The following is a 55,834-nucleotide window of genomic DNA, read 5'->3' on the forward strand; positions in this document are numbered from 1 at the left end:
GTGCCTGTCTATCCTTACGTTCATCTATTCAACCAAATACCTTTCCATCTGATCTGTCATAAGGTTCTTTTTCATTCCTGTTAACGCTGAATTACCGACCATACCACTTGGTTTTGGTACTTCGATCATATTTTGGGTTAAAATCACTTAAAAACAACATATAAGCCTACGAATGAGAATTTCTTATAAGTAACCATGCTTTGTAAGGGGGGCCTCAGTTTTAGTCCTACATATATAATAAAGTCGTCATTAATTGAATTACCACGGAGTAACACACTTTCAATCTACGATGGGCAACTTCAGACAAACTTGGAAATAATTATTTGATTATTTTTAGCAAAATATTACTTACTCAAAATGTCCACAGTTTTGTAATGAAATGAAATTATTCAAAAGTTTTTAAACAACAACAATTTTTTTAACACTTTAATTCCTGTATGACCACCAGTTTTTTGTGTTTTTCTTTTCATAATGTCCTCAGTTTGGAATTCATGCTATGAATACTGATGTGTAGGGGTCTTTTCATGATGTATTGAAATAATTGCCCTTCCTGCAGAGTCCCTCCCGAAAAATACATTAAAGTGCTTCCATTGCAACACAATTGCAGAATAAATAATACGCACAGCTGCCTTGTGGAACCGAATTGTATTGGGTTTTTTGTCAGAACTTTTGATTCATTGATTGTTGTCAGGATATAAATAACCTTTTACCAACAAATACAAAAAAAGCTTAGGAAATAAGTCCATCATTTAAATATGAGTAGGCTAATGGTTGCACTGGGATTCATGGAGGCAACATTTCTAAACAAGTAGCCTGAATCACACTCTTTTTATCTTATTTTACATAATGGTTTTTATGTTTGTGTACATATTTTCATCGCACTTTGCTGTTAGATAGAATAGAATTGGAGGATGAAACCCTCTTTATTGGTCACAAATGCACACACAGCACACACAGTGACATTTGACATCTGCATTGATCCCAGTAGGAGCCTAGCACTAGTAGCAGTGGGCAGCTATTGTACAGTGCCTGGGGAGAAAAGAATGGATCATAACGATTTTATGGAGTTTCAAAATGTTACCTCAATTATTTGTATTGCTTTATTGTTTTACTATTTAAATCACATTCCTGCCTATGTATCCCTATTTTTTTTTTTATGCATCCCTCTATGCTGGATGGGAGCACTGTCCGAAGGGGGACGTCATTGTGCGTCACTGATGCGCTTCCGCTTCTTGCTGCCTGTGTCTCGCGCAGTGTGCGCACTTGAATGATAATCTAGCTCTGATTGATATCTGAGGCATGACCGAAAAGCTTTTGTTTCCTCATTGAGATTTTCTCACACGCTATGAAATGACGATGCAGCGCAGAGCGCATGCGCGATATTGGGCAGCAGGATGCACATCAGGAGGTCAGGATCAGAGATTATATAAAAGACTAGAGGTGATCCGTGTTATTCTCCGTGTTCGCTTATATGTCAGCAAGTAAACAGGAAATAACCGAAATATCTCACATTTGATCGAGTATTTTATAATAGGTTGTTGAATTAAAGTTAGAAATATAAAAGTGACATTTAGTTTGTTATCCTTCATTTTGTTGTACTTCAATTGCTGGAGGACGACAGTCCATGTATTGTGTCTGATTTTTTAAACATAAAGGCATAGGCTACCTGCAGAACATTAGCAACAACGGTAATGGCAATGAAACATGGTAACCTACAAGCTCTACATTTACTTAATTAGTGTTGCATTTTGAAATATCTCCTTCTCCACCCCATTTCAGAGGAAAATATTGTTAATGCTCTAAGTTTATTTGACTGATGCAGTAACTGTTAAATTAAAGATTTTAAATGTATGTCTGAATTGTCCAACAGTTCCAGCAAAGAGAGCCCTCTGAGAGGTATTTCCTTATTTCCTCTCACATGAACCATCTCATAACCACATCAGCCTTCTGGTCCTTTGGGGGGCTGACACATCGGTTGGAAACCACCAAACAAAGATCTCCACCAGGCAGCTACAAACATAAAATGCATCAGTGTGTAAAACCTAATACAGGTACATTATTCTGCATAACCATACAACTCTGTACTCATAGTGAAGTAACATTTTGCAGGACTTTTACTTGTTATAGAGTATACTAGATTGTTGTATTGGGTTGGCTGTCGCATTAATAAGATCTCAATCATAGTTGGCAAAAAAAAAGTAGTGTAATTTTAAGATTTGAGGTCACCCGGCCGTCACCCACATGATCCTTTTAGGAGAAGACATTTGATATTATGGTCAGAGGACATTTTTGTGTGGTTTTTTATGTCAAAATGTAAATATCCAGTACTTCTTACTTTTTATTATCCCGCATTAAAATAACAGTTGTTTTTGACACCCTTTGACAAATATACAACCAACCCTGTTTTCCCTTCTTCTACGGCACTGATGGGGCGACTCAGCAAGACATCGAAGCTTTTGATCCTCTTAGATAAGTGCTTAAATGATTGTTCCTCTAGTAGAATGATTGGATTGAATACTCCAGCCATCCCTGCTGAATGCATGGATCAGATATGGTTGTGCTGTCAACGGTCTGATCTAGGGCACACCGTTTTGCGCAAGTGTGTTTTCCCTGTTGGTGCAGGGAGTCATCTTGACGTTTAAACACTCTCTGAAGCTAAGGTCGCGAGGTAGCTCATTGGCCCAACGTCACATCGCGGTCTCCTTGTTTATAAGCTAGTTCTCCAGAAACCTGTTTAAATCGGAGCTGATATCAGTGGCAGCGGTTTGTGAGTGTCTGGGAACATGCATGTCGCGGGGAGAAGGTCGCGCGCCTCCCGTCTATCCTCCTCTCTGTTGTTTACATAGGCTGATTTCCGTTTTTTAGCATCCTCCGTCACTACCGACAAGCAGCGATGTATAAGGAGGGGGAAGAGGTACCGGACGACTGCGGCTCCCGGGAGGAGTGGACGCTGCTCTTCTGGACCTCTCTGGCCGTCATCGTGCCGGTCATCATCACGCTGTGGTGCAGCGCGCAGCGCTCCAAGCGGAAAACGCACATGAAGGATTTCTTCCGTAAGAGCAAGCACGGCTGGCACTACACAGACCTGTTCAACAAGCCCACCTACTGCTGCGTCTGCTCGCAGCACATCCTGCAGGGGGCTTTCTGCGACTGCTGCGGGGTGTGCGCCGACGAGCAGTGCCTGCGCCGGGCCGACCGCATCCTGCTGTGCAAGGAGATCATGGCCCCCTGCGGCCCGGGGGGGGGCATGGAGCATCGCTGGGTGCGCGGAAACGTCCCCCTCGCCAGCTACTGTGCAGTGTGCAGACAGCAGTGTGGCACCCAGCCGAAGCTTTGCGACTTCAGGTAGCGTGGGGGGTGCAACAGTATGAGGCCCACTGTACATCTGCAGCTGTGTGTGCATCAAATATGTGCCGATGGCTCTTTTTGCAAGGAGAAAGAGACACTGACATGCCTGTAGATTGGTATAGAAAGGCTGTCTTCCTTTCTGCCCTTCTAAGGCTGTCATACCATATGGTGATGCAACAACATTTCATTTTAATCTGTCCTTAATTTCCTCTAACGGACCTCTCTGTGGTTGCAGGGCACATCATGCTTAATCTCGTTTTGTCTGATAAATGACTCTGCTAATCCTGATGAGGTCAGGGACAGACCTGCATCTCTGCAGCTGGGAAACATTCAGGGTTCTGCTTCCTCCACAGTTCTTCTGTGTCCTTTCTTGCCTTTTCTGATGGCATTGTGTCCTCCTCCCTAGGTGTGTGTGGTGTCAGAACACGGTGCACGATGACTGCATGGACAGCCTGCCGGATGCAGACCAGTGTGAGCTGGGAGAGTTCCACAGCCTCATCATCCCTCCTCACTACCTGTACCAGGTCAACAAGCTGCGCCGCAGGCAGCCTGAGGAGTACAGCCAGGTGAGAGATACTGGGCTCAGGCTGTGGGTCAGGGTGGGGTCCTGGAGCAGTTTCAAGCAATTGTGTGTTTCTTGTGTGTTTCTGCAGCTGGCATCTTGCTGTGGCAGTGGCTGGACTCCAGTGTTGGTCTTGGCTAACACACGCAGCGGCAACAACATGGGGGAGGCTCTGCTGGGAGAATTTCGCACCGTTCTGAATCCTGTGCAGGTCAGACAATTTTATCTCAGTTAGACAAAACCATTTAAAGGGATTCTCCTGCCTGGAAATACCCATCTGTACATCAATCACACACCACTTGTTGCCATGATTTCTTTAAAAAACAACAACATAATTGTCCCTGTGTGCCTCCCTAGTTAAAAAAAGAATCCAAAAACACAAGTGGTGCATTATAGTTCAAGTCTCATTTATTATTATTGTTATTATTATTATTATTATTATTATTATTATTATAATTGTTATTATTATATACAGTATACACTTTTATACATTTCTGAATACCCAATCCGTGCAAGCCCAAAAGAAAAGTGAGATTCCAGAGAAAGAAGAGTTATTTACTTTTTTGTGTGTGTTCACCCTGGAGGCATGCAAGACAAGTTTCAAGGTAACACACAGTGATGAATGGATATACAAATGGTCATTTTGGGGTTGAAATTACTCCTTTCTCCTTTTCTATGTCATCCTTTGTTTTAAAAGCCAGGTGATGAGTCTAGATTTCTGCTCAAATCATGAATCGAACCTGTCTCCTCTCCAGGTGTTTGACCTGTCTGAGTTGACTCCCTCCAAAGCTCTGCAGCTGTGCACCCTGCTGCCCCCCGGCAGCGTCCGGGTGCTGGTGTGTGGGGGGGACGGCACGGTGGGCTGGGTGCTCGACGCCATCGATACCATGAAGCTGAAGGTGGGAGGGCTGTTTATTTATTGATGTTGTATGTGCTGCTGTGTGGCATATGTTTAATGACCTGCGTATATTGCACTATTTTTTTCTTCTCTGTTTCTTCTTGCACTATTCTATATATATATATATATATATATATATATATATATATATATAGTTTTTGTATTTGTTTTATTGTTTCAATCATGTATTAGTGTATTCCACACATGGCAATTATTATAAAGCAAAACATGTATCCTTTATGCAGTTTTTGTAGGACCATGATTTAAAGGAGCGGGGAGAAGAACATCTTATTTGACCTGCCCCTTATTCAAGAAAAATCAAATAAAAAGGCTGTTTATTATATAACTACACTGCAGCTACTGTGTCGATGACAATACAGCCTTTGAATTTGTAGCATCACTTCTCTGTGTCAGGGTCTAGACCAGTTTATGCCCCGGGTGACCATCCTTCCTCTGGGGACAGGAAATGACCTCTCCAACACTCTAGGGTGGGGTGCGGGGTATGCCGGAGAGATCCCCGTGGAACAGGTTCTCCGGAACATCCTCGATGCCGAGGTGGTCAAAATGGACAGGTGGGTCAGTCAGGTGTTTTCACTGTGATAACAATGATCAGCACACTGTTCTTTTAGAAGTACAAGAAGCTGTGTAGGGATTCTCTGCGTAAGAGGCTTGTGCGCAATGCATCCTGGTACATGTAGTCACGGCTCTGTGAGCAGGAGAACTCTACTTTCTCCGTCACTTTACCATCACTGAAGAATGTAGACTCATCAGGATCAGAACACTTTACTTATCCCTGGGGTGGGGTGTAAACATGTTTTAAAATACAGAACATTCAATGCAGTATTAGTATTTATAAACATATTTATAATGAAAACCAGTCTATCCCCTGAGATGTGCAATGTATTACATTCATTATTTTAAATTATATTGATATTGCTCACTGGAATAATTCCAGACTAGACAGCAGTATAAAGTATTGACTACATTTGTCATCAACACTGATATCCACATGAAAATGAAAAGTCAAAGACTTGACAAAATTTAATTTGGTGTTCGTCTAATCCATGTTTATTTTGGAAATTAGGTCATAATCCTTTTGATTCTTGATGTTTTTATAAATAAGGGGGAAGTTCAATAACGTTCTGTTATTTTTAGACTACCTTTTAAAGACGCCATCATTAATTAAATAAAAAGATTCAACATTTCTCCACAAAAATTGTATTCATGTCCATGTGTATTTAGGAAATCCTAGCTAATGCTCTGTCTACTCTTAGGTGGAAAGTGCAGGTGGCTTCAAAAGGCCTGTACTTTCGGAAACCAAAGGTGAGTTTGATCTGCTGTTATTAACACTTCTCCTCACTTAAACATAGTAGTGTGATTGAGGCCTCTGACACATATGAAACACACTCCTCAGGTCCTGTCCATGAACAACTACTTCTCTGTGGGGCCCGACGCTCTGATGGCGCTCAACTTTCACGCACACCGCGAGAAAACGCCCTCCTTCTTCTCCAGCCGCATTGTCAACAAGGTGAGAGTCTGAAAGGCTCTTTGCATACACAGATGCTGTGGTTTGCTGCATTTGAATCCGTATGTGGAATTGCATTGCCCTTGAATATGCTTCTGTCCCAGTCACAAAATGATCACACTAATGCCCTTATTTCTGTCTGTGTGTTTCTCCCCAGACTGTATATTTCCTGTATGGCACCAAAGATTGTTTAGTGCAGGAATGTAAGGATCTGGATAAGAGGATCGAGGTACAGTAGCTTTGTGCATGTGAAGCGTCATGTTCATGCTCTCTTCGCCTGTGCAGTTCAAAAGGAGACTCACACAGATTCAAACAATGTTTTCCTATTCCTGATGTACTGGGCTGGGGTGGGGATCACTTTAATTCTTCATCAGGAAGATATCTGCCTCTCAACAAGCAGTCATAAGAAATTATTTAACATGTCTTAAACAACCGGGGTGAAAATAGAAAGTTTCGGGCAGGCTTGCTCTCTTTTAACTTTAACAACGCGGAATGCTTTGGGAAGTGGCTCCGAATCATGTTCAATTCCAACTGTGGAACCTTTGTTTGATGTTATTCAACTCTTTATCTCACTCTCCCCAATTCAATATTACCGCTACGTTTATCTGTCTAAATAAGGCAGAATGCCAAAATAGACACTTGAATTGTTTAAAAACGCATTGACTTTGAAACGAGGGAACTGGAAGTGCCAAATGCAAACTAATTTACATCATTTAGTACATAATCCTTTAGCACTTTATTTCTACTCTCCTATTTCGCTATGCCATGAGATAAAATAAGATTTACTTTATTGATCCAAATTCGGGAATTGTTCTTCGTCACAGCAGCATATAAACAAGTCATTGCACATTATATGGAAATAAAACAAGAGAAACTATTTGAAAAATAAAACAAAAATAGAATGTAAAATGTATACGCTTTGACAGTGAAAGATATATACCTGTAGACTATCTTTGCTATGCTATGTTTTGTGTAAGCTTTGTGCCAGTGAGCATGACTGGTTTGACACTGTGGTGTGTGTGTGTGTGTGTGTGTGTGTGTGTGTGTGTGTGTGTGTGTGTGTGTGTGTGTGTGTGTGTGTGTGTGTGTGTGTGTGTGTGTGTGTGTGTGTGTGTGTGTGTGTGTGTGTGTGTGTGTGTGTGTGTGTGTGTGTGTGTGTGTGTGTGTGTGTGTGTGTGTGTGTGTGTGTGTGTGTGTGTGTGTGTGTGTGTGTATAGTTGGAGTTGGATGGGGAGAGGGTGGCGCTGCCCAGTCTGGAGGGCATCATAGTTTGTAACATTGGTTACTGGGGCGGAGGCTGCAGACTCTGGGAGGGGATGGGGGATGAACCGTGCCCCCCCACAAGGTAAGACTGGCATCATGTCAACAGCCTGTTCGGTGATATTAAACAGTTTTGCTTTGTGTGTAGATATTAATCAGATGCTTCACAATAAACCCAGTTTGAGAATATGTATGCTCAGGATTTGACCCTTAAATAATCTGGTAAATACCTTGAGACAAAGCAATACAGTTGAATCTTAACTAATGAGCTGTCCAAAAAATATTTGTAGATCTATTCAAGCATATTGTTACCTATTGTCACATTGTGAGAGGGTGCCTTATTGAAATTATAGTTTTTGATCAGTAAAATAACTGCAATGTAACTATTATTATTTTTTTATTGGCGCCCTTTGCATTCAGTATAATGTTCAATAAATAAATGTTGAAAATAAACATTTTCTTAATTCAACAAGCAATGTGTTTTATTCTAGCAGTATAGTGAAAGGATCAGAAAAACACAACTGAGTACACTTTAATATGTATATAGTAATTAATATCTTTTTAAGATCTGCCTTTTTCACATATTTTCCTCATAAGGTGGAGCCTTACTGTGAGCCAAAGTGAACGCATCAATGAAATATCAAAAGCAGGAGGAAAAAAGAGTCATTGTTGATGCACTTGTATATGAAGTGTTCATGTGTCGTCGTCCCCCCCCCCCCCCCCCCGCAGGCTGGACGATGGTCTGCTGGAGGTGGTGGGGGTGTTCGGCTCCTTCCACTGCGCTCAGATCCAGGTCAAGCTGGCCAATCCTGTACGGCTGGGACAGGCCCACACTGTCAGGGTGAGGCTGTAACACACACGCACGCACACGCACGCACGCGCACACAAGGTCCAGCAGCAGTGCTTCCTGTTTAAGTGGGTATGGAGAAACACAATAAGGGAGTCATTTGTTTTCACTTAGTTCGCCCTGGTCACAGCACATGAAATCTAATTGTGAACTAATCTGATTACGTTTCGCTTCGCGGCCCCTGCAGCTGCTCATACACCAACTTCTTCTGCTCATAGAATTGTAATCCTGAAGGATTTGTTTGGATTTTTTGGAACTGGGCTTGTATGAGGTTTAGTGGAAATCAATAATGGTTGAAGTGTGTTTGCTATATTTAGAATATTTATACATGATCTCAAACCTGAGGTGAACCTGAATTAAGTCTGTAAAACAATTAATAACACAAGCACAAAAAAACGAAGCAATCGGAGCAGCTCCTGTGTTCCATGTGTTTGTATTGATGGAGTCTGGTGGCTCTGAAGAGGTCATACAGTAGATAACGTTCCCCTTCAGAAAGTGTGTGACGTCAAGGTGAAACAGTGAAAATACTCTAAATTAAATGATTAAACGGATATTTTTTTAGGTTGGGCCTCGATTTTAGGTAGCTAAAATACGTGAAGCTTCTGTGCTAGTAGTCCTGTCTGTTTCTCCAAAGTGGGGTCATGCAGACGTCCAGCTACTGTAGGAACTACACTGAGCATGGATAAAACATCCTTTAAACCCTTCAGGAACAATGGGTCCTTTGAGGGACTGCGGATGGAAATGAGCAGCTCAAAGCTAAATCTGGCATAGTTACGCTTGACACGTTTTATTGTTTTACGTGTTCATTAATGTGCATTTTCCCTGCTAAATAACCAATTAAATTAAATTTCCACTGCAGCCTGAGTCTGACTATACCCGCCCCAGATAGCAAAACACATAAAAAGGATTTGAATATGAATGATATATTAATAATATCTCACATAGATATGTACAAGGTTACCCATAAGCATTTCTGCTAACCAACAGTGAAGAGTTGATGTCATCAGTGGGGTACACATAGTCAAGGGTAGAAAAAGTAAACACATATTGTGAATAGATGGATAGATAGGCTCTTTATTGATCCCAAATGAAATTATTTTGATACTTTTTAAATGTTTTTCATTCATATCAGATTAGCAGATGAAACGTCATAGCAGTCAAAAGATTAGAGATGCTGATGCTGTGTTACTGACAGAACTGCATCAATATATAATGTAACGATGTTCAGTATGAAGGTTTTTTTTTAGAATATGTTGACCATTTTCTTATAAAGAAATCCGGTAGTTCCTAAAAAATTGCATAAGATGCGTTTTATTGCAAAGAAGAAACTATTCTTCATCCATCTGTTGATTTCCTCTCAATAGGCCCAATTCAGTCTCTTTTCAAGTCTGGATGCTTCGGATTTAGAAATAAATATATATTTTTGATGTTTGAATCTAATTGAAAAGTATATATACAGTGGGGCAAAAAAGAATTTAGTCAGCCACCAATTGTGCAAGTTCTCCCACTTAAAAAGATGAGAGAGGCCTGTAATTTTCATCCTAGGTATACCTCAACTATGAGAGAAAAAATGAGGAAAAAATCCTGAAAATCACATTGTCTGATTTTTAATGAATTAATTGGTAAATTCCTCGGTAAAATAAGTATTTGGTAACCTACAAACAAATAAGATTTCTGGCTCTCACAGACCTGTAACTTCTTCGTTCAGAGCCTCCTCTGTCCTCCACTTGTTAACTGTATTAATGGCAACTGTTTGAACTCGTTATCAGTATAAAAGAAACCTGTCCACAACCTCAAACAGTCACACTCCAAACTCCACTATGGCCAAGACCAAAGAGCTGTCAAAGGACACCAGAAACAAAATTGTAGACCTGCACCAGGCTGGGAAGACTGAATCTGCAATAGGTAAGCAGATTGGTGTGAAGAAATCAACTGTGGGAGCAATTATTAGAAAATGGAAGACATACCAGACCACTGATAATCTCCCTCGATCTGGGGCTCCACGCAAGATCTCACCCCGTGGGGTCAAAATTATCACAAGAACGGTGAGCAAAAATCCCAGAACCACACGGGGGGACCTAGTCAATGACCTGCAAAGAGCTGGGACCAAAGTAACAAAGGCTACCATCAATAACACACTACGCCGCCAGGGACTCAAATCCTGCAGTGCCACACGTGTCACCCTGCTTAAGCCAGTACATGTCCAGGCCCGTTTGAAGTTTGCTAGAGAGCATTTAGATGATCCAGAAGAGGATTGGGAGAATGTCATATGTTCAGATGAAACCAAAATAGAACTTTTTGGTAAAAACTCAACTAGACATGTTTGGAGGAGAAAGAACACCATACCTACTGTGAAACATGGGGATGAAAACATCATGCTTTGGGGCTGTTTTTCTGCAAGGGACCAGGACGACTGATCCGTGTAAAGGAAAGAATGAATGGGGCCATGTATCGTGAGATTTTGAGTGACAACCTCCTTCCATCAGCAAGGGCATTGAAGATGAAACGTGGCTGGGTCTTTCAGCATGACAATGATCCCAAACACACCGCCCGGGCAACGAAGGAGTGGCTTTGTAAGAAGCATTTCAAGGTCCTGGAGTGGCCTAGCCAGTCTCCAGATCTCAACCCCATAGAAAATCTTTGGAGGGAGTTGAAAGTTGCCCAGCGACAGCCCCAAAACATCACTGCTCTAGAGGAGATCTGCATGGAGGAATGAGCAAAAAATACCAGCAACAGTGTGTGAAAACCTTGTGAAGAATTACAGAGAACATTTGACCTCTGTCATTGCCAACAAAGAGTATATAACAAAGTATTGAGATGAACTTTTGTTATTGACCAAATACTTTTTTTACACCATAATTTGCAAATAAATTATTTAAAAATCAGACAATGTGATTTTCTGGATTTTTTTTTTCTCATTTTGTCTCTCATAGTTTAGGTATACCTAGGATGACATTTACAGGCCTCTCATCTTTTTAAGTGGGAGAACTTACACAATTGGTGGCTGACTAAATACTTTTTTGCCCCACTGTATATATATATATATATATATATATCATTTTTTTATTTTATTAGATCATCCACTGCAGGCATACAACATGACAGGTGGCAATTGTTGAGTGATGAGGTTGAAGCCATGAGATTCCTTTTTAAATAAATCTTTTTTTTTATTGTCGCCCTTTCATTCAGTTCAATGTTCAATAAAATAATGTTGAAAATATTGTATATACCCATTTTCTTCATTCAACAATCAAGCTGTTATATTCCAGCAGTATAGTTACAGCATCAGAAAGGCAACTTTAACATGTTTATAGCAATTCATATATTTTTGCATATTTTTCTCATGAAGTGAAGCTTCACTGTTACGGCCCGTCCACACAGCGGCGTGCGTTGTCGCTTGCCGGCGGCCATGTCTGAAGCTCGAACAACAACCAATCACCTGAATCTCCCGCCCCGGACACATAAGAAGCGGTTTGATTGGCTAGAGCTTGTACTGGCATATGATTCGATTGGCTGACGCTTCCGTCGAAGCTTCAAAAGTTGAACATTGCTCAACTTTTGCAGCGAGCACCACGAGAAAAGCTACGCTTTGCTCCCACAATGCAGTTCGGTGAGGCGTGACGTCACCCCATTCAAAGTGAATGAGCAGAAGCGTTGAAGCTTCACTGTGAGCCTCAGTGAATGCATCACTGAAATATCATCAGAAAAAAAGCATAATTCATAGTCTATAGTATTTTTTTGTATGGAGTGTTTATAAACAATGTGCCCGTCTTGTCCCCCCCCCGTGTGTGTTTTTCATTAAAAATGTTTTAAAGTATTCTCAGACAATATAAAAACATTTTCCCAGCCGAGTATTGTATGCCTTTTCTTTAAAAGTCCTCTCTCCTCCTTCCCTCTCCAGCTGGTTCTGAAGAGCTCCAAGATGCCCATGCAGGTGGACGGAGAGCCGTGGGCCCAGGGTCCCTGCACCATCACCATCACCCATAAGACCCAAGCCCTCATGCTGTACCACAGCGCCGAGCAGACCGACGACGACGACGACGAATCCAGCGCCTCTGAGACGGAGAGCCCCACCCCTCACGACTCGCCCAGGCCCCCGGGGCCCGCCTCCGCTCGTGCATGACCCCGCCCAAACATAATTTATCTGAAGGTCCTCTTTCCTTAAGTTTCTTAATCCTTCACCTGCAGTGTATATTCATCTTAAATCTTTGAACACACTTTATCCTCAAACTGCTTTGATGAAAATATGTGTTTCCGTATAATAATTTCATATATTTTAAGAGTGCTCGCAGGGGTTATAAAGCTAGGTTCTAAAAAATTGCAGATTTTCTCTCTGCCTTTTATCTCCACGCTCCCCAATATTTGTAACTCGTAGATTAGCCACAGGCGGGACAGTCAGGGCGGGTGAATGTTTTAGAGAAACTCTCCTGTATTAATTATACTGTATTTACAGTTGAATGCCCAGTGTAGCTCTGAAGGTATCAGTGAGCCATCCTTAAAAAGCTGTCCAGGTTCAAACCCCCCAAAGCCATGTCTAAATCCACAGCATTATAATAGGAAAAAACAGTGTTGTCAATTATGAAGAGGAGTTTTGGCTATATCCAAAGCTTTATTTCTATATTTTTTACTCCAGAAAGAGCACACGTTTACACAGCACAGAATATCTGTTTATTTCAGGCTCACAGTTATAAGGTTCTCCTGCATTTTTCACCTGTTTCAAGGCTTTGAAATGTGTTAGCCAGAAGGTCTCTGAATCTAAATGGAGCAAGGCCTCTGGTACAACTGCAGTGTGTTGTCAATCACTGGACATTGTTGTTGTTTTGTTTACTTCATGGTGCCCTGTCTCAAGTAGCTCCCAAAACTGCTAGATTGTACTTAGATACAGGAGCTACGGGAAACAGCCAACTTTTATTTTAAAAGTACTGCCAAGTAACTTGTCAGAGGATATTTTTGTGCGTACTGGTAAAACCTTTTTGTTCTTCCTCTTCTTTACATAGTTCCTCCAGTTTACATCCGTTGTGTTGCACTGTTTTCCACTTACACTGATATATACCTTCCACTGCTTAGGATGTAGGTTATATAAAGATGCTGGCTGTTGATGTTGCTGCCAAGTGATAAGTGCTGATGAGATTAAGCTGTCCTATGTTGTTATTTACTTTATTCAAGTAGGCCTCCTGCATCATTTGTGAATTACCAATGGTCACCAGAGGGTAGCAGGCTAAAGACAGTATGTTCTGTAGAGGGGTCCAGAAGAGTTGGTCCTTTACTTAAACCTCTACAGTTTATTAGTAATACCACCGGTTACTTGCATGTACTTCTCTGTGTACTGTTCATGGCACATTGCGCTAACTGTCGAGTTTTACTAGTGGCATCTTTTGTTTTCTCTACATAATGTCTGCAAGAGGTATTTTGGGTTTCTGCCTATAGGTAGCCAACTTTTATGGAAATTAGTTAGAACTGCAACTACCAACTATTTTTATTATTGACAAATCCGCCCATTATTTAGAAAATTAACTGTTTAGTCGATAAAATGCTTGAAAACTGTTAAAAAGGTCCATTCCAGTTTCTGAATTCCAAGGTGATTTTAAATGTCAAAAACCCATAGATATGAACTTGAATAGGATATAAAACAGAGAAATTGAGTACATCTCAATCCTCAAGAGGCTGGAAACAGCATTTTTATTGAAATGTTGTTCAACAATGAATCAATTGAACAATGAATTGCTCATTAATTGTATTTCCATCAAATGTATAATAAGTTGACTTTTGCATTGAATTGATGCAGCTCTAACATTAATTTCACCCTCTGAGGTGGTCCTGTTTGGTGCAGAACAGTTGCCTGTAGCTTACAGCCACACCAGGAAAGCCTGAATGATGTTAGTTACTGCTCTCTTATTAACCTGAAGCTAACTTGCTACACATGATGCTGAACAGGGATCTGTTTTTGGCCATGTGATGCTTATGCTTTTGCAATATGCACCTCCTTGGCAGGTAACCAAGCCTCATGGTTTCATCACCCGATATTTGTTTGATGAATGTCTTATTGCTCAAGGACACCTGTATAACCTTTTACCTTATCATCCGTGTTTACCAGAGTTGTGTATGTTGTGTTGCACTGAATTAGCTTAAATGTAACTGGGGTTTATTGGCAGGTTTGCAGCCACGCTAGCAGCATAGTTCTGTTTAGAACACTCTTTAGAGTTGAATACCTCGATAATTGTTGGAAGTTGTTGGATTTGTACAGATATTGCTGGTCCTCTGAGAATGAATCCTAATGATTGTGTTGTACTCAGTATTTAGTTAAAGCCACTAATAGGTCAACAATGTGCTTTACGAAAACAGTTCTAGAGGTAATTTCTCTCATCTTAAGATGTAGTTGGAGACTAATGTTAGATAGCATGCTAACATGCTAAATATCAGTCTAATACATATTTACTGTATGTATGACAGCACATGCGGACATGCTAGCTTACCGACTTAATCAGAGGTAGACCTTAACACCAATGGTGTTACTCCCCTAAGATTAGCATCTTGCAGTTCATAGGTTTGCTTTTGGCCTCCCTGTTTTGGTTGAATCTCATCACTCTTGTTTTCAGAAGCAGCAGAAAGCTGTTTTCAGCATAAAAAGCTCTGATAACCCCCACTGTATGTTCCCTGCCCTGCTCAAATGGCACACAGACAAAGCAGCACCTAGCTAGTGTGCTAGCTTAGTGGCAAAATACCGAGACATTTTCCCGGGAGGTGCTACAGACCCAAACTGAGTTACAAAAAGAGAGAAAATTGCTGTTAGGGTTTTCTGGTTGCCAAAAACATTATTTTAATGTAATGTTGCTCAATGTCTGCTAGATGTGTAAGTAGGCTTTAGTTTGATAATTATATTTTGCACTGATACTTGATAAAGCCATAATGTGTCAAACGTCTAAGTTAATGTGCCTGGATGGGTGAAGCTTTGGTCTGATGAAAGTGGAGGGTAACCCTTTTGACTTATGTAAAGACACAGCTTTTTTGTGATACCACGATGACATTTTTGTGGAAAGGATTAACAATTGCAAGCTGTTCTTTTCATTTTCAAACCATCCAACACGTGTTTCCAGGCGTATACTGACACCTCACAAGCTTGCTGGCGTGGCTGAAGACGTTCCCTTGTTCTCTTGTTATGGGTTGATGGACATGACTGATGTTTGTATACGTTTCCAAATCAAACCTTTCAGTTAATTATTTGTTAAATCTTGGCCGATATAGCAGTATTTATATAGAGTCCATTCATCATGGAAAAATTCACTGTGTTCTGTGTTACAAATTGCTTTCGTTAATAATTAATATATATTTGAATATACTTATATTTTCTGCGGTCAAATATGTGTCAAAAAGAGAATCGTAAAGGCTGATAAGAATGTGCCATTTATTTCACTTTGACTAAGATTTATTCTTAAGAGCAAGCCTTACGTGGCCTCTGCTGAACAGGAATGAGAACACAAAGGAACTGTTTTCGGGAGAAAACAAGCTTTTATTGGTAACAATCATGTAATCATAGCTGTTTACAAAAATAGAATTTGGTGAAATGGATTTTGACTGAACTGAATGTAATGATCTTTTGAATTGAAAGACATTCCTATAAATATTTTCATATATAAGCCACATGTGTCTGTGTTTTAAGTGGATGTATTAAAGATGATTGCTGCTATGATCTCTAGTTAGATGTCCCAGCAGCCAGAAGCTCACACTAACATTGTAATAAAGGGATATCATTTACATTTGACCACAGGTTGAGTTGAATGGCTTTGAAATGTGGTGTTCATTCCAATGTAATTGCTACCATTCTCCATAATTTACACATACACATATTCTCATTTAAAAATATACGGTACCTATCTATAACGATTATTATTCCAAGTGAAAAACACAAAATGCTGGCTCTGTGTATGTGTGTGTGTATGCCATTTATTTAAGCCTTCCCTGTCATGTGAAGTGATGATCAATAATCTCCACATTAGAAGTCATTTTGATAAGGCTGTGAGTAACTTGTAGTTGATTTCTCTGATGGATTCTTTGGTTGTTGTGTTTACTGGTTTCCTTTCATATTTGGCTTATATCCTCCTGGTGCATTGTGTGGCGGCCTTCTGTCCTGTTCTATAGAAAAATACAAAAAAGGTTTCTTTATTCATTCATTTGTAGTGTGAGAGTTTTGTCAAACTGAAAATGTCTGAAATCATGCTGGAACTAAATTCTCTAAAGCTTAAGTACAACGCGTGTAGTTATTACTGAAAACTGTTTTAGTTGCTCTTAAAGCCTCAATCTTGACACACAGGCTATTCAGGTTTTGCAAATCTATGACAAGGGCTGTAAGCTAGTACGACATCTGTGACACATAATAATTACTGTAGGAGCTCCTTTCAGGTTTTATGATTAGATTTATTTTGCTTCTACTGTGACATGTCTCCATGCTTTAATGTTCAAAAGCTCTTTATTTTTCTCATACTGCCTGTTCTGCAGCACCTCTTTTCACCCTTTGTCTGAAACCAGAGCCCAGTCTGCTCTGATTGGTTAGCTGGCCGGCTCTATTGTGATTGGTCAACCGCTTATGTCCCGCTCCACATCACATAATGTTTTGGAGTGCTAGCCAATAGAAACTCATGTGTTTCTTAGTGATATCACTATGTTACAAAAGTAAACAAAGGAGTCCAATGGAAGCGTTTCAGGCGGGGTCTCCTTAACAAACTTGGTCTCCTGTGTGGGCGTGACCTTTAAACAGTCAGGATGAAATAACACATTATTTCTGTATCTACAAGTTGGAAAACATCCAAGAAAAACACACTGATCATCGTGTTCACTTTGCCACCACCTTCATGATAAATAATGTGAAAGCATGGCAAGTCAAAAATAAAAAGACTTACCACTGGCTACAGTGATAGGTATGTTGTTTAAAAACCAGATACAATAAAAGCAAATCTAGAGATAGAAAGAGTTATTATGGGGAGCAGAAAACTGTCAGAAAAAGTCCTTTACATTTTTTCTTAAAATGTACAAATGTTTCCTTAATGGGGATCATGCCCTTGGATACCCCAAGAGAGCCAGAGGTCCACTTTCCATATTTTCTCAAAATCCTGTGGGAAACGGTAAGTATGCAACATAAACTGACATTAGTGATGAGATTTTTTATAGAAAAGCGAAATATAATTACAGTGGAAATGGTATAGTCTCTGTCACTCCATAGTTTTGTTTCAGTGTCCTGGGTTTTATCAGCTACTCTCTGTTGGAGTTGATTACTGTAATCATACTGTTACCATATTGTGGGGCCCAGAGTCATATATTGCCTGGTAATGGACATGAAACTGCATTATATTGCAAAAGCACTTTGTTTTTTGTTTAAAAATGTGTAATTCTACAATATATTTCCATTTGGAATGCAAACTTTAATATTTATTAGGTGAAATTATAGTTACAAGGAGTAAAATTCACAAAGGCACAGACAGCTCAGGGGTCCCATGTAGAACGCAGAAGAGTTAAAGGTATCACCTATAAGACCGTGCCAAGAGTATGCAGCTTCATTCAGGTATGTGCTTGTGTTTTATGACCTAAGTTATGAAAATATGTGTTGAAGTACTGACACGGATGTATAATGTATGTAAACGTGCGACAAACCAGCGGTAATGCAGATTATATGTATAGTATGTATAGATTATATGTATAGTACTTTAACTTAGTTTTACCATTGACAAGTGTGTCAGGTGCGTTACCTGCTAGCTACTTATAACACGTCTATGATAGGGCCAGGTTCTCCCGCAAACAAAATCAGTTTTACAATTATATTGTTTTAAATGTTGCATTTTAATGCTACGATCTATAGCGTGTATTACTGTATAGACTTTGCGATGAGCCCACATTTAGACCAAACGCTATTCAGAACATCACGTAATGTTGTGCGTAGACGGCTCTGCTAAAGATTCTTCCCTAGTTTAGGTTTTATGTTCTGTGTTTAGATAGGTTCCTATTTTATTTTGATAGTCTTGTCTACCCTCATGTGTCTAAAGTACGTTTCCTGCCTTGTCTGTTTTCCCGCTGTTGTGATTGTGTAAATTGTCTTCACCTGGTGTTGTCTGTCTAGTATATATAGTTCTCGTCTTCCCCTGTCTCGTTGCCAGATTGTCTTGTGTGCCAAGCCTTCCATCGTAAGACCATTTTGTCATTGTCCATAGAGTTATCGTCCATAGAGTTAGATTAAGTAAGTAAGTAGTTTTTTGATAGTATAGGTTAGACAGTTTATTGAGTGTTTGTTTTGTTGCTTTATGTATTCAGTGTGTTATGACCTGTCTACATTAAAACACTTTATTTTGATACTTTGTCTCTGCATCGTGCATTTGATTCCACGCCCTTGTACAGCCTCAACACGTAAGAAAGTTTATGCGCGTTACACTCGGCCGCCTGTTCTGAGTTTGGAGCCTTCAAAAAATAAATTGACATCAGGAAACGGCTTAAAACCACTAGTTTTAACTACTTAAAACAGTTTGTTAAGGGGATTTTATACAACAGGGAACGGAGTCTCAAGCTGTATTGGCCTTGAGCGGTGAGTAGACTATTTCCATATTCATTTGATCTTCTGCTGCTTATTGCGTAATGTCGCTCTGCATGGTGTGAACTTGTTTGCTGCTGTGATCAGCGGTTAGCCAAGTGTAAGGCCCAAGCAATGCTGTTGCTCTCATGTTTTTTGGTTTTTAATGTGTGCCTTTACGTACAAGCTGCATGCATGCTGATGTTTACCTGTGTTAGTGCCGTAGTGCACTATGCACATTTGCAAAAGAGGTTTGGATGTTGCTGTTTGTTTGTGCGTATTTGTGAGCGATGTGCGTCTCTACGCAATGTTAATGTAATTTATGCGGCCTCCACATGACGGCAAAGTGAAGTAAACTGATTTTATTGATGTCAATCTTTTACGTGAAACAACATTGTATGATTTTATCTTACTCACTTGTCTGTTGTCCTGCCATGTATGGAGGATTCCAATGCCAGCCTGTGTGTGTGCCCATAAAAGAATTAATGGGCACATTAAAAGGCATGAGTAATGGCTGGATGGGTGGACGACCCACACTGTGGGACCTCGGCGCTCTTCTCTGCTTTGGAGGCTTGGTTACTTCGGAAACAGGTCAGAAGACATTTTGTGAACAAACAGTCATGGATTAAAATATTTTCCTTATTGTTTATTAACACTTCAAAGATTCAGTAAGCACAATACACACGTATTGACTAGAAGATATCCACAAATGTCTTTTTTTATGTGAATAAGAGCTAGGACGTGCACGGAAATGTGTGTGTTTATCCAACACATGACATGTTTTATCATAGGTATAATTATAGAGATGAACATACTATCCCCAGGCTGAGATCCAGTACTTTTAGTTGCAGGTCCTGAGACAGTCTCTGCTTTTTGCTCTGTGAACATTAAATGGACTGCATTAGTACATCTCTGTGGTAATGATTACACGAGGGACAGGTTTTTTGAATACTCAGAATGTCAAATTGTTCCAGAACACCAATACGATTTGCATTTGATCTCGACCAAAACTCAACAGGATTGACTTAATTATCATTTCATAATACATCACAAAACACAAAATATAAAATGTACATGTATATTCACCTGGTTTAAGTGTCAGCAGTCGGGCCTCAACAGGCTGTTTGAGGATCTCTGCCAGGTGCTGCTTCAGAGCAGCAGAGCAGGCTTGTGATGCTGTCACCTTCTTAGAGTCCAGGTTGATTTGAGGCATGTGAGGGTCAAACTTTACAGCCTTCGGTAAGTTAAATGAAGCCTGTGAGGAACAAGGGGAAAACTAGTAATGAATGGATGAGTGTTTCCCCAAGTCTTTCAAAACATGGCTTTAGGTGTAGGGTAGATCACAATGCATTGCTCTTTTTTAACAATCACGATGATGCAAGTGCGTTTTGTATTTATAAAAACTGGTACAATGCCCGTTCAAAACATGCATGATCAGAACGGGCCAATTGCATCGGCTCTAGTATTGCGCTTCCTTGGCTTTCCTTTTTTTAGCAACCTTAATAACATATAAATTAAGTGGACTATAGTGGATAACTCAATTATGTACAAGCATTAGTAAGGATCCCTTTAATACACTACACAGTGTGTACATACCGCACTAGTGTGAAGTTTATGGGATGAACCGTTATCGAGAAAAACAAAGAATAAACATGGAAACAGAGACTCCTTCCATCTTAGTTAGATGTCGTTTTTCAAGCTGAGGTATTAAAACGGCATGTTTGAAACAATCCAAAATATATTTCATTCACTATTAAATATCACAGAGAGCAAAAAAACAGAGAGCAAAAATCACAAGTGAAGATTTGATGCTTCATGGTGATTTTTGCTTAAAAAAAATACTCCTTGCCATTTTTCAAATTTGTTGCTGATTCTTTTTTCAGTACTTGTTTGTTTTCTGTCAATCCTTAAACAGGTAGATACATAACTGTACGGTGGTCCTGAAGTGCAAGACACCACAGCATTTCAGAAAACACTACAGAATTTCAGAAAAGACAACAGCATTTCAGAAAACACAACAGTATTTCAGAAAACACTACAGCATTTCAGAAAACACAACATTGGACGCAAAGGTTATTCCTTAGGGAGAACACTTCTTGTTTGTGATTGGACAGAGTCAGCCAGAGAAGCACTGCTGTGATTGGTTGTTTTTGCTGCCAGTCAAGAAATGACGCTTCGTGATTGGTCAGCACCAGACAGCGGAACATGTCCCAACACATCAGCCGTTAGCTGTTAGCACACACTCAGAGCTCACAGCTCCTCATATCTGTTCAGAAACTGGAAAAAAATAAACCTATACAAAACACAGACTGTCTATCTATGTCATGGCAAATACAGTCGCTGCTTTATTTATGTCTGTATGACGTTGTAGTGAGTGTGGACCTGTGGTGTGGACGAAGCAGCAACAGTTTAGTTTAGCCTGATCTATCCGATTCCCCCCCCCCCCGCCCCCTCTCCAGCGCGTCTTGTTTGAATGACAGGAGTAGGCCCCTACACACGGCGGCGAGCATTGTCGCTTGCCGGCGGCGGGGGGGCTGAAACTCGACCAACAACCAATCACATAAATCTCCCGCCCCAGACACACAAGCACCCGGTTTGATTGGCTAGAGCTTGTACTGGCATATGATTGATATGATGAAACACAGCTGACGGCCGCGGTGAAACTCGAGCGATTAGAGCGATGCGAATATTGGGTTGTCTACCATAGTACTTACATGGAGATAAGCCCCTTAAAAACCATGAATTAATAAAGCATTAATTCATGTTTTTTTTTGCATCGCTCGTATATTCCATCTCATTTGTTTCCCTGTGACATTGTAAATCTCACCTGTAGAAAGGCCATGGTTTGGGATTGACTCAGCAGATTGTTGATGGATGCTCTGGCTTTTGTCATCTTCTCAGTATTCACAGTCAACCTCTTCATGTGGTCCTGAAGTTTCGTCTGGCCAATCTCCAGCTCGCTGTCCACCTCATGTTGGGCGTTCTGTTCTTCTTGGACCAACATATCCCGGATCTGCTGATACACAGCTGCCAATGCTGTCTTTCTTTTTGTGGCTGCATCCTAGGCATAAATATATACAGGAACCAGTTAAAAGGCAAATTGGCATATTTCCATTTGTAAAGGAATGAATAGTTCATTTCTATTGTTTGGCAAACTTGAAAAAGTACCTTCAGCTTGCCCTGCGTGTGATTCATCTGAAACATTAAAGTCTCTGTCTTCTCAATCTTTCCATTCAGCAAATCCAATTTTTCTCTGAGTTCGGACTACAAAGACAGATGTGAAACAGCTTCAGTACACCGCTTCAAAGGAAGGCTTTTTCAGCACCAAATGTCACCTTCATTTAATCTTTTTAACTGTTTATATTTTTCTCTAATGACCAATTTCGTACATACATATATGTTTTCCCTCAAAAGAAACAAACTAATCTTTTGATATGCTTTTTTTTTTTTAAAAAGACAAAAAAAGCCATAATGCAAGTCTCATATTCTCTTATTTGTATGTGAGAAAAAGGCAACAAATCCCAGACAATGATGAAAATAATAAGAAAGTAGAAACAAATAATTTTAAAGAATTAAAGGTGCTAATCAAAATATAGGGACAAAAAGAATATAACCGAAGTACATTAAAAGGTAGAGTAAATCCGATTATAATACAGATATAAAAAAAAGGGGCAGTAGAGTATCATCCTGGCCCGTCTACACGGCGGCGTGCGTTGAAATCTTCACCATTCACTTTGAATGGGGTGATGTCACTTTTTGCCGAACTGCATTGTGGGAAGCGACGCGGAGCTTTGCTGGTGTGGCTCGCTGCAAAAATTGAGCAATGTTCAACTTTTGAAGCCTCGGCAGAAGCGTCAGCCAATCGAATCATATGCTAGTACAAGCTCTAGCCAATCAAACCACTGCTTGTGTGTCAAGGGCGGGAGATTCATGTGATTGGTTGTTGGTCAAGTTTCAGACACGTCCGCCGGCAAGCTTCAACGCACGCCGCTGTGTAGACGGGCAGTAACAGCCCGTCCACATTACAGCTTCGACAGCTTCAAAAACGGTTTCCAACGCGTCTGCCCATTCACTTTGAATGGGGTGACGTCAAGTTGCCTCGCTTTTCGCCGAACTGAATTGTGGGTAGCAGAGCGGAGCTTTCCTGGCGTTTCAGAATGCAAAAGTTGAACAATGTTCAACTTCTGAAGCCGGAGACGCCGGAGTAGCCAGCGTCAGCCAATCAAATCCTGTTTATGCAAATCTGAAAGTTCAAGCGTTAGCCAATCAAACCGCATGCAAGCTGGGAGAGCCAGACCGCAGTTCATTTCCTCATATTCCAAACGAGAAATTACGGTAGCAAATCACCCGGTTCTTTACGACCAGAACTATTTACTGGGATACAAACCGGAGGAACCAGGCATGGAGGGAGGTGGCAGAGACAGTGGGTGAAACTGGTAGGTTTTCGCCTGTTTGGGGAGTTTATATATATATATATATTGCTTGCATAAAATCCCCGGGGTTTTTTGCTTTGTATGCCGGGGGCGGGACATTCATGTGATTGGTTGTTGGTCGCGGTGCTCGAATAAAATCCCCAAGCTTCAGACACGCCCAGCTCCAAGCTTTTTTTGAAGCTATAGTGTGGACAGGCCGTTACGGCTCCACCGGCGATGCGGCGGTATAACGGCCCGTCTACACTACAGGCATCAAAAAATCTTGAAGCTGGGCGTGTCTGAAGCTTGGCGATTTTTTGCGAGCTACGCGAACAACAACCAATCACATGAATCTCCCGCCCCCGAAATACAAAGCAATAGCAATGTTAAAACGAAGTAAACTGGATATAAACTCTCCAAACACGCGAAAAACCTAACAGTTTCACCCACTGTCTCTGCCACCTCCCTCCATGCCTGGTTCCTCCGGTTTGTATCCCGGTAAATAGTTTTGGTCGAAAAGAACCGGGTGATTTGCTACCGTAATATCTCGTTTGGAATATGAAGAAATGAACTGCGGTCTGGCTCTCCCAGCTTGCACGCGGTTTGATTGGCTGCGCTTGCACTGGCGGGATTTGCAAAAACGGGATTTGATTGGCTGATGCCAAGCATCGAGCCTCAAAAGTTGAACATTGTTCAACTTTTGATGCCGATAGATGCTCGAGATGCTTGCAAAGCCATGCCATGCTCCCCACAATGCAGTTCGGTGAAGATTAAAAATCTTCTACGTCACCCCATTCAAGTGAATGGGCGAAGCGTTGAAAGCATTTTTCGATGCCTGTAGTGTAGACGGGCCGTAATGTGTCATAGAGACAGATTATTTAATTCCTTTGACTGTACGGTATGTGTAGCTAGTTTAGTACATAGGCAGGAAAAAGGAGGAGCAGATAACCTGGCTAAGAGGACAAACAAACTCAGATTATCCGCACATATCGCTAACTCATTAACAGGTTATATCAGGGGTGCCCAAGCTTTTTTGAACCGAGAGCTACTTTTAAAGTTGCCAGTCTGCCGAGATCGACCAATCCAAATAGAGAGGTGGAGCCATTACTGACAGCCTACTACCAGGTAAATACACACTTCTACTTGAATAAAACTGACCTTTGTGATGAATACTTCATAAAACACTGCAGATCCTTTATCTTACCTCTTTCTAATCTACACACATACAAGTATTTAACTGAAGTTACACAACAGTGTTGTTGATACAGAGTTGGAGTTTATTCACACGTCACATACTACAGTGGGAAATGTTTTCAAGAAACATTGAACAGTGCTGCCACATGACACAGGGAAAAAAGAAGAGACTGAACCCTTTCTTTGCCATTATATAAAAATAGTGTTGCTACAAAAGTATAAATTAGGCTTACTAGACAACTCAGATCTGAAGCTACACAGGAATCTGCTGCCAAAGTGCAATAAAAAAGACCAAATTAATAGAATCAAACCCTTTTTTTGTTGCATTTTAGTTATATTATAGAATGTCTCTTGGACCTTTACCTTATTACCTGTCACTTTAACTGCTTTATTTATAGTTCATTCTTGCATAATTTATTTTGAAACAAGTTGTTTACCAATAATTTTGTTCTTTTTAATACTCTATTTAGGTACTTTCTGTCTTTGTGGCCAGGCTGGCTGAGTCCGTCTGTCTTTATCCTTAGCTATAAACTAACATTGTGTGGGTTTATATATATGTATAGATATTATAGAAGCTAATTGGGCTTATGAAAGGAATATGAAAGGAATGTGAAAGGAATATATATATAATATATATTCCTTTCATATTCCTTCCATAAGCCCAATTAGCTTCTATCAGGGGAATAACACACACACACACACACACACACACCTCCTTCAGGTTCCTCTGCTCCTCAGGGGACATAAAGGAGCAGCCTTTATGGACCAGCTGGAGGCAGAGGCTGCAGATGGGACGGCAATGCTGGCTGCAGAAGAGCTCCATCAGCTTGTGGTGGTCCGGGCAGATGCGCTCGGACAGGTCGCCGACAGGCTCACTCAGCTGGTGAACTCTAAATGTTGGGTTTTCCCGGTGAGGCCGCAGGTGCTCCTCGCAGAAAGAGGCCATGCAGGTGAGGCAGGTCTGCGCCGCTTCTGCTTCCATACATGTATCACAGCGTATGACATCCTGGCTCTCCGCTTGGCTGTCCTCTGCTGTCCCCAGGTCGGCCTCGCTCTTGGTCGACCGCAGGTTGAAGGTCTCCACGACGGTGCTGAGGACCGTGTTTTTCTTCAGCTCCGGTTTGGTGGGGAAGTGGGTCCGACACTGAGGACAGCTGTAGGAGTCCTTCCAGCTGGCGAGGATGCAGTCCTGGCAGAAGTTGTGTCCGCAGGGGATGGTCACCGGGCAGTCAAAGGGACACAGGCAGATGCTGCAGCTCAGCTCTTCCTCCAGACTCAACAGAGAAAACGGACTCTGGTCCATCGCCGCCATCACGAAACTCCAGAGGGCTGGGCTCTGAGCTGCGAGGGAGAAACGAAACTTAACTTTTCTATTTCAGGAAAACCAAGTGACCTAATGTGGCGGTGTGTTGAGGGTAGGTGTTAGAAGTCGGTTGCGGACAACGCCACCTGGGGGAGTTTCGCCCCCAGGAAATTTTAAAAACTAGGTTTAATGCTGATAAGGACAATCAGGTTCGTTTTACACCACGGGCAGAGACAGTTTTAACGGTCAGAATACAGTTTTATTTATACAACCCTGTCTCCTAAAAATTGCGTTCCCACAGAACTAAACTGCATTCTCAATTAGGCCTACGTTTAGCTAGAAACGTATTTTCTTCCACGTTACTATGTTCGTTATGAACGTATCTCAAATACGTTTACTTTCTACATATCTTCTAGAAACATATTTTCTCCCACGTTACGTCTCTTAAGAACGTATCTTAAATACGTTTATTTTCTACATATCTTTGCCATTTATTGTCTTGCTTATAATAATGATAATAGTCATTTATAAATATCATTTTAGAGCACAAATTTGAAATCAGTAGGCGAGGCTGTAATTTCGCCAGCTGTTTTTTTTCGAGGCAGAAAATAATAGTTTCAACATGCCAAAACGCTGCTGTGTCTTTTATTGCACCTCAAACATTAAAACAAATCCAGAGTTACGTGTTTCTGTACTTCCTCTAAGAAGAAAGAACAGTAACAGAAGATCTCTGTGGCTTCAGGCTTGATCGCCGTTCAAATGACAGCGTTGGTTTCCCCAAAAGTGGGCGGGGCTGTATATTGACGTAGATTTTACTCTCATCTATTATTCAAAACCATTCTATTTATACTAACGTAAATTACATGCCACTGTTTTATCTTTTTATTACTTATATTTTTATAGTTGATTTGCTATGAGTTATATCTGAAGCAAATTATGTTTCTGAAGATGTGTAGTCAATTCCACCCTTCAACAGTGGCGGAGCCAGGACATTTTCAGTGGGGTGGCCAGGATGGAAGCAGTGATCATTTTGGGGTGGCATTGAAATCACTATTATATGAACATAAAAATACATCTCACTATAAAATAAGGGGTTATTTAAGGCACCTACAACACACCTCTACATTATTTGGGATTAAGTGGTGGAATAGATCAAATAACATTCAGTATATCTAACTATTTTTTTCTTATTCCCGCAGGCAAAGTATCAACGAAGCTTACATTATACAAATGTAATGCAATATACAGACTGTTTAGCTTATGATGATCAGCAGCACTATGAGCTCATTCTCTCAGTGTATCATCAGGAATAGAGAGACACACACACATCATTTAAATAAGAGTTTTTAAATTAAATGATAGGTTAAGAATAAACATCTTAAAGTAAATAACAATCACAATAGCCCTTAACCCTGTAAGGCAATGCTATTGGGTAGTAAATGTGTTTATAGGTCCTGCCCTCTGGCCATACACGCCAGGGATTTTGGGCCCCATGAAAAGATATCACATTGGGCCCCACCACCAGGCCCAGGCCAAGCTAACCAAGCACACTTGCTGTAACCACACCTCCAGAACCCAACCCACTCATTTATGCTTTAAATAACTCTACCTGTACAGGCTTGCATCTATCTTGTAGTCCAATACTAACTGCACAATATTTACTGACACTGAGCTGTGAAAATATAACACTTATGGGGGGACAGGGCTACTGAGCCTAGAGATGGATCTGTTAGTCCTGGCACCAGGGGGAGGGACAACTGATTTAGTTTGAATAGCTGCTAAAAATGTACCTGCATTTACTAAATGACAGCTAAAAGAGGAGTGAAATTAAAAACCTGTATAGATATTAACAGTACTTAATGTCAGCTTAGTAAAAAAAAAACATTACAATTATTATTTACAATGGACTACGCGTAGCTAACAGACATATTTCCACCACTCATAGACCACACCCACCTTTTCTTTGAAAAACTGGGTGACATACTGTCGCCCTTTAGTCCCTCTCTCTTTTCTTTCTCTCCTTTCTTTTCTCTTTTGTAAGCCTGACTTTGTGAGTCGTTGAGACATGGTTCACACCTAAGTACTACCATCCCTGCTCCTAACATGCTCTCACTCTCTGCTAGAAAGTGCCAGCGGTGCTGCACCGAGTTTGGAGGCAGGACCAAACCATTACATGTAAATAGAAGGGGGTGTACAGAGGCTTTGGATAATTAACTCTTGGAAGAAAATAAGTTAAATGAATTGTAAGTTTAGTGAGTACATTATCAATATAACGTCCTATTAATGTTAATTCTTGATGAATGATGAAAGGTTACTTAAACATTTTTTTCTTAATGTTCTAAAATTGTTTAGGCCCCCGTGGTGAAGGTGTTTGGGGTGGCCAATAGGGTAGCCAGGATTCAGCTGGGGGTGGCCGTGGCCACTCCCAGCCACTCCCCAGCTCCGCCACTGCCCTTCAAAGTAGCATAAATGTAAACTCTCATTACAGGAACAATACCGGAAACAGACGTAGGAAAGGTCCTCAGCTCGCTGATTGGATGTTTTAGCCCCAATGCACGTTTTTAAAGATATTACTAATTTTCTTTGAATATAAGAATGTAAATACTGAGTTGAGAGAATAGTCAGGGGATTTGGGTGATGGGAGACACATCTATGGAATCACAATTGCAATAGCTTACCATTAAATGACGGATATACCTTTCCGTCTGTGATGTTTTACAAATCAGATATTAATGTGTAGAAGTAAAACATGGGAAATAGTATAGCAATATCCTGTAAAAACATGAATAAAACTAAATATCTTCAGATGTTATACATACATAAGTGTCCTACACTAATAATACAACGTTATTATTAGTATGCTGTGTGTACCTTACGTTATTGAATTATTTTTGTTGAATAATGTTATTTTTGTTGAATAATGTTATTTTTGTTGAATAATGTTATTTGTTGAAAAAAATATTAAGAGTACATACTTTCATAGGGGGAAAGTAGAAGTTCAATGATAGAAATATAGAATATACAAAATCAAGAAGATACTGTAAGTGATCTCTACAACAGTTTAGTGCTGGATGTACAAAGATATTAATAGGAGGATGTGCAAAACAGACAAACTAATTAACCTTTAACACATTAAAGAATACTAAGGTTAAGGTCTTCTTTCAAATAAGAAAAAAGCTTTGGGGGTATCTATCTACAGATAAATATTAAGCCTGACAAAGTACTTAACGTCTAATATATTGCTTTCCTGCAATGTTAACTATGTTGAAGCACTTATTTTAACTGATATTATACACATTAATTATATTCTTATATATGTTGGTAGTATAAGAAATGTGCAGCATATGACAGTTTAATTGTGGAGGTACACACATATTGATAGATGTCTTGTAACCTGTGACCCAAGTTTTTCATTCATTGCATAACTACACCGTAGTTGTGTATATGAAATGTCAATAAACCTTTGAAAATCTTGAAATCTTGAAAGGGATGTGCAAAATAGCAATTATATACAGTTTTTAATTAACTATTAGTAGAGAATAACGAGTAATTAATATACTTTATAGAGATCTGTAGATAAATGTTTAGTCTTCTCAAGCACCAACTATCAAATATCTCTCCTGATTGTTGGCACTTGACAATCACTTCCCCTGAATTTTACTTAGGTGTAACTAAAGTCTGATTTAAGGGTTGTTTATATTTCACATCATTAATCAGAATCTGCAAAGTAACTAAAATAAATGTAGTGGAGTAAAAATACCAGGTTAACCTGTGAATTGTGGAGTAGAATTACAAAGTAACAATGAGCTGTCATGTGGGTATATAATGCTGCCCATTATGGATGCAAGCGATTTCACCCCATTTAGTAATTACATGTTTTAAATTTGTACACACCAATTTGTTTCCTATCGCCTAAACCTCCAGGGCTGTATACAGTTTAATACTGTCAACTTCTAATTTTGGGAAAAACGAAAACGTCTACAATTCCCAGTAGAGACGTGCCATAGAGCAGGGGTTCCCAAACGTTGCCATGCCAAGGACCCCCATATAGCATTATTTTCTGGAGGGGACCCCCCTGTTGCAATTTTTTTTTAAATGATGAGTACATTATAATGGAAAATATGACAAATTAATCATACAGCTTATTAATACATTTTCTTAATATGTATTTGTATTAATAATCAGTTATTCTTCTAAAAAAAAATGTGTATTTATCTTTTGTTTGTCATTCATTACATTCATTGTGTCTTCTGTTATAAACATTCTTAACACAATATTAAACAGTAATATCAACAGTAAACATATTTTTAAAGCATTTTTAAAGTGATTTCTGTCTTTATAATATTATATAATTTTGAACAGTAATATGAACAATTAACATATATTTTTAGCATTTTTAAAAGCTATTTATGCCTTAATAATATTATATATAATATTCAACAGTAATATTAACAATACAAATATTTATATTCATATATATGAACAACAATATTTGCTACATCCGTGCACTCATCCAGCTGCAGAGCAAAATATTCACGAGCTCTCACTTGCTCCAAAAGCTGAGCAGATACTCGGGCCCAATCCCAAACCACTCCCTCGACCCTACCCCTCCGTGAAGGAGTGAACTCCGTCTGTAGCCACACTCGCAGCTCAACGAGGCTCCCTCCTGTCAGATGGAGGGAGTAAATACAGCGGCAAGCTTTGGGACGGCCTCCCCTCTCTCCGGCAGAAACAGGAAATACCGTAACTGTATGTAACAACGGTTTCAAATCAGCATCTCTAGGACAACATTTTTAAATTAATAACTCAAATAAAACTACAAACATATTTCATTGTGTTACTTTTTTGTAAAGCTCTTTTAGTTTTAAACCTGATGTTTATAAGCTTCTTAGTTTTTGCAACAGTCTGTAAATATACACAACTTTATAATAAAATGCACACATTTACCTTTTTCTAGACTAAACACAGGTATGATCCTAAGTTAAAACATAGGTTATCATGAGGTTGTTAACATCGCAGTTTATCAGTGGATGTTTGCTGGAACTACTTGTAAACAGCGTGTTTCCTGACGGACACACACAGCGTGGCTCCGGTCAGCTAGAGACCGGTCTCAAGTCAGCACCGCTGCAGACTCACTGTTTGAGGGCTTGATAGCCCACTCCCCCTCCACACTGCTCCACACTCGTTGGTTTGGAACAGCCCTCAATATGACGGAACCTCCGCATGAACGCGCAAACGGAGGGGTAGGGTGTAGGGGGCGGTTTGGAAATGGGCCTCAGTTTCACTCTCAGTAGCAGCAGCTCGATTCTGATTGGCTCGAAGGGCGGTCGTGTGATTTAAAATATATATATATATATTAATAAATAAAACATATTAAAATATTGGCATCAAAGGACCCATAGATTGATAGATATGCAGTTATTAATAACATCTAAAAAGAGAAAAATGCAACTTTAAAAAAAGAAAATAATTCCCCTTTCCCTCAAACTTTGCGTGACCCCCCTGGCGCCCCCTAGCGGCCCCGCGGGGGATCGGGGCCCACAAGTTGAAAAACACTGCCATAGAGAATATGTTGCGAAACACAATAGCCAGCATGTGTAGTTCTCGGGAGGCGTTCGAGTCCAGTTTTGAATAGTCTGCCGTGGTTTCGTTCCATTTCAAAGTGCTTGACGCTCGGCGTAACCTTGGCGCACTGCCACTCCAACATCCAAATCCCAGAGCTTGAAGATTAATCATGGGGTTTGTCAACGGGACTGTAGTCCCAAACGATAGCTGGGGATTATGGGTAGTGTAGTGTCTTCGGCCATCATAAACTGAGTTTTTTTTTCGGATATCATATCGCATTAACAACACCATCTGGCGTCACATCGATCTTCTGTTACTGTCCTTTCTTCTTAGAGGAAGTACAGAAACACGTAACTCTGGATTTGTTTTAATGTTTGAGGTGCAATAAACGACACAGCAGCTTTTTGGCATGTTAAAACTATTATTTTCTGGCTCGCTCATGAGAGTAAAAGCTGGTGAAATTACAGCCTCGCCTACTGATTTCAAATGTGTGCTCTAAAATGATATTTATAAATGATTATTATCATTATTATAAGCAAGACAATAAATGGCAAAGATATGTAGAAAATAAACGTACTTAAGATACGTTCATAACGAATGTAACGTGGGAGAAAATACGTTTCTAGCTAAACGTAATTGAGAATGCAGTTTAGTTCTGTGGGAACGTAATTTTTAGGAGACAGGGTTGATTTATAACATACAAAATATCTAAAACACCACACACAATACATTTTAATAAAATACCCACTTTGGGGAAACGGACAGGGCTTGGCTTACCACGGCGACAGTTAACAGAAAGGGGAGTAAGGGGTCCAAAAATAAATCACCTGTGACACTCCACACCACTCAAAACGGATACGTGAAGAAAACCACCAGGGAGTCTGACTCTGCTGCCTCAGGCCCACAGCACCTGTCCGGCACAGGATAAAATGTTATAGTTCTGACAAAAGGATAAACAAAAGAAAACAACAAAATACACCAAATCTGAATGAATGTAAACAACAAATGAATAAACAAATTAAAGCAAATGTAACGGACTGCAAGGAATAAACAAATTAAATAGAATTAAAGTAAAAGGGCTGCAAAGAATAAACAAATTAAATCAAATTAAAGTAAATGTAAAGGACAGCAAGGGATAATCAAATGAAATAATAAATGTCCTTATAGTCGTATTAGGACAATTCCCTGGCTTCAAGAAAGGCTCCAGCAACAGGCCAGACTAACAGAGTGTTTTCCACACAACATGATGTTCTTAGTGGCGTTTCTACAGTCTGTCCATGCAAACATTTCCAGGGGGCCCTTCCAACAACAGATTCATCAACATAATTATTATTTATTTAAATAATCTGACATAAAAAGAATATATATATTCCAAATGTAAGAACATTTTTCAAAATATAAAAAACACTTATTTGTATACAAATAAAAACAATTACAATATATCTTTAAAGTTGTCCATCCATCCATCCATCTTCTCCCGCTTATCCGTGGTCGAGTCGCGGAGGTAGCAGTTCCAGCAGAGAGCCCCAAACTTTATTTTCCCTGGCCACATCAACCAGCTCTGACTGGGGGATCCCAAGGCGCTCCCAGGCCAGCGAAGAGATATAATCCCTCCATCTGGTTCTAGGTCTACCCCTTGGTCTCTTCCCAGCTGGACGTGCCTGGAACACCTCCCTAGGGAGGCGCCCAGGTGGCATCCTAACTAGGTGCCCGAACCACCTCAACTGGCTCCTTTCGACGTGAAGGAGGAGCGGTTCAACTCTGAGTCCCTCCCGGATGACCGAACTTCTCACCTTATCCCTAAGGGAGACACCAGCCACCCTGGGGAGAAAACCCATCTCGGCCGCTTGTACCCGCGATCTCGTTCTTTCGGTCATGACCCATCCTTCATGACCATAGGTGAGGCTAGGAACGAAAATGGCCCGGTAGACAGAGAGCTTTGCCTTCTGGCTCAGCTCCCTTTTCGTCACAACGGTGCAGTAAAGCGACTGCAGTACCGCTCCCGCTGCTCCGATTCTCCGACCCATCTCACGCTCCATTGTTCCCTCACTCAAGAACAAGACCCCGAGATACTTGAACTCCTTCACTTGGGGTAAGGACTCATTCCCTACTTGGAGTGGACAGTCCATCGGTTTCCTGCTGAGAACCATGGCCTCAGATTTGGAGGTGCTGATCCTCATCCCAGCCGCTTCACACTCGGTTGCGAACCGATCCAGTGAGTGCTGAAGGTCGCAGACCGATGAAGCCATTAGAACCACATCATCGGCAAAAAGCAGTGGTGCAATCCTTAGTCCACCGAGCTGCAGAACCCCTCCCCCACGACTACGCCTCGAAATCCGATCCATGTATATTACAAACGGGATTGGTGACAAAGCGCAGCCCTGGCGGAGGCCAACCCTCACCTGAAATGGGTCCGACTTACTGCCGAGGACCCTGACACAGCTCTCGCTTTGGGAGTACAGAGATTGGATGGCCCTGAGTAGAGACCCCCTCACCCCATACTCCCGCAGCACCTCCCACAGTGACTCCCTGGGAACCCGGTCATACGCCTTCTCCAAGTCTACAAAACACATGTAGACTGGATAAGCGTACTCCCAGGCCCCCTCCAGGATCCTTGCGAGTGTAAAAAGCTGATCCGTCGTACCACGACCAGGACGGAATCCACATTGTTCCTCCTCAATCTGAGGTTCGACAATCGGCCTGACCCTCCTTTCGAGAACCTTAGAGTAAACTTTCCCGGGGAGGCTGAGTAGTGTGATGCCTCTGTAATTGGCACACACCCTCTGATCCCCCTTTTTAAAAAGGGGAACCACCACCCCGGTCTGCCACTCCTTCGGTACTGTTTCCGACTTCCACGCAACGTTGATGAGACGTGTCAACCATGACAGTCCCTCAACACCCAGAGCCTTCAGCATTTCTGGGCGGATCTCATCCACCCCTTGGGCTTTGCCACTGTGAAGTTGTTTGACGACCTCAGTGACCTCCCCCCGGGAGATTGGTGTCGATCCCCCGTCATACTCCAGCTCTGCCTCTAACATAGAGGGCGGAGTGGTCGGGTTCAGGAGTTCCTCAAAGTGCTCCTTCCAACGCCTTAACACTCCATCAGTTGAGGTCAACAACGTCCCATCCTTACTGTACACAGATTGGATGGTTCCCTGCTTCCCCCTCCTGAGGTGTCAGACAGTTTTCCAGAACAACTTTGGTGCCGCCCGAAAGTCCTTTTCCATGTCTTCTCCGAACTTCTCCCACACCCGCTGCTTTGCCACGGCCACGGCTGGGGCTGCTGTCCTTCGGGCCTGTCGGTACCTTGCACCTGCTTCGGGAGTCCCCCGGGATAACAAATCCCTGAAGGCCTCCTTCTTCAGTCGGACGGCTTCCCTGACCACCGGTGTCCACCAGGAGGTTCGAGGGTTACCGCCCCTTGAGGCACCTAGGACCTTGAGACCACAGCTCCCCGCCGCGGCTTCGGCAATAGAGGCTTTGAACACCGACCACTCTGGTTCAATGTCCCCAACCTCCACAGGAATACCCGAAAAGCTCCGCCGGAGGTGTGAGTTGAAGGCCTCCTGAACTTGGGCCTCCTCCAGACGTTCCCAGTTCACCCGAACTACACGTTTGGGCTTACCAGGTCTATCCAGAGGCTTCCCCCGCCACTCGACCCAACTCACCACCAGATGGTGATCAGTTGACAACTCCGCCCCTCTCTTTACCCGAGTGTCCAAAACATACGGCCTCAGGTCCGATGATACGATAACGAAATCGATCATGGACCTTCTGCCTAGGGTGCTCTGGTACCACGTACACTTATGAGCATCCTTATGTTCGAACATGGTGTTTGTTATGGCCAATCCATGACTAGCACAGAAGTCCAGTAACAAACCACCACTCCGGTTCAGATCAGGGGGGCCGTTCCTCCCAATCAATCCCCTCCAAGTGTCTCCATCATTGCCCACATGTGCGTTGAAGTCTCCCAGCAAGATTAAAGAGTCCCCTTCAGGAGCCCCACACAGGACTCTTTCCAGGGTCTCCAAGAAGGCCGTATACTCTGAACTGCTGTTGGGTGCATAAGCACACACAACAGTCAGAGTTTTCCCCCCCATAACCCGCAGGCGTAGAGAGGCAACCCTCTCGTCCACTGGGGTAGACTCCAACAACGAAGCACCCAACCGGGGACTTGTGAGTATCCCCACACCCGCCCGGCGCCTCACACCTTGAGCAACTCCGGAGAAGAATAGAGTCCAACCCCTATCCAGAAGTAAGGTTCCAGATCCAACTGGTAACGCTCCACCTCTCGCACAAGCTCCGACTCCTTCCCCCCCAGAGAGGTGACGTTCCACGTCCCCAAATGCAGCTTCTGTCGCCCGGGTCTGGTCCGTCTAGACCAGGGGTCACCAACCTTTTTGTCACCGAGGGCTACTTCAAGGGTACTGAGTAATACGAAGGGCTACTTGTTTGATACAAACTTCCTGAATAACATAATTGCACGGTTCACCTTTAATGATAATATTATTATTAATAATAATAATCAGAATATATATTAATTTACTGTATGTGAAGGACTGTCTGATCACATGTTAATGTTAATTATTCCTCACAATAATTATTAACAATGATTTACCATTGCTATAGCAACCCCATTGTTTTGTTATGAAAATGTATCTATATTTATACACATTCTCGTGAGATCTATCAGGGGTCGTTGTAATGCTGCGTTCACACCGGACGCGACTTCGCTCTAATCGCTCGAGTTTCACCGCTGCTGCCAGCTGTGTTTACTCGCATCATTCAAACAAGACGCGCTGGCTCGGGAGCTACAACTACAAAAATGAACATATTTTACCGTGATTAAATTGTAATACACGTTTCTCAATGATGCCGAAGTAACAACATACTGATACCTGTTAGAAAAAACCATGAATTAATGCTTGACAAGTCTACAGACAAGACGGCAGGCGAAAAACCTTTTAAAATGCTTGTTTTCTGAATGGAGATTGGGTCGACCAGGCTAAGCTAACGTTGTATATGCTCACTCCACACTCACAACAACGGCCTACAGACATAAATAAACCAGCGACTGTATTCGCCATGACACAGACAGTCTGTGGTTTGTACTTGTTTAACTTTTGTCCAGTTTCTGAAAAGATATGAGGAGCTGTGATCTCTGTTTGCTAACTGCTAACAGCTAACTGCTGATGTTTTCTGGTTGAACGTCAGTGGCAGGCTGAGATCCTCACCACTGCTGTGTGTGTGTGTGTGTGTGTGTGTGTGTGTGTGTGTGTGTGTGTGTGTGTGTGTGTGTGTGTGTGTGTGTGTGTGTGTGTGTGTGTGTGTGTGTGTGTGTGTGTGTGTGTGTGTGTGTGTGTGTGTGCAGGGGCGGAGCTTCCTACAGGCAATATAGGCGGTTGCCTAGAGCGCCACCCAGAGGGGGGCGCCAAAAATTGCAACAAAAAAAAAAAAAAATTTTTTTTTTTTTTTTTTTTTTGCTTGGCGCAGTTTTGGCGCCCCCCCTCTATATCTGCAACCATTATTCTTACATAAAAAAAAAAATTCTAACATAAGGGAAAATGAGCCAAAAATCTAAAACGGTCGGTCGGTCTAAGAGCCTCGGCTTTAGGTGTTCACAGTCAGAACATGCTAGAGCGCTGTGCATTGATGGGTATCGGTCAAGTGTTTATAAAATTGAGCGTTGAGGAAAGAAAGACTAACGTTAGAGAACTATGAAGAGGCAAAAGCCATCTGGGGCGCAGTATAAAAACAGAAGAAAAGAAGAAGAAGAGAAACGTGCCAAGGTGAAAGGTATGCAATTTTGATTGTATTGTCAACATTAGCGAATGGATCATGTAATCTTGCTAGTTAGCCAAGCCAACGTTAGCTAGCCAGCGTTTGTTATTGCCATTCAGTCGAAACTGTCATAAGGCTATTTTCTTTGTGTCATGAAATAGAAATATTAGTAATAATAACAATGTTAGTTTTGGTGTAGCGAGCTAGCCAGTGTGGTGGAATGTTAGTTAGTTGGTAACGTTAGCTAACGTTAAGTTTACCTCAGAAAGCACATTGACTATCCGAGTCAAACATTTGCCAAATTCAACCCTGTCATAATGTGCGCTAACGTTAGCTAACTAGCTCAGTGGTTCTCAACTCCAGTCCTGTTGAATGTTTTCGTTCCAACCCAGAACTAACACACCTGATTCAACTGTTCTAATAAGATAGGCATAGCTCTTGATTAGTTGAATCAGACCTGTCAGGCTGTCCTAATGCTTACTAACTAAATAATAGCTACATTTAACAAATGGAAATTATTCAATGTTGATAATACACATTTTGTTATATCATTTTAGATTCACTTTTAAAATATCTGGGACCATCTGCTGCATCAGTTGACAAGGAACCGCCATGCACCTCAGCTGTGCCGGCTTCTTCAGGTGAGTGCAATGTGTCAAAAGATGTTCCTGATGATAAATAATTGAATGTGAAATCCAGTCAATATATTTGCTCTTGTGTGTTCTTTCTATATTTATAGACCTAGAACCACATGAAGGAACGTCAGAACAGCAAGCTGCTCATCCTGATGAGATGACCACTGATTCCACCCTGCCACTGACCACTGTGTTTGTTTGTTCGGGTGAGTACAATATGTCAATAGATGTTCCTGATGTGATGATAAATAATTGAATGTAAAAATGACTGTCGTGCCATTTCTAATCCAGCCAATATATTTGCTCTTGTGTGTTCTCTATATATGTATAGGCCCAGAACCACTGCAAGGAACGTCAGAACAGCCTGCTGCATCTCATCCTGATTGCACCACAGATTCCACCCATACACTCTTCTCAGGTGTGTGCCTGATGAATGTAAAGATGTTTAGCTATAAACCTAATTGTCCTCATGCTTTCAAATAATTGCTTTCTGTTTTTATTTACATTTTACACACTGTCCCAACCTTTTTGGAATTGGGGGTGTGTGTGTGTGTGTGTGTGTGTGTGTGTGTGTGTGTGTGTGTGTGTGTGTGTGTGTGTGTGTGTGTGTGTGTGTGTGTGTGTGTGTGTGTGTGTGTGTGTGTGTGTGTGTGTGTGTGTGTGTGTGTGTGTGTGTGTGTGTGTGTGTGTGTGTGTGTGTGTGTGTGTGTGTGTGTGTGTGTGTGTGTGTGTGTGTGAAGATATTGTGAATATGAGGTGAGAAAATGTGCTTCACATGCCCTCCAGATGGAGCAAAGACAGACGATCCACTACCAACCGATCCTGCTGACTGCCCTTCAAATCTCACAGACACAATGAGGACAGAGTTTGTTCGGAGAGGACCATATCAGATAACACCTGATTTCATTTTCCCAAGGAGAGATGATGGGAGAAGTTGCCACCACCAGTACTTCAGCAGGACCTTAGTAAATGGAGAAAGGATCAAAAGAAGTTGGGTGACATATTCAAAAAAGAAGAACAGTCTTTTTTGTTTTTGTTGTCAACTTTTATCTCCAAAACAAATTCATTTAACAAATGCAGGACTGTCGGATTGGAAAAATGCAAGTGCTGCTTTGACCAGCCATGAAAATAGTCCGGAACACCTGAACAATTTGGCGTCATGGAAAGAATTGGCAGTTCGATTAAAACAAGGTACAACAATAGACAAACAAGAGCAGGCCCTCCTTGAGGCAGAGAAGAGTCGGTGGAGAGCAGTGCTGACACGACTGGTTGCTATTGTACAGTCTCTGGCAGGGCGAAATATGGCATTGAGAGGAAAGACAGAAATACTCCACTCTCCTTCAAATGGAAACTTTTTGAAAGAGGTTGAGCTTTTGGCGCAGTTTGACCCAGTGATGAAAGACCACATCCACAAGATTAAAAGTCAAACATCCCACCACAGCTACTTGGGCAAAACCATTCAGAATGAGTTGATTGAATGCATCAGTGGAAAGATTCTATCAACAATAGTGCAAGAAATAAAGAAATGCAAGTACTTTTCCCTCATTTTAGATTGCACCCTGGATGTTAGCCACACTGAACAGCTGTCAGTAGTCATCAGAATTGTGACACTGGAAGAAGACCCCCAGATTAAAGAGCACTTCATGGGATTCCTAGTAGCAGAGGAGTCCACTGGTGAATGTTTGTCCGCCCTGATTTTGAAGAGGCTGGAGGAGTTGCAGATTGCCTTTGATGACTGCAGAGGACAGTCATATGACAACGGCGCAAATATGAGAGGGAAGAACAAGGGAGTACAGGCCAGGCTACTGCAGTTGAACCCAAGAGCTTTGTTTGTGCCTTGTGGGGCATATACACTCAATTTGGTCATTGCTGATGCTGCCAAAAGCTCCAAAGATGCCATATCATTTTTTGGCATTGTGCAGAAGCTATACTGCCTGTTTTCTGCCTCTACACAGAGATGGGCCATCCTCAAGAAACACGTCAACCTTTCACTCAAAATGTGGTCAGAAACCAGATGGGAGAGCAGAGTGAAAGCTGTGGAGCCTCTGCGATATGAAGCCGCAGCTGTGAGAGAGGCACTGCTTGAGGTGAGAAACCAGGCCAAAGACCCAATCATCAGGATTGAAGCCCAGTCTCTGGCAGAAGAAGTGGGGTCATTCCGCTTTTCACTGTGCACAGTGGTCTGGTATGACATGTTAAGTCAAATTCAGCAGGTGAGCAAAGTCCTGCAGTCCCAAACAATGCAAGTTGATGTAGCAGTAAGTCTACTGAAAAAGACTGAAAAAGCTCTCAAATCCTACAGAGCCACAGGCTTTGTGGCTGCACAAACATCAGCCAAGGACATGTGTGAAGACATGAATGTGGATGCAGTCCTTGTGCAAAAGCGGCTGAAGTCAACAAAGAGGCACTTCTCATATGAGTCTCCTGATGAGCCATTGAGGAATGCCTTGCAAAATCTGGAGGTAACGTTCTTTAACGTGGTGGTAGATGCTGCAGTGTCAGCACAAAAGGAGAGGTTTACCACTCTTGAACATGTGCAAGACAAGTTTGGCATTCTGTACAACTTCCCAGACCTGCCACACCAAGAGCTGATGAAGCAAGCAGAGGCACTTGCACACACCTTAAGCCATGGAGGGCAATCTGATTTGGATGGGAAGGAGCTGGCTCAGGAGTTGGAAAATGTACCTGACTTGCCATCAAAGAGCATGACAACTCTTGAGTTGTTGAAATTCATACACACAAAGCAGCTCACCGAAATATATCCCAACTTGTGTATTGCTCTGCGGATCAGTGCAACGCTACCAGTAACAGTAGCTTCAGCCGAGAGGAATTTTTCCAAATTAAAACTCTTGAAAACATACCTGAGGTCCACCATGGCTCAAGAACGCCTCAGTGGTCTGGCTGTAATCAGTATTAACCATGAGGTTGGTGGTCAGATTTCATATGATGATGTGATTGATGACTTTGCAGCGAGGAAGGCCAGAAGGATTGCACTGTAAATGGAAACCAGTAGGAGCTAATATGTAGGCCAACCTTGTGTGATGATAGGGAGTGGAATGTAAATAGTTCTTGAGACAAAGTGAATTTGTAATTTTTATGTATTTGTTTGTTTATTTAGCATATTATATTTTGATTATTTGACATGTGTAACATATTTTACAATACATAATTTTATTTTAAAGCAAATGTGCACGTTATTTTATTGTTTGTTATTGTTATTATTATTATTGTTTGTTAGCTAAGTTGTTCGTTTTAATTCTTTAGTGTGCACTTTACATTTCTTCTTAATTTTCTTTGAAAGCAAATTTGCACATTCTTTTATTGTTTGTTATTGATATTATTATTGTTTGTTAGCTAAGTTGTTTATTTGTTTTAATTCTTTAGTGTGCACTTTACATTTATTCTTAGCTCTTGTTCTTGCTTGTAATAAATAAAGCTGCAGTACTTTACTGTATAACTGTTAAGATGTTTTGATATTTTCTTTGGGGGGGGCGCAGTGGTGAAGCTCGCCTAGGGCACCAAATGTGCTAGGTCCGCCCCTGTGTGTGTGTGTGTGTGTGTGTGTGTGGGGTGATGAGGCCCATGATCGTAGCTGCTCATGCTAGCTTGTCTCAGCTAAAGGTGGAACGGAGATTTGGTGCGTGGAGTTCAACTCTGAACCTATCTGGGGTCAGAGTTCAATTTCACGCACCAAATCTCCATTTCACTTACATATGTACATACAAAATGTGTGCTTTTAAAATGTTATATTCAATATTGTCATTTTAAAAATAAAAATGTATTCAATAATTTTTTTAGACGGAGCTCCATGGTGACTTGTGCTATTTTTAGAACATGCACGCGGGCGACCAATTTCCCCCCTGCGGGCGACTTAGTGCCCGCGGGCACCGCGTTGGCTACCCCTGGTCTAGACCCTCTGCCTTCACGGCCACCCTTCTGGCAGCGCACCCGACCCCATCGCTGTTTCCCGTAGGTGGTGGGCCCGCGGGACGGAGAAGCGGAGGTGTTGCCAACGTCGCCTTTTCGGGCTGTGCCCGGCCGGGCTCCGTGGCAAGCCCGGCCATCAGACGCTCGCCGACGAGTCCTCCTTCTGGGCCTGGCTCCAGAAGGGGACCCCGGGCTTCCTCCGGGCCGGGTATCCTCACTTCGTGTGTCGTCTTTCATGAGGTCTTGTGAACCAATCTTAGTCTGGCCCCTTGCCTGAGACCAATTTGCCATGGGAGACCCTACCAGGAACACAAGGTTCCAGACAACACAGCCCCCAGGTTCATCAGGGCACACAAACCTCTCTACCACGGTAAGGTGCTGGTTCTTCAGAGAGGCTTTAAAGTTGTAACATTTTTTTTACAATGTTACAACTTTAAAGTTGTAACATTGTAAAAAAACATCAAGCTTTCACTGCTCAAACAACTCTCAACATACAATCGATCATCTCACAATATTCCTGTTATAGAAATAAATGTGTAAACCAAGAAACACATAATATGTATCTGAACAGGTCGTATGCCTAAACACTACATTTACCCCAACATACCTTCTCCGCTGGTGCAGCTAACTAAGCTCTCTGGGAAACATTCAGGCAATATAGTGTGTGTGTTATCTCTGATAAGAGGGAGAAACTCATGACTTCTGACGAAGCAAATCTCTCTCTCTCTCTCTCTCTCTTTTTTTTTGTAGGCAAGCAGTTCTTAAGGTTAGGGTTAGTTTCCAAGAAACGAATGTTAGTTTATCTAACATGCCCAACAGGGACATCAAAGTCCCAACAAGCCCTGGACCTGATTACAGTTTTAGGGCTTTGTCATAGCTCTCATATAGCCTAGAATCTCTGGATAAATACAGACCAGTTTAAGCCCATAGAAATGATTATAACGTGATTAATACATAATGTAAACTGTAATTAAGATGCACAACTGAAGTCGTAAATCTACCCCATCAAATTCAGAGGTTAAATGGACTTTTAGCCCACTATATTTAATACCTTTACTTACTGTGCAGATTTGCATTAATGATGTGACATATCAACTCTTCAATCAGACTTTTAAGGATTTTACTATATGGCACACTATTTCAGGTATCCTAATATATAATTTGAAGACCCTAGAGTTTTTTTTTTTAATGGCCATGGCATTGTTACAATGATATTGCAAGTCAATGATGCAAAGATAAAGAGTTTTACATTGCTTTTAAAAATTGCTTTTCATTAGGCTGAATTGCAACTAGTTGCTAGCTGCGTGATGCCTCTACTGCTGAATAGATGAGAACAAGCAGGAAAAGCATATTTAATGGGATTCCCAAATGTTCATCAGATTAAGAGTAACACTGACATTTTGAGGATCAACTATAGTTTTCAAGTTTCCCGTGAGGACAATATATAAATGTAATCTCTCTGCATCTGAACGGCCCACAGATGTCTTTAGATATCGATTCTATCACTTATTGGTAAGAAATAACAAAGGGAGAATTTCCAAAAATGCATGAGTGCTCTTTTAACCACCTGTGTCTTCGCAAAAAGAAAAGAAACGTTTTTGCACACTTTATTAATAATAAGCATTGGTTTATTTATTTAGAGATTGATTTAATGTAAAAGAGCCATAATCACTGGAATTTTAAGACAATGGCAAACATTAAGCATTACACAAAGGTTGGTTTGGTTTGACAGTGTTATACAACCCTCAACCATATATGATGCGAAGAACAATGAACCCAGTTTCCGTAAATGCACGGCAAACAAACAAAATGAACATCACGTCACAGGAGTCTGCAGAGCTGTGTCCCAAACCACAGCTCTTCATTGTGTTGACTTGTGTTAACAGAAAACAGCAGATTTCATTATACAGGTTCAGACTTTACATGCAATGATGTACTGTTCCTTCACACAATAGCATGGAGCCTAATAATAACACTGTACCTGAAGTGCATTGCCTGAAACGAATCTGAGATATTTCAACTTATCCAACCATTAAGACTCAAAACTGAGATCACGTCCAAACCTTTACCAGCTTTTCAGCAAAATCATTATGGAAAAACTTTTCTTTTTTTTTCCCGGAACCCCTAAAACCTGTGAGGTTATTGGAACAGACAACTGTGTTCAAACGGCTAACTTAACCGTGAACGTACCACTGCATGTTGTGTAGACAGATCTCTACTGCTAGACACCCATACAGTTTGTTGTTTCACACGATTTAGCACCTGCAAGATGAGCACCATCATCATCTTACAAGCCGGGGTAAACTTTGTATCACACAACAAATAATTAACCCCTGTGAAACTATACAGCTAACTAGCTTCATACCACCTTACACAAAGCCAACAGACCAGGCTGATGGCTTGTTGGTTTCATTTGCCCACCATAGATGTGAAATTGTATATCAATGTACATCTATGGAGTAAAGGATGCAAGAACGACACCCGTTTCCGTTCCCTCAATTATTTCCTCTAACGTCACCAATAAAAAGGTAAAATCCCATAAAAACAATCAAAAGGAAAGATTCATCAAAACTTGATGGAGCTTGTCTATATGACTTTAATTCACATCAGCCGAAAAAATGTCAGAGAGTTGATGAAGTGATGCTTTAAAGCTGGGCGATATCAACGATATATCAACAATCACATCGCAGAAACTAATTATGTTCTGCCAATCAACTTGCAACCTTACAGTGGCGTAAATTAGCAATTGAAAGTTAGAGAGAAGGGTATTAATATAAAAACTGAACAATCATGAGAAAAAACCCTCCAATATTCTCATATTATAAGAGGCATTCATTTGTTGGAACAATTCTGTTTTTTTTGCAAATGTATACCTGTATAGTATCAAAGAACATTGGCGTTTTGTCAATTTCTGAGCTTTTTATTTTACATTTTCAACTTAATCTCTATCAGAATTATTAGCATTTTTTAAAGTAGTCTGAAATGCACAAGCCATTAAACACGGATGGTTGATTATTGATTTTGGATCAAAAGGTAAAACGATTTAGAGACTGTAAGGAATCTTTTAAAGGTCATCAGAATGAAAAACAAATAACTTGATCAAATGTTTTGCCATATCGCCCAGCCCTATAACCTTAAGAGCTTCACTTCAATGCACTCCAAAACGATCGTACATTTTCCACATGCGGACATATGAAAACACTGTACTGACACATGCTGGACCGTGACGTAATAATTCACTTCTTTATCCAATCACAGTCACAATACAGAAGAAAGACTAGCACACACATGCTGTACGGTAAGAGTACAGTGCGCGTTCTGTTTGCTTCTTATAATCCTAATAACAGAAGTCATATCGATGCTCAAGTGTGTTCAAACCACCTGGGATGCAGTTTATAGACTGGAAAACAGAAAGCATGTTGCTTTTTACGTGTTTAAAAAGCCGTCTTAATCGTTTTTGGTCACATAACCCAAAATTCAGCTGCTGTAAATCACAGCTAGCATAGCTAACAACAACAGTGATGGCGCTATCGTTTGCATCCGAGTCCATTTAAGTTTAGAAGATAGGGACTGTGTGCTGACATTTTCAGACAAACACATTTGAGTTATTCCTTCATTTTCTTTGTTAAAGCCAAGCTAAATCAGCGAGCACTCAAAGTGGGGACAATCAAGTTTCACCTGACACACTCCAACAGCACAAAGAACAATTTAGTTGCAACTTCAACTTCAAAAAGGCAACATTGATTTTGACTAAAAGTTAGCTGGAGGTGGGTTAACAGGGAATGTCTTAATATGTAATCAAAGCAATGTATTATATTCCATTATTATGAGTGTATTTAGAAGAAAAGGCTGTGTATTACGAGTGTGCCCGCATGCCAATTCTGTGCATATACTCCTCATGCCTGAAGCTTGCACACAGAAATGGACGAGCCACTTGAGAAAATCCAGAAAGCTGGACACACAGGTTGGGCAAAGGGGAACACAAAGGTGTGGAAGGGATACGCCCTGTCTGCCACGTTATAGAACGTAGCAGTGCCCTCGTCACAATCCAACAGCACGCCTACGCGCTTTGGATTGGGATTGACCAGCACGGTCTCATTGCTGTTGTGCCAAGCGGACAGCTTGACGTTGAACCACTCGATACACCAGGACTGGTCGTTGCGGCCCAGTCGACTGGTGGGACCTTTGCGGTCAATGTTTCTGTAAGCCAAGCCTACGCCAATGAAGTTGTTGCAGCTCAGTAGCACTTCCCAGTAGTGGCGGCCTCGAGAGAAACTCTGACGAGCGAGCACCTGGGAGCAGACGGAGAAGCGTTCAGGGCAGTCGGGATAGTCTGTGTGTTCATCTGACACCGAGGCCTTAGTGAAGCCCTCACACAGAGCGATGCGCTTGTGGGCCGTCTTTGGATCCAAAGTGAGAACTGTACCATCTGGTAGGGACAAAAATCAACATTTTCACAACAAACTTTGTTGATACCATAATAGGGGATGATGCCTCCTACAATCATACACTTACATTTCAAAAGTTCGGTTCTCTTTTCAGCAGATGTTATGCTTGGTGGAATGTCCGACATTTCTGCAACAGAAGACAAAAAAATCATTTGTCTTCAGGCTAAGTGAACAAAACAAGGAAAACAATTGAAAAGAGCATCTTAAAAAATGGCATCTCCAACGATTACCATTTAGGTCTGTTCTCAGGTGTTGAGGACGACTAGTGAATGCATAGGTGAACACGTTTAAAAAAGAAGGCAGACTGGCTAATTTCCCGTTTGCAATTTAGGTGGAAGGTTTTGAGAACAATTGTAGAATAAAATCATCTGGTACAGCTGAATCGATTTGAGTTTTTCTTACTCCAAAAGATGGTAAATCAGTGGTGTACTCTTTTATTGGATGGCTTCTACCTGGTTTATTAAAATAAGGTGGAGGAGTACGGCTTCTGGGTTGGATTATCCCACCTAAATCCAAGAGGTTTTCTGTTGAGCGTTCTTCATTCTTTTGTCCAATATTGTCTTTTGCAGCTTTGAGAGGTTTCGGTTCTGAAGATAAAAAAAGATAGTACATTTGTTATACTGCAGTAATAATTCTGAAGAGCTGTCAAAGGGATATTTCTGATGTTTTGAAACGGGGTTTGTATAAAAGGTACAGGAGAAAAAGGGTCAGAACACCCCAGTCTGAAGAAACATACAGTATATTGAACAGCTGTGGACAGTGGCAGCAGCAAAACCTATTTTAGCCATCTAAAAAATAAATAAAACGTGTCTGTTGTTCGAAGCTGGGGACGTGCCAACAGCCATCTACTGTATGTTACGTAGTGACTATAGAGAAATAAAACTGGCCTTCACTTCAAAACTACCCCTTTAAGTCTTATTCAATTGCAAATCAACATGCACAATTAAAACATACTTCTTACACTAAACAACGAACAAGTACATCACACACACATTTTCTCTCATTGATATAAATGGGGTGGACAAAATATTAATAACAGGTCTCAGTAGGACATTAAGAATTCAATAGCACCAAAACTACCACATCCAAAATGAACATTAAGTTGAATCAACACCTCCTTAAAAAAACGGAATATTATAACTTTCATAAAAAGGTAGAATTTGTTGCAAATAAACTTGAGTGTTATCCATATGTGGGACCAAATTTAGACACTTTCTTACTTTGAGACTTCTCCTTTGGGCCTGCTTTGTGTTGAGAACCTGGACCTGTCCGTTGCGGCTCTGAGAGAGGGAGAAACAAAAGAAAAGGAACATGTTATACTAATAATAATACATTTGATTTATATAGCACACTTTAATAACAATGTCACCTCAAGGTGCTTCACAAAGCTATAAGGAGAAAATAATAAAAACAAATACAATAAAAATATATCCGATACTAGAGCCAGACGCAATCCTCAAGTGTTCTTAAAAGCCCCTTGTTGTTTTCAAAACATACATCATAAGGCAAGTGAGAACAATTAATTCTGGTGATCCAAGTCTTATCTTAAAAAGGAGTCTTATTATGCTCAGTTTCAGTTTAGAATATGTATTTTGTGCCTCTACTGTGACATGTTTACATGCTTTAATGTTCAAACAGCTCTTTATTTGTTAAGTGTGTCTGAGAGAAAGGTTTTCTCAATATATAAAAAAAAAAAAAAAAAGTTATTGAGAAAGCTGCTCTTGTATTGGAGTCTTAGAAATGAGATCACTGAAATTAATTCACCTTGTGATAGTTGAACATACCTGACCAACAAACGATTAGCACCAACTTGAGGAATATCTTGAAATCGGGTAAGAGTCGCATCATTTATTTGATTTTCTGGATTTTTGGTTCCACCATAAACCAACTCACCTAAAATGCCAGGGTTAATATGTGCAAGTGCAACAAAGTTGTACATGATTGGCTTCACTAATATTTCTAAATCCATATTCAACTGTAAAGTTTCCCACTTAGAAATGGACCTGCACTAGCATCTTTTAAAAGATTCCGATGGCAGATGTTTTAAAGAGCTACGGTATTCATTAAGATAGGTGGTGTGCTGTTCAACCTCTGCGAGTACAATGGTACAATTTAAACCTTTCTTACTTGTCTTTTGTCCTGCCTTAAAATTGGGATCCCTGTTGTAGCCTGGTTGATGCTGGGGTGCATAGTGGTGTGGATGGGACCCCATGTAAACTGGCTGGTATAATGACTCGATGAGGGGACGACCTGGACTGTGGGACCTGGGGGGCCTTTTCTGCTTTAGAGGATTGTTGAATTCTGAAAGAGAGAAGGTAAAATAAGAAGACATTTTGTGCACTCATACGCGTTGTATCGCAAAAGCATATTTGCCATACACAGATTTTTAAAACGTTATTTTATCAAAACTACAGTATTGTGTAGGATCTATATATGAAAATGATTGGGATGTTATATTATTTTGTTTAGATTCTTCATGCGGTATTATTTTTGAACACTTGTTCGACTTTATTAGCTGCAGAGGGTCTGTTCTTACCAGACACGGCAGATGCTAACAGATACAGAAGATAACAGCTACTACATATAGGATATAGGAACACCTAAATTGCCTTTGCAATCGTGAAGCAAATATTCACATATAGCATTTTTCAGCGACTTCAAAGCTTTGCAGACGTGAGTTTATCATACACATTGGCAGATATTGTATTATAGGTTAAAAGTAGAGATTAACATACCAGATATGGGATGAGGTCCAGTGCTTTCCATTGCTGAGCCATAAACAGTGGAGAAGACATTGGAGTTAAATTCCAGTATCTCACAACACAAGCTCTCCAGATGCCCATGTTATGCTTTGCAACAAAAGTTGGCTTTATCATTATCCCATTATGCACCTCAAAATGTTAAATCTCCCATTAAAAGTGTAACTGCACATTCACCCGATTTGCGTATCAGCAGTCTGTCCTCAACAGGCGGTTTAAACATCTCTGTCAGGTGCTCCTTCAGGTCTGCACAAAAGGCCTGCGTGGCTTTCACCTTCTTAGAATCCAGGTTGATTTGAGGGGTGTAAGGGTCAAAGCTTGCAGCCTTTGGCAGGTTGACTGAAGCCTGGAGGCAGAAGAACAAACTGTTTTTATGCAATACGTTAGAAATAAGCTTTTTAATTTTGTATTGTGTATCTATTATGAGTTGAATACTGTCATTTAAAAAAAAAGATAAAAGGTTGTGATTTTAAATATAACATTATAAACACTATTTAACAGACAGCGTGATTAGTGTCTTTGTAGGCTGTTTAAAGGATAAGTTCAATTTGTTGCGGATTGATTGACTCACCTGTAGGAAGGCAAGAGTCTGGGACTGACTCAACAGACTGTGGATGTCTTCTTTAGCTTTACTCATATGAACAACGTTCTCATTGAACTTCTTTGAGAGACCCTTAAGCTTAGTCTGACCACTCTGCAGCTCGCAGTCAACAGCATTCAGAGCTTCACTCTCCTCTCGGACCAACATACCCCGGATCTGCTGATACTCAGCTGCCAGGGCCTTCTTCCTGTTGGTCGCTGAGTCCTACAAGAGAATCAGAACACATCAGTGGGCAAAAGCAAAAGAGTAAATACAGGGGTTAGAGAAAATGACAGTTATACCACACAAAGAAAAATCTCAGTGTTATGGTTTGTAAATGAACAATAATCCCTTGTTAATGTTTTCCTTTATTCACTCTTCTTCTTTCAAGAAACTATTTTTGGGGAATTCATAAGAATTATAAATAATGAAATGTCAATTATCCAGGACTACCTTTAGCTTGTCCTCCATGTCACCAATATGCGAAATAACTCGCTCGTTCTTCGTTATTTTCTCGTCAATGATAGCCAACTTGCCTCTCAGGTCGGACTATAAAACAGAGGAACAGGACACATTCAGTTCAATCAGGAAAATCATTATTAAGATTATTTAGTCAATTTAAACCACACACACACACACACACACACACACACACACACACACACACACACACACACACACACACACACACACACACACACACACACACACACACACACACACACACACACACACACACACACACACACACACACACACACACACACACACACACACACACACACACACACACACACACACACACACACACACACACACACACACACACACACACACACACACCTCCTTCAGGTTCCTCTGCTCCTCAGGGGACATAAAGGAGCAGCCTTTGTGGACCAGCTGGAGACAGAGGCTGCAGATGGGACGGCAATGCTGGCTGCAGAAGAGCTCCATCAGCTTGTGGTGGTCTGGGCAGATGCGCTCGGACAGGTCGCCGACAGGCTCACTCAGCTGGTGAACTCTAAATGTTGGGTTTTCCCGGTGAGGCCGCAGGTGCTCCTCGCAGAAAGAGGCCATGCAGGTGAGGCAGGTCTGCGCCGCTTCTGCTTCCATACATGTATCACAGCGTATGACATCCTGGCTCTCCGCTTGGCTGTCCTCTGCTGTCCCCAGGTCGGCCTCGCTCTTGGTCGACCGCTGGTTGAAGGTCTCCACGACGGTGCTGAGGACTGTGTTTTTCTTCAGCTCCGGTTTGGTGGGGAAGTGGGTCCGACACTGAGGACAGCTGTAGGAGTCCTTCCAGCTGGCGAGGATGCAGCCCTGGCAGAAGTTGTGTCCGCAGGGGATGGTCACCGGGCAGTCAAAGGGACACAGACAGATGCTGCAGCTCAGCTCTTCCTCCAGACTCAACAGAGAAAACGGACTCTGGTCCATCGCCGCCATCATGAAACTCCAGTGGGCTGGGCTCTGAGCTGCGAGGGAGAAACGAAACTTAACTTGCGCTATTCTTGCACCAGTTTCGATTCATTTAAAGGCAACATTTATATTCACTTCGACCAATTTCCTGCAGTTCATCGTTAAAAACTTAAATAGTGACAAAACAAAGTATGAAATGTTAGAATTTAGCCTTCATTCGACTTCCAAGCTCACGTCAACATGAACAGGGAACTCAAATAATAATTTAGTTTAAATCTCCAACAATACCTCGAGTCCTCGGGTATCCGTGTAGCTTTTCTTCTTCTTCTTCTTCTTCTTCTTCGTCTTCTTCTTCTTTTTATTTTTCTTCTTCTCCACACACTAAGAAGTGAAGCTGTTCAGGAACTAGTTGTACTATATCCTGTATGTCATGACTTCTACTCCTTCCTGTCTTGAGAGGACAATACATGTTGACAATGACAATACATTTTCGAGTAAACAGCAGCCGCAGCGAGAAGGGTCTAGCTGCGGCGCGGACAGTGGAGGTTGAACCTGTAGGAAGTTGTAGGAAGTTGTACTTCCAAATATGGTCAGAAGAGAGCACGCCCAACACGTGAGACTCTGACGAAAGGATATTTAAGGAGACATAGGCCCTTTCTCATTTCTCCAACTCCCCTCCTCGACTCCTATCCTCGATACTTAGTCCCGCCCACAGGAGATGTGAGCCGAGGAGGGGAACCGAGGAGAGAGGAGGGGAAGCAGCAGGCGGTTAGAGAAATGAGAACTCCTCTCCTCTGCCGGTCATATTAAAGCGACGTCCGTTAATTATGACGTGGCAACAGCTGCATCAGCTGTGAGTGTTTTGTTAGAGCGCTGTATTTTGTAATCTCTGTTAGATCAGCTGAACATTGTTCCCCCACATATTTACTTTTAATTCCATTCGCAACAAGTATGACACGAATGTATGAGTATTTTCGACACATACTAGCATCTCTTCTTTATTGGGCAGCACTAAAACATAAAAAGTACCCTACAAATAAAGGGAGTCATTTAGGCTACATGAGGCTTATGTACGTTTCATATGTTCACACATGCACACATACAAACACACAAAAAAAAACTAATGACTGTCTATACACTATACTATAGGCTATGTTAACCTTTTTAAACTAGTAGGCTAAATGACATGATAAATCATCAACTCACACCTCTTTCACAAAACACCTGCAACGAATTTATAATCCACGTAATTAACGAATCATGAGGGACCTGACAGGTTATATAAGGTCCAGGCTGCAGGCACACCTGTGATTTAAATCTCAACAACGAAAAACATATTCAGTGACCACATGAAACAAATTGAGTCATGAAACCCGCTGTAGCATGTGCCTTACGGCAGTGGCAAAAACTTCTGACCAACAACAGGAATCAGGAGAGACGCCGATCCCAGCGCTGGAAAGCGAGAATGCGCAAAGCCATCCTGCTTCATCTTGAGGTATTTGAGTATTCGATTACAATTGTTTTAAATAGTTGAAAAATAGCTTGCTTTTTTCATTGGAATACAACAATGGATTAATTTGTTATGACAGAATATGTATGGGCAGTTTAGTTTGATGGATAAAGGTAATTGACCTGTACATTTTATTCTTCCTGCAGGTTCAACACCCACACTCATACAAAAGTTTGAACAGCAGTGTCCCGGTGCTGGAGCTATACTTCGGAGATGGGTGCTTGCTGAAGGACTTCAGGATGAGCCGAGACTCCCTGGAGGCCTTGATGCGGTGTCTGGGGCCTTAGAGGAGACATGCCTGGGGACACCACATGACTGTATTGACAACTGTGTACTGGCTGACACACGGTTTGTCATACAGTGTGGTGTCCAGGGCCTTTCAGGTACCCCTCTCCACGGTCCACAGACTGGTCCACCAGGGAGTGGAGGACATCGCTGCTCTCAGGCAGTCTGTGATCAGGCTGCTTGCTGGTCAAGAGCTGGAGGAGGTCGGGCAGGGCTTCCAGCAGTTGGCCGATAGCCCGGCATTTAGTTCATGTGTGGGTGCCATTGATGGGTGCCACATTAGAATAAAGACCCCACCCGGACCCAGTGGCCAGGACTACATACATTGGAAGCTCTTTCCTTCAATACAGCTGCAGGCTGTGCGATGGGAAGGGTAAATTCCTAAAAACATTCATAGGATTTCCGGGCTCAGTGCACGACACCCGTGTCCTAAAAAACAGTACCTTATACAAAGAGGCTCTGTACCCTCCACCAGGGTACTTTATTGTGGGAGATGGTGGCTATCCGTGCATTGTACACCCCATAACGGTCGTAACCCCGTATCGGGAGCCACTACAGGGGAGGGTACAGAGTCGCTTCAACGGCTGCCATGCCAAAGCGCGCAGCATCATTGAGCGCGCTTTTGGGATACTGAAGGGGCGATGGAGGTGCCTCCTGTCGAAGGCCTTGGAGGTGAACCACACCTTTGTCCCTGCTGTGGTAACTGCCTGCTGTGTACTGCACAATCTCAGCATTACTGCAGACATGGAGGAGGAGGAGGAGGAGGAGGAGGAGGAGGAGGAGGAGGAGGAGGGGGAGGAGGGGGTAGAGAGGTCTCCACCTCGTCCTGTGAGGGGGAGCGAGGTGGACAGGGCCGGAGAGACAGACTGGCAGACCAAATCTCGGCTCCTGACCAAAACCCGGTCCAGCTGAACGACCACGATTATTGTTGAGAGGATTTTTATTTATGGCCAGTTTTTTTGTTACCCGTTTGTTTTCTTCACCGATGAAAAATGCATTTACTGGCCAGATGCATTACTCAGTTCTTTTGTTCGTCCATTTATATGCCTTATTTCCAATTTCACTTTGCTCAAGTTTATTTAGAGCAAAGGACTTTACAGACCCATATCTTTATTACAAATTGTATGTGAAATAGGCCATCACACAATCTCTTAAGAAAGTGTTACGTTTGAAATTTAGTCATGTTCAGTGATAAAATATTGTTATGCTTTGACTGAACTTGAAAAGAAAGAAGAGAAATGTGTTAGCAATTTTACTTATGTAGGGTTTGAGCTACATGCAGTAACTTGCCTCAATGTTAATGTATATATTATTTATAATAAAACATCCCTGATATTGCATTTGGATACTTTACACACGGTTGGTTTATGCGCAGAATTATTTGAGGTGGAGATTTAAAAATCGGAAATCAGTGGCCATGACTTTCTGTATGACTAAAGACAGTTATGCCTTGGGTTGCAAAAAGACTTTAAAAACGTTGGCTTTCAGTCAGGTCACAATCATAAAATGTATATTCAGCTTTGTATAAAATAAAGATCTCCTTTTATCTTCAGTAAACATGTGTATTTCTGTATGTCTAATTGTAAAGAAGGCTTCATGCTTGATGTAACCCTTGTATGGTGTTCGGGTCTGTGGGACCCGTTTATTATTTTTCTAAAGAAAATTGATAATTTATTTTCTCTAACTCACTCAATGGCCTTGGCTCTGCATGTCTCCCTTGAAAAAGAGATCAATGACCTCAATGGGATTACACCTGGATAAATAAAGGAATTGAATTTTCTGTGAAGAACAGATATCAGAACACATTTTCAGTGACCACCCACTGTACCCCCCCCCCCCCCCCCCCCCACACACACACATTCACATATTTATATTACATACAGGGTGTTCGGGTCCACCAGACCCACGACCACTGGCTGAATAACAGAAATATGAACACACCACACAAGAGTTAAGGTCAAACTTAAATATGTTTACTAAATGTTGTAACATATATAAATAAAGAATAAATGAACACATCCAAAGTACAGAAAAAAGAAGAAAAAAAAGACACTATTCCTTCCTAACTAGTTCCTCGAAGAGCTTGAGGAATTTGGCGGAGGCTTCCTCCGAGGCTGCCTGCTGGCGGTTGAAGCGGTCCTCCTTCTTGACCGCCTCTGCCTCCAGGAACTGTAGCAAAGCGCTTTTTCTTTTTTTTCGGGGAGGGGGACCGGCAGAGGTGGATGGCTCAACACACTCCTGGCTGTCCGAGCCAGACTCTGTGGTAGACTTGCCACCCGTTCCTTGAAATACGTATTTGTTACGTAATTGGGAATTAAATGTTGCGTTCCGTATTGAACCAATACGGAACGCAGTTTGTCCCGTATTTTCACAATCTGTCCCATGCACGTCTGTCACACACACACGTGAACACTGAACTAACAATAATGAACAAAATAAAGGACAGGAAATATTAAAAACAGCAAAATATGTTGGCGGGAGGTGGGCAAGACCTTCCGCGGACTCTCCTCTCTGCTCTGCCTCTGTGCCAAATCCTGTCTGTCTGCCTGTCAGCCCGGCCCGGCCCCTTTGCGCTGCCTGTCGTCGTTACGCTCGCTACGTTACGTCATTACGCCGCTCTGTCGCGGCGTGATTTTTAAAAACAAATGCAAGATGTCTTCAGATACGCCACCTCGTCCTCAAAAGAGGAAACACCGACAACATAAATACAGACGAGAATGGGAAGAGGCAAACCAGTGGCTTGATAGGGTCCCTGAAGATGACTACAAGGCAAATTGCAAAGCATGTCGCAGAACATTTTCAGTGTCGCACGGTGGGCTGTCTGATGTCAAACAGCACGCAGCCGGGGATCTCCACTCAAGAAATATCAGAACACAAAGGAGCCAAGCACCAGTGTCACAGTTCTTCCTACCTGAAACATCTCCTGAGATTGATTCGGTATGATATGGGACCAGGGGTGGGTAGAGACTCTACCCACCCCTGGTCCCATATCATACCGATATGATTTTAAAGTCTATTAAATAAACGTGT

The 55,834-nt window shown here is 41.6% G+C and overlaps 3 protein-coding genes across 8 annotated transcripts; 1 reads left to right on the forward strand and 2 right to left on the reverse strand.

Annotated features, from left to right (window-relative positions):
• Nucleotides 1-2,657: 2,657 nt before the first annotated feature.
• Nucleotides 2,658-16,680, forward strand: dgke (diacylglycerol kinase, epsilon). 2 transcript variants are annotated; one of them, XM_079688520.1, is made up of 11 exons: nucleotides 2,658-3,345; nucleotides 3,755-3,914; nucleotides 4,002-4,121; nucleotides 4,666-4,809; nucleotides 5,223-5,380; nucleotides 6,083-6,131; nucleotides 6,223-6,336; nucleotides 6,491-6,562; nucleotides 7,551-7,678; nucleotides 8,323-8,434; nucleotides 12,342-16,680. In XM_079688520.1, exons 1-11 carry the CDS (start codon nucleotides 2,894-2,896, stop codon nucleotides 12,561-12,563), a joined length of 1,731 nt encoding a protein of 576 aa, XP_079544646.1. In that variant the 5' UTR covers nucleotides 2,658-2,893; the 3' UTR covers nucleotides 12,564-16,680. The 2 variants fall into 2 exon arrangements, with proteins under 2 accessions (XP_079544646.1, XP_079544645.1); XM_079688519.1 differs by having other exon boundaries at nucleotides 3,755-4,121.
• Nucleotides 8,361-42,431, reverse strand: LOC307043755 (E3 ubiquitin/ISG15 ligase TRIM25-like). 4 transcript variants are annotated; one of them, XM_079688540.1, is made up of 9 exons: nucleotides 42,414-42,431; nucleotides 32,291-32,373; nucleotides 25,308-25,936; nucleotides 22,158-22,253; nucleotides 21,817-22,050; nucleotides 20,076-20,244; nucleotides 19,805-19,867; nucleotides 19,407-19,568; nucleotides 8,361-8,500 (listed from the first exon to the last, which is right to left on the reverse strand). In XM_079688540.1, the coding sequence occupies exons 3-9, from the start codon at nucleotides 25,905-25,907 to the stop codon at nucleotides 8,430-8,432; spliced, it is 1,395 nt and encodes a 464-aa protein (XP_079544666.1). In that variant the 5' UTR covers nucleotides 25,908-25,936; nucleotides 32,291-32,373; nucleotides 42,414-42,431; the 3' UTR covers nucleotides 8,361-8,429. The 4 variants fall into 4 exon arrangements, with proteins under 4 accessions (XP_079544666.1, XP_079544665.1, XP_079544664.1 ...); XM_079688539.1 differs by lacking the exon at nucleotides 42,414-42,431 and adding an exon at nucleotides 32,900-33,048; XM_079688538.1 differs by lacking the exon at nucleotides 42,414-42,431 and having other exon boundaries at nucleotides 32,291-32,482.
• Nucleotides 42,432-43,399: 968 nt separating this feature from the next.
• LOC307043739 (E3 ubiquitin/ISG15 ligase TRIM25-like) lies at nucleotides 43,400-51,552 on the reverse strand. 2 transcript variants are annotated; one of them, XM_079688494.1, is made up of 11 exons: nucleotides 51,298-51,552; nucleotides 50,437-51,065; nucleotides 50,047-50,142; nucleotides 49,585-49,818; nucleotides 49,191-49,359; nucleotides 48,990-49,022; nucleotides 48,382-48,555; nucleotides 47,475-47,534; nucleotides 46,707-46,841; nucleotides 46,322-46,381; nucleotides 43,400-46,235 (listed from the first exon to the last, which is right to left on the reverse strand). In XM_079688494.1, exons 2-11 carry the CDS (start codon nucleotides 51,037-51,039, stop codon nucleotides 45,703-45,705), a joined length of 2,097 nt encoding a protein of 698 aa, XP_079544620.1. In that variant the 5' UTR covers nucleotides 51,040-51,065; nucleotides 51,298-51,552; the 3' UTR covers nucleotides 43,400-45,702. The 2 variants fall into 2 exon arrangements, with proteins under 2 accessions (XP_079544620.1, XP_079544621.1); XM_079688495.1 differs by having other exon boundaries at nucleotides 46,761-46,841; nucleotides 51,298-51,547.
• Nucleotides 51,553-55,834: the final 4,282 nt, after the last annotated feature.

The sequence above is a fragment of the Notothenia rossii genome (assembly GCF_949606895.1).
Source record: "Notothenia rossii genome assembly, chromosome: 1".
In the NCBI taxonomy this organism is placed as follows: Eukaryota; Metazoa; Chordata; class Actinopteri; order Perciformes; family Nototheniidae; genus Notothenia; species Notothenia rossii.

What these genes read in the sequence shown, in the direction of transcription:
- dgke (XM_079688519.1), top strand. Translation starts at nt 2,894, where the DNA reads ATGTATAAGGAGGGGGAAGAGGTACCGGACGACTGCGGCTCCCGGGAG. An exon ending in CCGAAGCTTTGCGACTTCAG is followed by an intron (nt 3,346 to 3,754) that starts GTAGCGTGGGGG and finishes CCTCCTCCCTAG; the next exon opens with GTGTGTGTGGTGTCAGAACA. An exon ending in TCGATACCATGAAGCTGAAG is followed by an intron (nt 4,810 to 5,222) that starts GTGGGAGGGCTG and finishes TCTCTGTGTCAG; the next exon opens with GGTCTAGACCAGTTTATGCC.
- LOC307043755 (XM_079688540.1), bottom strand. Translation starts at nt 25,907, where the DNA reads ATGGCGGCGATGGACCAGAGTCCGTTTTCTCTGTTGAGTCTGGAGGAA. An exon ending in ACACGCAGGGCAAGCTGAAG is followed by an intron (nt 22,051 to 22,157) that starts GTACTTTTTCAA and finishes ATTTATGCCTAG; the next exon opens with GATGCAGCCACAAAAAGAAA. An exon ending in TGGATCTCAGCCTGGGGATA is followed by an intron (nt 19,569 to 19,804) that starts GTATGTTCATCT and finishes CTGTTTCCGAAG; the next exon opens with TAACCAAGCCTCCAAAGCAG.
- LOC307043739 (XM_079688494.1), bottom strand. Translation starts at nt 51,039, where the DNA reads ATGATGGCGGCGATGGACCAGAGTCCGTTTTCTCTGTTGAGTCTGGAG. An exon ending in AGACTCTTGCCTTCCTACAG is followed by an intron (nt 49,360 to 49,584) that starts GTGAGTCAATCA and finishes TTCTGCCTCCAG; the next exon opens with GCTTCAGTCAACCTGCCAAA. An exon ending in TGGACCTCATCCCATATCTG is followed by an intron (nt 48,556 to 48,989) that starts GTATGTTAATCT and finishes TCTCTCTTTCAG; the next exon opens with AATTCAACAATCCTCTAAAG.